Source organism: Microtus pennsylvanicus, chromosome 11 (assembly GCF_037038515.1).
Source record: "Microtus pennsylvanicus isolate mMicPen1 chromosome 11, mMicPen1.hap1, whole genome shotgun sequence".
NCBI classification, from domain to species: Eukaryota; Metazoa; Chordata; class Mammalia; order Rodentia; family Cricetidae; genus Microtus; species Microtus pennsylvanicus.
The window spans coordinates 47,589,485-47,661,573 of NC_134589.1; the positions used below are offsets into that span (position 1 = coordinate 47,589,485).

General features: G+C 37.6%; 5 protein-coding genes across 5 annotated transcripts; 4 read left to right on the forward strand and 1 right to left on the reverse strand.

The window, feature by feature from the left end:
• Window positions 1–7,575: 7,575 nt before the first annotated feature.
• Window positions 7,576–8,514, forward strand: LOC142831947 (olfactory receptor 1496-like). Its single transcript, XM_075942369.1, has one exon. It carries the CDS (start codon window positions 7,576–7,578, stop codon window positions 8,512–8,514), a length of 939 nt encoding a protein of 312 aa, XP_075798484.1.
• Window positions 8,515–17,853: 9,339 nt separating this feature from the next.
• Window positions 17,854–18,789, forward strand: LOC142831948 (olfactory receptor 1468-like). The gene has a single exon (XM_075942370.1). It carries the CDS (start codon window positions 17,854–17,856, stop codon window positions 18,787–18,789), a length of 936 nt encoding a protein of 311 aa, XP_075798485.1.
• Window positions 18,790–27,489: 8,700 nt separating this feature from the next.
• On the forward strand, window positions 27,490–28,437 carry LOC142831949 (olfactory receptor 1468-like). The gene has a single exon (XM_075942372.1). It carries the CDS (start codon window positions 27,490–27,492, stop codon window positions 28,435–28,437), a length of 948 nt encoding a protein of 315 aa, XP_075798487.1.
• A 10,400-nt stretch (window positions 28,438–38,837) lies between these two features.
• LOC142831950 (olfactory receptor 1468-like) lies at window positions 38,838–39,770 on the reverse strand. Its single transcript, XM_075942373.1, has one exon. The coding sequence runs from the start codon at window positions 39,768–39,770 to the stop codon at window positions 38,838–38,840; it is 933 nt and encodes a 310-aa protein (XP_075798488.1).
• Window positions 39,771–65,094: 25,324 nt separating this feature from the next.
• On the forward strand, window positions 65,095–66,033 carry LOC142831951 (olfactory receptor 1468-like). The gene has a single exon (XM_075942374.1). It carries the CDS (start codon window positions 65,095–65,097, stop codon window positions 66,031–66,033), a length of 939 nt encoding a protein of 312 aa, XP_075798489.1.
• Window positions 66,034–72,089: the final 6,056 nt, after the last annotated feature.

Below are 72,089 nucleotides of genomic sequence, written 5' to 3' on the forward strand. Positions count from 1 at the left end.
CTTTCACTTTTGAAGTGTAAAGCGACTAGAATGTAGAGGTGGAGGCTGAAAGCCTGTACCAGCTCGACCTCTGTATGTTCAATGCAATTCACAGATGTTATCTCTGGCAATTGGCCCCCTCCATCATTTTTCAGAGAGCTAACCTTTCTCCTAGCATTAGTCTGGGTTGTCTAGGAATCTCTACAAGATATCCACAACCATCGGGTAAAACCAATGTAACCTGTTCCCACCACCAGGAGCCTTGCCTGCCTACAAGAGATGGCCAAGTCAGACTCTGTATCATCCATTACTAGAAGTTCTCACCAGCGCCATAGATTACAAATATTTTCCACTGCACTAGGTTTCTACAATGCCCTGAAAATGTCACACAATTCCAGATGTTTTACCCAGAACGACTTTCCTTCATCCCCTGCAGGTCTTCCTTCATATTCCCAACCCCAAAATCCACCTGAAGAATCTATTTTATTTCACCATATCAGGGAAATTCACGCTTCCTCACCATATCTCTCTTCTTAACATAACCTCTCTGTGTCTGTGAATTGTAGCTTATAGTTTACTTAAAAGCTAATATCCATTTAGAAATGAATACATACCATATTTTTCTTTCTCTGTCTGGAATACCTCACTCTGAATGACTTTTTCTTCTTAAAAAATTTTGCAAGCAAATTTTATGCCCTTTTTTAATTTATTAAAAATTTCCACCTCCTTCCCTCCTCCCATTTCCCTCCTACTCCCCCTCCCCCTCCAGAGCAATACTCCCTTTTGTGAATGTCCCTCATTTAATTTATCCATCCTTCAGTTGAGAGACATCTAGGTTGTTTCCAGTTACTGAGTATGATGAATAAAACTACATTAAACATAGTTAAGCAGCTGAGTGGTGGTGTTGTGTGCCTTTAAACTCAGCACTTTGGAGACAGAAGCAGATGAATCTCTGTGAGCCTGGTCTACAGAGCTAGTTCCAGGACAGCTAGGACTGTTACACAGAGAAACAATGTCTGAAAAAATGAAATAAACAAATAAACAAAACATGCAGAGAGGTTCAGTAAATCTCCAAATGAGGTTGACAGAGAAGGAAGTAAGGTGAATGACGCATTGTCTGCGTCTTTCACCTTACTTCCTGTTACAAAGGCATTGTAATAGTTCTCATGACCAAAAGTACAAAAAAGTATAATATGCAATACAGTGAAATGTTTTAAGAGAGAGAAATATGATCCTTCAAATGACTTTAATTATGGTCAATTATTATAATGAACTGCTGTTATTAATTACCATGAGTCTTTATTGTGCCTAATTTGTAAGAGAAACGTTACCTTATACAATCATTTGTGGAGGAAACCCCACAATGTGGAATTTCAACACTGCCATTCTTTTTGGGTATTGTCTGTGTCATTGGAACCTAAGTCTCCCATGTGAGGGAAAACAATATATTTTGACAAGTTAATAATGAACTGTTTACTGACTGGGCAATATTTTAATATGGACTTTTAAGTATATATCCAGTTGTGGTTAGTAATTCTAGAACCTTTTTTCAGATTGTCTAGAATTCTTCATGAACTATTAAGCTGCCTGTGAATAGCTTAATCACACATTCCTGAAACACAATTTATTTCTTTTTTCTTGTTCTTCTTTGCTACACCATGATAAAAGAGTTAGTTTTCAGAGACTAAAATATACTTTGAACTTGATACAAGAAAAGACAAATACTGAAATTTGGGGGGAAACAAAAAACTTAAAAATTAGAGAGAAATTTATGCCACAGAATAAAACATTGGAAAGGAAAAAAGTTGTAAGCTTAATAGTATTAGCTAGGAAAAGAAGACTGACCTAAACTCAAAAGAAGCATAGAAAAAGAAATCACATGCACACAAAAATACACAGATTAGGAATTAGTTGAAATTTAAAACAAAAAAAACAGAATAAGTCAATGAAGCCAAAAGTTGGTCCTTTAAATACAATAATAAAAAATCCAATACCCAAGCTAAAAAGTGAAGTAGAGGGTAGAAGTCACAAGGTTGAGAAATGAAAGAGAAGGCATGCTATCCATAAGAAGATAATTTAGAGAGTAGCAAAAGAATGTTGTGAACAACTGCATTGAAACAAATTGATAATATAGATCAAAAATCCAGTTTCTTTAAACACACAGCATTTATAAATTATTCAGTGGTTTACAAATAGCCCACTCTTAGTCTACTCAAAAATCAAAGCCAGATTAGATATAAATCCTGACCATTCCATAAACAGGCAAAAATGTAAGCATTCATCTATATGATTTTTTTCTTCACTTCCACCTTCCCCTAAGAATATTCAGCCCACACCTCAGGATACTGACAGTAATATTCTCTCTCTCTCTCTCTCTCTCTCTATATATATATATATATATATATATATATATATATATATGGATATATATATATATATGGATATATATACATACATGGATATATATATACATACATGGATATATATATATATATATATATATATATATATATATATATATATATATATATACACACACACATGGATATATATATAGTCCCGAATAATTGCACAGAATCTGGACACCTCTGGGATACAAAGACCCTTTGTCCAGAGATGGCTAGAAGGGGACATGTAAGGAGGAGTTGATTACAGAGTCTGCTCTTTCCTGGCCTTTTAATGAGTAAAGGTAACCAGAGTCTGAAGCATAGACTTTAATACACATCTAGTAATTCTAGAAAAAATAGCAGGAGGTACCTTATTCTTCCAACCTATGATCTTGCATTTTTAGCTTTATGATAGTATAGCTGGCAGTTTTCAGGTATGCTAACATTCTTTGCTATTTCCATTTGCTATTTGCAACACTTTACCATAGAGTAGAAATCACTTGTCCCACAGCTTCACTGATGATCATTTTGGTAATGACAGGGTTGATCACAATTAATTACCGTTTTCCATTTCAACCTAATAACCACTCTTTAAGTTAGGGAAAATGTGGGAGTTCTTAAGCCTTCTTTTAGTAAGGTCTTTAGTTTTGTAAAATTAGTAAACTTTTAACAGATCTCCAATCAAAAGAACATGCTCCTTACTTCAACCCATTGACCAGAGTATTAACATCACCTGAGTGTTCATTTATAAAGTTGAATATTAGTTTCAAAAGCAGAACTGTGTTTCTAGAAAATCTCAGATGAGTTGCATGTATATTAACTGCACAATTTTGTCTTTATTGTTCTTTCCTTCGTAAACAAACATGACATCAAAGTGTTAAATTGTTAGTGCAGCTGCACTAATGACCACCACCAGAAGGTTTTCCCACATTTCTGTGTGTCATTCATTTTCTTCTATTTTTTTTTTTCAGTTGGAGGTGAAACTCGGGGATATGAGGATCCTAGAAAACTATGGTATCTCTGAGCTAAATGTGCAAGTCCTTCCCCACATGACTTTGTGCATCTGCTTGACTTCTCTGCCAGCTTTGATATAGACTGGGGTTTGTTAGACGGAGATATCTAGAAGAAAACTAAACAGGACAAGGAATTGTTTTGAAGATACAGTGCACACAATTGGAAATTGGATAAGTCATATATATATAGATCACTGTCCCTGGGAACAGTGGAGATACAGTCCCAAATTCAAAACAGTGTGGATACAGTTTCTAAGGAGACTAGTTTTTCTTTTTCTTCTACCAATTTCTCATATGAAGTTACTCAAATTATAAAGGTATTTCTTTTCCTATATCACTATCATTGGAATATTAAGGATGTTTAATCTTAACTGGAGTTACACATAAATCTTGTCCATTCCATAAACAGGCAAAAGCCGGGCGTTGGTGGCGCACGCCTTTAATCCCAGCACTCGGGAGGCAGAGGCAGGCGGATCTCTGTGAGTTTGAGGCCAGCCTGGTCTACAAGAGCTAGTTCCAGGACAGGAACCAAAAAGCTACGGAGAAACCCTGTCTCGAAAAACCAAAAAAATAAAAATAAAAATAAATAAACAGGCAAATAGTAGGTATAAATTGATGTTATTGTCTTTTCCAAATTCCCCAGAGTCTATTCAGGATCCATCAGTGGCTATTATCAACTGAGAAAATTGGTCCTAGATAGATCCTGAACTATTAATGTTATCTCTAATGAGTAATGCAGGAGCTGAACTCCTTTGGGATACAGAGTCCCTGGGTCCAGAGATGGCTAGAAGGGGACATATAAGAAGGTATTATTTACAGAGGCTGTTCTTTCCTGTGCTTATAATAAATAAAGGGGACCAAGGGCTTCCCATACTGTCCTCCAACCTATGGATCTTACATTTCTAGTTTATCAAAGTATGACTAGCAATTTTCAGGTATGTTAAAATTCTTTGCATTTCCATATTGTGCAATACTTCGTCGTTCTGTAGAAAAACTTTGTTGTTCAGTTACAATGATAATAATTTTGTTGATGTTCAGATTTAAATTACTCATAGGGCATTTTTTCCATTTTAACTTAATAACTGGGTAGGGGTAATACTGGAGTTGTTAATTATTCTTTTAAAACATCTTTAACTGTGTAACATTAGCAAATATGGAACAGATCTATCAAAAAGAGCTCAGAAATCTATAACTTCAAGTAATGCATGTACTTGCTCCTTATCACAACCCATCAACCAGAGTATTGACATCACCTGAGTATCCATTTATAAAGTTGAATATCAGCTTCAAAACAAGTGTCATTGTTTTCAGAGAATCCCATGTGAGTTGCATGTATACTAACTGCTAGAATCATGTCCATGGGAGATTCTCATTCACTAAAGAATTGTGAGTTTAAAAACTGAAGAAGTAAAGTCCATTAGGTCAGCAGCAGCAAGCTTCACAGGTGACCTCTGCTTTGCAATCTCTTCATGTAAGTCTCCATAAGACATGGTCCCCACTCATTCACTGAATACAAATAATTCTTTGAAAATGTTGCATAATTTCTCCTGTATTTCTCTTTCCTTTGTTACTAAACATAACCTCAGAATTTTAAACTTTAGTGCAGCTCCCCTGGTAACCATTAACAGGATGGAGATACGAGCATCTGGACTCAGTCAGATAGTGTCAGGGAAGCATTTCACACCTTCTGTCATTCATTTTCTTCTGTTATTTTCAGTTAGAGGTGGAATTCAGGGACTTGGGCATACTAGAGAGCTACAGGACCACTGAGCCAAATGCCCAGACCCTGTCCCCACATAACTTTGTGCTTCTCCTTTACTATTTTGATAGCTTTGATATAGACTAGGGTTCATTAGACAGAGCTAACTAGAAGAAAACATAACAAGACATGGAACTGTTTTAAAGATACAGCCCACACAATTAAGAATTTCTAAGTCCAAAAGGTGCAGAATGGGCTCCCTGGAAAGAGTGGAGTTACAGTCTCAAATTCAAGGCAGTGTGTCTACAGTTTCTAAGAAGACCAGTTTTTCTTTTTCTTCTTCCAGTTGCTCATATGAATTTAGTCACATTATAAAGGATTAGAGTTGCTTTATTTGATTTAACGCTAATAACTGATCTAAATGTTAATAACAATGTAACCTTTTATAGAAATTTCCAGTATTATAATTTGACCATAATTTCTATCAGGACCTTAACAGTTACTATAATAATTAACTATAAGGTTAGGTATGAATATCTGGAGATGAAATCAAGTGGAGGATAAAAATGCCGACTACTGTATAAAATGTTCATGGTATTTCTTTTTCTGCATCACCATCAGTGGAATCATATGAATTGAAGCATAAAGATTTTGAGTCATTAGAATTATTGAAAAGAAAACTGCATTTTAACCCCTAGTACTTTCCATAAATACACCATTGCATATATAAAACTAATCACAAAGTATCAAGTTCTCATTCTAAATTATCAAATTTAATGAGTTTAACATTCTGGGGAAACTGAGAAAGAGAAATTATTTGAGTTCAATATGCATTTCTGCCTTAAATTTGAAAGAGGGCTTTTCTTAGGCTACAGCACAGTCAGGAAATCTTCATGGACATTGGGTCATATCTAGGCATAGCTGGCCTTGCTGCAGGATGAGGGCAAGCACAGCCTTTCCTGCATGAAGCGTAGACTATGTCAACAATAGCTGTGAGCCAGTGATCAGAGTGATTAGTAGTTTGAGATGAGTACAAGATGCTGATGGAACATGATAGGAGGTTTTATTGTGTGTACGGACATAAGAAAAAATTTAATTTAGCACATGGAATTTCATATTTTGGAAATATAAGTAGAACAGACCATGCTGTTGAGGAGATCATGTAACAAGAATATTAATTATATTCTTAAAAGAATATTAAATCAGAAATGATGGAGGCACAAACTTCACTCTGAGTACAGTATTGCTGAAGGAAAGAATGCAGGCACACTTTGAGACCATACTGTAAACATTCGTACAAGTCAGATAGATAAACATCATTTGCGCATGTGATAGGAATTTTGTCCTTAAGAACAAGATGGTCATCTGAAGAATGAATCAGGAAAACAAGGAATGTAATATCACAACAGAATGGCAGTGTTTGTTAAACATATTCAAGAAAATAGTATTGAGACATGTGACTTGGGTTGGAATTGAATTCTGACCTCAGTATTTCAGGAAAAAAAATGATAGTATCCTTTTCTAATACCATTATTGGATGGTTTTAGATGCCTGAATAAGAACAGGATTGAGGATTAAGATGAGAAACTATATGTCATCCTAGATGAGAGGTCAAGGTAAGGAAAAGGAAAAAATGCAATAAAACTAATATTCTGGGTCTTGAATTCCTTTTATTATGAGAAACAAGAGATGTGAAAAACAGGAGATATTGGGAAAGAAAGGAATACATTTTTCTTAGGATGCATTGAGCCTTTGATGGCAGTGATTAAAAAATCATAGATAATGACTAGTCAGCAATGAGTCAGAGACTTCTGTAGGTTAGAGGGGCAGCTGCATCTGACTTTTAATTGGTTTTCTAACACATTAAAATATATTTTTTTAGAGCTCATACAGAATTGTGAGGATTGGGTGTACAAAAAAAAATCCTTCAAGAAAAGTCACAGAAAAGGAAACTAAAGAATGGAGTGAACTACAGTTGTTTAGAATAATCAGACAGGCAGAAAAGAGATATACCAATAAATTTTGCATATTAGAAGTAATTAGGACTGATTAGGCAAAGCTAGGATAGTACAACATGCTAAAGTAACATTTAAAAAAGTCATTCATGGATAAAATGACTAAACATATTTGGATGTAGAGATTTTATTTATTTTGAATAGGGTAAGATTCATTACTGTAGAGTATGGCATATACTATGTGTGTCACAGAAACGTGTCTTTTTGCACTAGGATACAGAAATGTGTTGGGGAGTGTCTGCAGAGTAAAAAGAACAGGGTTAGAATGTCATCATCTATCAAGGACAACTAAACAAGTTAAGGGATTAAGGAAGTTCCATGCCATAGTGAAACAAAGAATAAAAAATTAAAGAATATAAAGGATAAAGAAAAAGTCTTTCTAAATGAGATGAAACAATGGAATTGATTTATGATCTTATACAGGCTCAACTACTAGCAGTTTAAGAAACTGGTAATTTTCTTGAAGTCATTGGAAGTAGATCATGACTGAAAACAACCACACTGGCATATCCCATTTCCTCCTGCTGGGCCTGCCCATCCCCCCAGAACACCAGCACCTGTTCTTTGTCCTGTTCCTGGCCATGTACCTCACTACTGTCATGGGGAACTTCATCATCATCATCCTCATTCTACTGGATTCCCATCTGCACACACCCATGTACTTGTTTCTCAGCAACTTGTCCTTCTCTGACCTCTGCTTCTCTTCTGTCACAATGCCCAAATTGCTGCAGAACATGCTGACCCAGGACCCATCCATCCCCTATGCAGATTGTCTGACACAAATGTACTTTTTAATAGTTTTTGGAGACATGGAGAGCTTCCTTCTTGTGGTCATGGCCTATGACCGCTATGTGGCCATCTGCTTCCCTCTTCATTACACCAGCATCATGAGCCCCAAATTCTGTGCTTGTCTATTGCTGCCACTGTGGACGCTGACAATATTCTTAGCCATGATTCACACCCTGCTTGTGGCTAGATTGTCTTTTTGTGAAAACAGTGTGATTCTCCAGTTTTTCTGTGACCTTTCTGCTTTCCTAAAGCTGGCCTGCTCAAATATTTATGAAAATGAATTGATGATATTTATCAGTAGTGGACTCACTGTTATTATACCATTCTTACTCATTGTGATGTCCTATGCAAGAATTGTATCCTCCATTTTTAAGATGTCTTCTACCCAGGGCATCCACAAGGTCTTCTCCACCTGTGGCTCCCACCTGTCTGTGGTGTCACTATTCTATGGGACAATTATTGGTCTCTACTTATGTCCATCAGCTAATAATTCTACTGTGAAGGAAACTCTCATGGCCATGATGTACACAGTGGTGACTCCCATGCTAAACCCCTTCATCTACAGCCTGAAGAACAGAGACATAAAGGGGGCCCTAAGAAGAGTTATCTCTAGAAAGAAAATCTCTCTATAATGACAGCATTTGGCATTTCTACTTAATTTTATAAAATAAATGTAATGATGTTAATATTTTATGTCAGATCTCATCTTTCATCATGGGAACTACATGAAAGTGCATGCTACGTAACTGTTTAATACGCAAAAGAGAGCCATGTGGTGGTGGCACATGCCTTTAATCCCAACACATGGTAGGCAGAGGCAGGTATATCTCTGTGAGTTCTAGGCCAGCCTGGTCTACAAGTGCTAGTTTCAGGACAGGCTCCAAAGCTACAGAGAAACACTGTCTCAAAAAAAAATACACAAAAGAGAGGTATTTTACTTGAGTAGTTAAAATAGGATTGTCTTTTATATCTGTCTATATCTTCCTTCTTACCTTCCATAAATAAACCCAGAAATAGGTTTGGAAGAAGTATTATCTAATATGACCTTTATTCTTTACATTCTTAAGTTGCTGCAACATTTCATCATTTTTCCCTGATCTCCATGTTCACTGATGTATCAGTAAAAGTAGTTTAAGTAATGAATTCATGGCACTCAATAATGGTGAATTCTCTCCACCATCCAGTTTCCTTTCCCTACAGGTTCTCCCACATTGATTTTAACATATTTTTTCATATATTGATTTTTCTTGGTTAGTCTTGTACCTAAACAAGTTTAGGGAAATTGCTTTGTATAATTGTCATTTGTATAATTTTATCTTAATTTGAAATTGACTAAAAACCAGGAACCGTTCAATTTACTTCTCTAAGATGAAGGAAAGAAGAAAGAAAAATAGAAGCATGTAAAACCTCATGTATATTTCCTAGTTTACTATAAACTTCTGTTAATTTTAGATGGTTTTGTATTAATCTCATGATGCTCTGAAGTAAAGAAAGAAGATTCTGCTCACAGACTGAATAATGTGAATTTCAATGACTTCCCATCTCACACGGAAGGACAATGGTTGTGAGTATATGAGATCATAGACAGATACTCTTTTCTCTGGCTCTATTCAAGAAAATGTTTCAATATTTAGCCCTGCGTGTCCTGGAACTCACTTTGTAAATCAGGTTGGCCTTTAATACACAGAGATCTGCCTGTCTCTGCCTCCTGAGTACTGGGGTTAAAAGGCGTGTGTCCCCACTGCCTGGCCAATTCCACTATTTCGTATCTTTCTTTAATTTAGAAGAATTTTACTTTATTTTTTGTATTATTTATTTTTCACATTCCTTGCCTCACTATGGCATGGAATAACCTTGGTCCATATGTACCCTCCATTGTACTTGGTAGGGGAAGACATACAAACCCACTCCTTTGTACTCTGCTGACTTCCTCTGACATCCATCCTGGAGAAACCTATCTTACCCTAGGGCTCCTCACAACCTGGTAAACATCTCCACTTGATCCTCTGAATAAAGTTCAACAAGAGCATGCACACTTTGAACTCTGTTGCCACAGAGTTTTTTCTTTGTCCTTTATCTTGTTTCTTGAATTATGATATCATCTTCCACCCAGTGAGATACACAACTTCTTGAATTATATCATCTCCCACCCAGTGAGATACACAACAACTTCTCTGTACATATATATTTACCAAAGTGCATGATACATCATAGAATTTTAAATTGTGCCAGTTTTAATGACTATTGTTTTAAGAAATTTTATTATTGGCATTCTCATCTAGTTAAAATAACAACAACTTTGTAATGGGTAAACTCTGGAAGCCTTTTGTCATGGTTTAACAAAATTATCAGAGAAAAGATAGACAATAGACAATATGAAAATTGATTCATTGTCCTCCACATGTGGAAAAAAAGTTTAAAAGAAATAGATGGACAGACATCCCCTGTATGGGTTCAGGACACACCAGTCAGAATAACAAGTAGGCTTCCCAGATGCCAGTAGAAGACTCCCACCACCTCAGCTGAACTCCCAAAGACCCTATCTGCTACCATCCCTTCTCTTTTTACTGTCTTCCCCCACTGTTATGTCCCCATCCTCAATAAAGGTGTACATCCCTTGCTCAGGTGCAGAACACACCAGTCAGAAGAACAAGTAAATTAACTCAGGCAGAGATTCACTGAAGATCAGAGACCAGACTGGCTACCAGAATTCCAATTAGGCTGCCCATCTACAGCTATTCCCCACTCTCTTAGTGTTTCCCCAACACTATCGCTGATCCTCTTTCCCCCTCCTTATCATGGTGAGCAAGACCCAAATCTGATGGAGACACCCTGCTCCATCAAAGACCACAATAGATATCAGAAGTCCAGGCCCGAACTTGCATGAAGACTTCTTGCAGACCCACAGACTACACCTGATGTCAAAACTCCAAGCTACACAGACCAGAAAACCAGAAAGTAAACAGAAATCAAGGAACAAAACACACATTCAACAAAGACAAATTCAGAAATTGGCACCTAGACCAATATTCACACCCAAAATACAAATACCTGGACGCAAGTGTAAGAATACCATCAACAACAACCAGGGTAATACGTCACCACTGGAGAAAAACTATCACACTACAGCAAGCCCTTAAAATTTCAACAGAGATGAAGCACAAGTAAAATACCTTAAATCAACTTTATGAAAATGATGGAGATTCTTAAAAAGAAATGAATAAATCCTTTAAATTGAGAAAAAGAAAAAAGTTAATCATCTCTAAGAGCCCAGTAAAGGTTAGACCAATAAGGATCAAGATATCCTGGAGCAGAAAAATTGTGTTTCATTATTATTATCAGAATTTTATCCAAACAATGATTATCAAGGTCAAGATTAACTGAATGAAGGAATTATAAATGCCATCTGTGGCTTGTGGTCAATGCTAAACTCATAGAACATGGCCTTAGGAAGTGATCTAACATACATGGAGAGGGGTTGAAGTAATGGTGGTAGTCATAGATACAATAAAGCCTTTCATAGAAAGGTAAGAAGATAAACTGGTGAGCAAGCATAGGAGCATGGGCTGCTTTGAAATTCGCTTAAAGAAACATCGAACATATCATATACATGCCATATTCCTGATTTCATATACTGGCACACATAGAGAGTTGACTGACAAAGCTTAAATTTTCCAGATTGCATATCTGCAGGAAGGTTTTTGGAGGTACTCAGTCATGTTGAACTAATATGCAGCCCTTGGAAGCCTTTGCAGCGTGTGTGATTTTCTACAGTCTTACTCTGTTTAAAAACTGTTGGATGAAAGCACCAAATCCTAGCCACGAGACAACTAGGAATCATTCCTACTCTCCCCTCCTCCCACTTTCCTCATCTTCCCCCTACCCCACTCCTTCAGCCACTGCTCAGAACGGGTAAGACTTCCTATGAGGAGTCAACAGAGTCTGACACTTAACTTCGAGGCATGACAAAGGCCCTACCCCTATATTTAGGATGAGCAAGGTATCCTTCCAAAAAGAATGTGCTCCTAGATGCCAATTCAAGTATTAGGGGTAAATCCTGGTCCCACAGCCAGTGGCCCCACAGACTGCCCAAGCCTCACAACTGACCCCCACATTCAGAGGGCCTAATTTGGTCCTGTTCAGGTTCTCCCACTATCAGTCCAGGATCAGTGAGCTCTCACTAGCTCAGATCATTTGTTTCTGTGGTAATCACCATCATGGTCTTGACCCCTTTGCTCTATTATTGCTCCTCCCTCTCTGGACTGGTCTCAGGTAGTTTGGCCCAGTGCTTTGCTGTAGATCTAGTTGCTGGTTGAAGGTTCTATGCTGAAAACTAAGGTAATCATCAATCTGGATTACAGGGAAAGGCCAGTTTAGGCATTGTATTAAAAAATTCTTAATATTTTTTTTATCATATTCACCTTTTGGGGTCTGGGATATGTCAGTCAAGATAGTGATTTCTAATTCCATCCATTTACATGGAAAATTCAAGATGTCATTGTCTTTTAGCACTGAATAGTATTCTAATGTATAAACATGCCACATTTTCTTTATTTATTCTTCAGCTGAGGGGCATCTAGGTTGTTTCCGGGTTCTGGCTATTACAAATAATGCTGCTATGAACGTAGATGAACAAATGCCTTTGTAGTATGATTGAGCATCTTTTGGGTATGCCCAAGAGTGGTATTGCTGGATCCTGAGGTAAGTTGATTCCCAATTTTCTGAGAAACCATTATACTGATTTCCAAAGTGGTTATATACGTTTGCATTCCCACATCCTTTCCAGCATAAGCCATGGTATGTATAATAAGTGGAAACTCGCTATACAGAGAACATTGAGCCTATAGTTCATAATCCTGGAGAAGCTAAGTAATAAGATGAACCCTAAGAAAAATATATATAGATCCCTTGGAAATTGGAGACAAGATCGCCTGACAAAAATTGGGAGCATGGGGGCTAAAGGGAGAAGGGAGGCTGGAAGGGGAAGAGGAGGAGAAGGGAATGGTTGAGGAGAACTTGAGAGAATGGGATAGTTGAGATGGAGGAAGGACAGAGATTAGAGCAAGGAAAGGCATATCTTGACTGAGGGAACCATTATAGGGTTAGCAGAAACCTGGCTCTCGAGAAATTCCCAGGAATCTGCAAGGCTGACTCCAGCTAAGACCCTAAGAAATAGAGAAGAGGGGGTCTGATCATGATTTTTCCTTGTAGTCAGACTGATGATTATCTGAAATATCACCATAAAACCTTCATCCAGCAACTGATGGAAACAGAGACAGAGACCTGCATTAAAGCACTGGACTGAGCTCCCAAAGACCAGCTGAAGAGTGGGAGGAATGAGAATATGAGCAAAGAGGTCAAGACCATGATGGGCTCATCCACTGAGACAGTCGACCTGAGCTAATGGGAGCTCAACAACTATAGCTGGATTGGGAAAGAACAAGCATAGGATGAAAGTTGTCCTTCTGTATGTGGTTGACAGTTGCATGGCTGAGGCAGACTGAGGGGCCACTGGCAGTGGCACCAGGATTTATCACTACTGCATGTACTGGCTTTTTGGGAACCTATTATCTTTGGATGTATACCTTGGACGAGCTAGATATAGTAGGGAGGGCCTTGGACCTTCCACAAAGCAATATGCCTCACCCTCTCTGAAGATTGGATGGGGGTATGGTGGATGGGTATGTGGAGGGAATGGGAGGAGGTGAGAGAGTGGGAACATATGAGCAAGGGAACATAAGACCATGAGGGGTTCACCCACTGAGACAGTTTGTCTGAGCAAATGGGACTTCACCAACTCCAACTAAACTGGAGTGAATGAGCATGGGATCAAACTAGTCCCTCCTAATGTGATTGAGAGTTGGGGCAGACTGAGGGGCCACTGACAGTGGCACTGGGATTTGTCTCTACTGCATGTACTGGCTTTTTGGGATCCTTTTATCTTTGGATGTATACCTTGCTCAGCCTAGATGTAGTAAGGAGGGTCTTGGACTTTCCACGGGGCAGGGTGCCTTGCCCTCTCTTAGGATTGGACAGGGAAGGGTGAGAGGGTGTGTGGAGGAAGTGGGAGGAAGGGAGAGAGTGGGAATTTGGATTGGTACTTTTTAAAGTAATAAAATAATAAAAAATATAATAAAAAGAAAATAGGGAAACAAAAAAGAAAAATTTTAAAAAAAACTGTTGAATGGGCTGAAAAGCCAGATCAGGTAATCAAGGCTATGTTCAAATACAAAAATATAGAAAGTTCTGATGGGTTTGTCTGTAAAGTTTTGCTGGGTTATGCACTTTAAATCATTCACAATCAGAATAAGGCCTGACAATTTTGGGTGGTTATTCAGTCACACTTCTTTACTTTTTCCCAAAGAAAGTAGGATCCAGTCAAGAAGAAACCCTGTTTATTATCTTAACAAGCAATAAATATGCATCTTTCCATGATTTTTATTTGTCTTTTTGGTTTCTGCTATTTGTTTATTGGATTTGTTTGTTGTTGTTGTTGTTGTTGTTGTTGTTTAAATTCTACCTTCCCTAAGTGTAGGAAAGAGTAATTGGTGATGATAATTTGTCTCCACTAGAGATATTGGATGCAAATTGGTCTTAGAAAGGTCCTGAATTATAAGTATGTTTTTAATGAGCTATCCAGGATCTGGACTCCTATGGGATGCATAGCCCCTATGGCCCAGAGATGGCAGCAGAGGGATGTGACTAGGAATGCTGTAGGTATTATGTGATGAGGACAGGGCTATTATTACCTGTGACTGCAAACAACATAAAGGTGAGCAGTGTGGTCAAACAGAAACTTTGACTCTGCCTCAGTAGAGTTGCATAACAACAGCAAAATAAGCTGTTGTCTTGCTATCAGTCCATATGAATTTCCAGTGTGGTGCAGGACAGTTTTTCAGGTATGATAACATTCTTCTTTCTCTGTCTCCCAAGACATCACCACACCGTACAAATATTTGTTTCATGGTCGACACATAACCACCCTTATACTGATGGGTTTATCACTACTCCTCAATATGTAATTTTCTCTCACAATCACACCACTTCAACACAGGCACAGCTCTGTGATATGGAGTTAACTGGTGTAATGCTGAAGGTTTGCTTACTATACTTTCCCTATCAGGTCTTAGAAAACTCTGAAGAATATCCTTCCCAAGATGATGATCAATTTTATCTGCACATGATCACAGATCTGTTTTAGTGGTAACATCTGAGATTGCTCCTAAGGTCAGTCCATCAAGGATTACTTTAATATTATCTGGGTGTTTATGTAAAATATATAATGAAAGCTATTCAACAAGAATATGTGCTGCTACAGAATCCTAAATGATATGCTGTGTTCCAAGTATTAGAAACATATCCCTTGGGATTTTTATGTGTTGCTTGATTGGAGAACTGTGGGTTTCATATCTAAAGAAGATATAAAGTCCATTGGCAATCAGTCATAATAGTTGATGGTGGTTTCTCTGTCTTCTGATTTTTGCACACATCCCCACCCAACACAAAGGCACTGTTCATTTACAGGAGGAGAAGCTGTGTATGGCGACACATGCCTATAATGCCATTTCTAGGAAACAAATTCAGAAATATTGCATGTTTGAGGCTAGTTTTAGTAGATATGGAGAACATCTTTTTAAATGATGCGTGGTATTTTTCCTACAAGGTTCCCTCTATGTAATGCTAATTTACAATGTCTAAGTGTTCAAACTCTGAATTCAACTGTATTGAAAACTGTCAGTCTGTGAAGATACAATCAGTTATTCTGTTTAAGTGAAAGTTGATTAGATCTCTTGACGCTTCAATTTTGTGAACTCTGAGACGTGATAGATCCTTAGCAAGGGTTGTCAAGTATCACACATTAACACTTGTGTGTGTGTGTGTTTGTTTGTTTGTTCATGCCTATCCATGTGATTTAGTACACAGGCTGTCTAGTGTTAGAGGCTTTTAAGGCCAAAATTTGAAGAACTGATTAGAACATTGGAGTCTCTGAGAATAGTGGAAGATACAGACTTGTATCCAGGCAGAATGTGAATTTTTTTCTACAATGAACTATCATTTTCTTATAATTCCTTCTGATTGCATGAAGGTCATCATCTTATGAGGTGTTAGTTACTTTACTCAAAATCTATAGATTAAATGACATTTATAGGGTGTCTTTATAGCAACTAATATTTTTCAAAGATTGACGTTGGGATTAACTTACTTGATACAGAAAATAACCATCAATTACAGTACAGGAATCTGAGGAAAAACTCAAATAAAGATTCCAAACTAATTTTGTACTTCTTTTATATAGTTCATAAAAATTTTAATATATCTTTCTGTTGTACCAATATCAATAACCTTTTGAAGACTAAAGCATTTGGATATGATTGGGAGTTATCAGTATTACTGAGTGATACAAATGACTAACCCTAATACTGTAGAAATACAACTTTAGATTTCTGACACTCATTGTAGAATTTAAAATTTAGAGATAACTGTCAAGTCTTTCAGTTTAAATGGGATTTCTCTACCTTTGAAGTTAAAGAAATTTGTATCAGTTTGAGCACCAGGTGACAAATGTTCACTGCCCAAATTCATGCATCAGGACAGGTACTTGTCATAGTTTGAGATTAGGAATGGTTGTAAACAACAGAATGAAATGAAATCATGAATATTTCCTACATATAGTTTACAATCGATGTGAACATAGATTAAAGTAGTCATCAAAATATTACATGCAGGGGTTATGTATAGCATGCTATGAAACTTGGGTCAAGGTCTTATTTAGTATGGGGAGAGAGGGAAGCTTTAGCTATATATATGGTAAGGAATATCTCTTACATATGAATGAGGATGAACCAGATGAAGAGGAAGGATAGGGAGAGGAAGTAATAGGCATGTAAAAGAGAAACTCTAAAATTGGGAAGTGAAGAGTTTTACCCACAGCATTGATAAAGAAAGAAATCAAGTGTAAATTTGAGACCATGTAGGGATATATCTTTGGTACACATGAGATAATGAAACAGGGTTAGTGTGCCTGACAGGAGATTTGTCCTTATCCTCACAGTCGTAGGGGTAATCTGAAGAATAAATCAGGTGAGAGACGTTGGAATGCCTCTGTTAGAACGACGCAGTGTAAATAAAGCAGGTGGAAGGAGAAGTGAAGCATAAAGAGACATGAAAACATAAATATGAACTGAGTCTGCTTCTGCATTCCGGTTAAGATGAAAGATGATCCTGATATATGGACATGATATCACATAAAAAGACAGATGAAATAGGATGAGGGAAGAAAATGTATAATGTATGACAGCAGTTTGAGGTAAGGAAAAATGGATAAAAATTTATAGATTTCTGACGAAACATGAATTTCTTTCACAGTGCTATAGGATATAAGAGAGGTAGGAATATGAGAAATTCTTTGTAGGACAACAAAATGAAAATGTAAATTTTACTTGTGGCTTTTGAGCTCCTGATGACTGTCATAAGCACAATGGGATGAAGATGATTAACTATCAGTGGAGCAGAAATCTGAATGCTACAGAGGAATGCATGCCTGAGTTTGAAATGGTAATTAAAAGCATTAGAGTATATAAGATTATCCTGGAATTTATGTAAAGTTATGATGATAAAGCTCACCCAAATTCTTCTAGAACATCAACATACAACATAACACAGAGAAAAGTCCAAAGAACCAAAGATACCCAGGATGTACAGACAGCAGAAGAGAGAAGCATTAGTTCATTTCATATTTCAATAGAAATTCATAGAAGTGTCTAGGAAAGGAAAGGAATAGAAACCTGTTAGAGAGAGGTTGATAAAAATTATTACTACTTGTAACAATTACAGACATTTGGAATTTTAGATTATAACTACTACTATAACAGATTCATTGTTAGATAATATGCACCCTACATATATGTTCAATTTTATTTTGAATTTTAAGGAACCCTGAAACATTCTCATTAAGATACTGGAATCGAAAAATGATGAGCAACCAATCTGTCATCTCACAGTTCTTCCTCCTGGGCCTGCCCATCCCCCCAGAGCACCAGCACCTGTTCTATGCCCTGTTCCTGGCCATGTACCTCACCACTGTCCTGGGGAACCTCCTCATCATCATCCTCATTCTACTGGACTCCCATCTCCACATACCTATGTACTTGTTTCTCAGCAACTTGTCCTTCTCTGACCTCTGTTTCTCCTCTGTCACAATGCCCAAATTGCTGCAGAACATGCAGAAGCAGGAACCATCCATCACCTATGTGGGTTGTCTGACACAAATGTACTTTTTCCTGGTTTTTGGAGACATGGAGAGTTTCCTTCTTGTGCTCATGGCCTATGACCGCTATGTGGCCATCTGCTTCCCTCTCCATTACACCAGCATCATGAGCCCCAAACTCTGTGTGTTTCTGATTGTGTTCTGCTGGATACTTACAATGATGTATTCCATGTTGCATACCCTACTGCTATCTAGATTGTCATTCTGCAAAAACAATGTGATCTCCCAATTTTTCTGTGACATAACTGCTCTGCTCAAGTTAGCCTGCTCTGATATTTATATTAACGAATTAATAATATTTGTCATTGGAGGGCTTTTTAGTGTCATTCCATTCTTGCTCATCATTGTGTCCTATGTACAAATTGTCTGCTCCATCCTGAGAGTTTCATCTACTCGAGTTATCCACAAGGTCTTCTCCACCTGTGGCTCCCACCTGTCTGTGGTTTCACTGTTTTATGGACCAGCTATTGGTGTCTACTTCTGTCCATCAGCTAATACCTCCACTATAAACGAGACAGCCATGGCCATGATGTACACAGTGGTGACTCCCATGCTGAATCCCTTCATCTACAGCCTGAGGAACAGAGACATGAAAGAGGCCCTGTTAAGAGTCCTTTGCAAGAAGAAAATCTCCTTGTAATGGTAACACTAAGAATTTTAATTAAATTTATCTAGCAAATATATTGATATTACTATTATAAAATATACCTCTGAAAGGAGACACACATTCACTAACATACTACATAGTATTTCAACTGTAAGTATGAGTTTTTCAAAGTAGTTCAGTTAGGGAATGGAGCTTTTGTGACTCAGTGATGACATCATCTGTCTTTCATGTATGATTCTAGAATCATTAGGTAAGAGCCACTGATTTATTTAATCTTCCCTTTCATACATTCTTGTTACCCCAATGTTTTCTGACTTTATAAAAATGTCTGTGTTGACTACAGTATACTTTTTAAATATGAAAAAATGATACATCATGAAACTATATTGATGCTCAGTAATCTTTTTTGTTTATTTTTTTTGTCTCTCATACAGTACATCCAAACCACAGCTCCCCCTCCCTGCACTCATCCAAGCCCCTTTCACACCCCTCCACTCTCAAATATCCACTTCTTTATTTCCTTTCAGAGAAGACCAGGCCTCCTGGGAACACAGCATAAAAAGATGCAATAAGATTAGGCACAAACCCTCATATCAAGGCTGAGACACAACTCATTAGGAGAAAGAAAGAGTCAGAAACGTACTACTACCACGGTTATGAATCCCATAAGACCCCTAAGCTAATCAACCACAGCATGTATGCAGAGTCCCTCAAGCAGACCCATGCCAACTCCATGATTGCTGGTTCAATCTCTGTGAACCCCTATAAGAGCTACTTAGTGGATTTGTCAGCCATATTTCTCTGATGTCTTCAATCCGCTCTCTCCTATATTCCTTTCTCCCCATCATTTGCAGGGTTCCCCAAGCTTCACCTAAAATTTGTGTGTGGCTTTCTGCATTGCTCCCATCAGCTGCCAGAGGAAGCTTCTCTGATGACAATTGAGATAGATACCAGTCTATTAGTATAGCAGACTACCATTCGGAATAATTTCACTGGGGGTTAGATCTTGCTTGGCTCTATCCTAGGTCTCTGAGCCATTTAACTTCCATTTCCTAGCCATCCAGGCAGATAATGGGCATAAACCTAAAGTTAGACCAGTCTTTGGTTGGTCAATCACATAAGCTCTAAACCACCATTGTCAGAACATAGCTTACAGTCATAAAGCTTGGGTCAAACGCTATGTGGATAGATTGGTGTCCCAATTCCTCCACTGGAAACGTGTTGTGGTTCAAGAAGGCAAGTGGCCAATTCAATACTTAAGGACACTCCATTATGTAAATATACCATATTTTTTACCCATCCTTCATTTTAGAGATATCTAGGTTGTTTCCAGTTTCTGGCTATTGTGAATAAAGCCACTATAGATATACTTGAGCAAGTATCCTTGTGATAGGATACAATGCCTTTTGAGTATATGCGTAAGAGAGGTATATCTGGGTCTAGAGGTAGATGAAGTCAAAATTTTATGAAGAACAGAAATATTGATGTTCAAAGTGGCTATATAAGTTTGTACACCCTTCATCAATAGATGAGTATTCCTCTTGCTCCAAATCCTAACCAATATAAACTGTTACTTGTGTTAATGATCTTAGCCATCCTGAGATGAATAATATGGGATCTCAAAGTAGTTTAGATTTGAATTTCCTTAGCTGATGAGTGATGAACAGACGCTTAAAAGAAATCCCACAATAGCCCAGAATTGAGAAATAGATACTTATTTAGGGGTAAACTCACAAATCAGAATTCTCTGCTTGAACAGTGGACAGAAATCAAATCCAGCAATCCAACAATCTAAACGAGCAGCTTGCAAAACGGAGGAAAGGGGCTAACGCAGGCTCTGCATGGGCAAATATGGTCTAAAGGCCAAGCCCCAGTAGGCGGGTAACCACTAGCTGTAAGACTTATTACAGCACTTCCCCTTTTGTTTAAATAAGAGAGTTCTAAGCCTAATAAAAATTATATACAATAAGAACAAATATATTGAATAATTATCCTATCCTAACTAATTTAATACTTGTAAGATAAATAACTTGGCCAAGTCATGAAAGAAAAGTAACTACAATTATCTAGTCTTCAACCCCATCAAAGATTGGAGAAGGGAAATAATATTACTTAACTAAGCAGGAAGTACAATCAAGCAACTTCCAAAACAAGCAACAAATGACAGAGACAACTGGCTCCCTGAGCAATCACCCAAAGTCTCATTTGCAACGTTGAATCAACCAACTTTGGCTAAGGCCTAGAATAACTGACAGACTATTTTCAAAGGCAAGCAATTTTTCAAAACTGTCTTACCCTGTCTTGGCAAGATTTGACAGTCTGGCTTATTCATTTCTGGATACTATGTATCTTGTCAGTGGTTGAGGCATGGGCATTTCTTTCCCCAAAGGCCAGTTTTTGCCAAGAAGAAAACAAGCTCCATGTGGAGTATCTTTGGTGCTCAACATTCTCTCTGGAAAAGATCAGTGCTGCCAGGAGCAATTGTGTCTCACTTCAACAGAAACCTAAGTTATTTAAATGTCATTTTCTACAGTACTTTGAAGTAGTTAAAGATTAACTATCTACACAGAATATAATCTCTATGTATCTTAAGAACCTGATTAGTCTAACTATATGTATGACAAACATAAATGAATATTGATCTATAATCCTTAATACCTATATAAATTAAAAACAAAGACTTCATATTAGAATATTATATAATAAACAATTGTGTAACAAATGAGGACAATGACTTCAAAATGTAAACAACGTTTAAGTATTTTATCAGAGGTAGAAATGTACAATGCAATATGGTAAATATATATCAATATACAAAAATGTTTTAGGCAGAGGTAGAAGCATGCATGCATATAATATTCAATATAATTTAACTTTGTATCAATATACAAGAATCTATACCAATGCAATTGCCTATAATTAATAACTCATAGGTATTAACTCTATTACTCACTATTATTAGTATGAGTAAGCTCATACTAATCTATTATCCCATCCAATTTCACCCACATTTTTTTCAAAGATATCCCTAAGCCTATAAAATTTCCCCCAACCCCCAACCCTATATCAGTTAATTATAATTGACCCCTAAATGATATCCCTAACCCTGAGGGCAAACTTTGTTTGGAGAGGGGATATCATCTTCTAGAATTACTTCCAGAATAGGGGCGACGTTTTTTTCTATGGGATGAATCAAAGACCTCAACAAAGCCATCCACGCTGAACCTTATAGAAGAGAAAGTGGGAAGTACACGTGAACATATTGTCACAGCAGACCACTTCCTAAATATAACTTTAGTAGCACAGACACTGAGAGAAACAATTAATAAATGGGACCTCCTGAAACTGAAAAGCTTCTGTAAAGCAAAGGACATGCTCAACAAGACAAAATGAGAGCCTACAGAATTGGAAAAGATCTTCACTAACCCCACATGAGACAGAGGTTTGATCTCCAAAATATACCAAGAACTCAAAAAATTGGTCATCAAAAGAACAAATAATCCAATTTTTAAAAAGGGAGTACAAACCTAAACAGAGAACTCTTAACAGAGGAATCTAAAATGGCCGAAAGACACTTAAGGAAATGTTCAACATCCTTAGTCATCAGAGAAATGCAAATCAAAACAACTCTGAGATTCCATCTTACACCTGTAAGAATGGCCAAGATCAAAAATACTGATAACAACTTATGCTGGAGAGGTTGTGGGAAAAAGGGAACACTTCTGCATTGCTGTTTGGAATGCAAGCTTGTACAGCCCCTTTGGATATCAGTGTGGCGATTTCTCAGAAAACTAGGAAACAACCTTCCTCAGGACCCAGTAGTACCACTTCTGGGTATATATCCAAAGGATGCTCAATCCATGCCACAAGGACATGTGCTCAACTATGTTCATAGCAGCATTGTTTGTCAACAACCTAAATGCCCTCAGTCAAAGAATGGATAAGGAAAATGTGGTACATTTACACAATGAGTACTACACAGCAGAAAAAAATAAAGACATCTTAAATTTTGCAGGAAAATTGATGGAACTAGAAAACATCATTTTCAGTGAGGTAACCCAGACACAGAAAGAAAATTATTACATGTACTTACTCATAAGTGGTTTTTAAGCATAAAGCAAAGAAAACCAGCCTACAAATCACAATCCCAGAGAACTTAGACAACAATGAGGATACTAAGAGAGACATACATAGATCTAATCTACATGGGAAATAGAAAAAGACAAGATCTCCTGAGTAAATTGGAAGCATGGGGATCTTGAAGAAGGCTTGAAGGGGAAGGGAGAGGCAGGGAGGGAAACAGAGAAAAATGTAGAGCTCAATAAAAATCAATAAAGAAAGACATGATGGTCTAAAAAAGAATTTCACAGCCAATAGTTAGTCAGAAGAAAGAATACGTGGGGCTGGCAGGTAGAGAGAATAAATAGAAGGAGAAATATGGGAGGAGCAGGAAGCTAGACCTAGGAAAGTGGGAGGAAGAAGAGGGCTTTTGGGTCCAGTCACCCAGCTACACAGCCAGACACAAAGTAAGAAGGAAAGAAAATGTGTACAGGAATAGAAAAGGAAAAAGCCCTGAAGCAAAAGGTAGATATAATAATTTAGGTTAAGATAAGATGACATAAACAAGGCAAGCTAAGCCTGAGCATTCATAATTAAGAATAAGCCTCCATGTGTGATTTATTTGGGAGCTGAGTGACTGGACTCAAAAAGAGTAAAGAAAGAAAAAAAAAACAACACCATATTCCTGCCCTTTTCCTTGGCACACTGGAATGCTGGCTGATGAATTCCCAGAATATTGTGCATATTTATTCAAATCCTTTTGCTTTTAGTCATTCATGTTGAGTTGGAATGCTGTATTTGGAAGCTATCATAGTGTGTGTGATTTTCTACAGTTTCATCCCTCTGAAAACTGCTGTAGGATGAGCTGGGAAGATGGCACTGCCATTAAAGGTGAGGATAACAGCCAAAACTTTCAAAATTATCCATGGCATCTTGCATAAATTTGTTTTGTGAAAGACTAAGTCATTAGCAATGCAAATAATGTCTGATAACTTAGGGGGGTCTTCTAGTCAACTACTTCACTTCTCCACTTAATAATATAGACTCCAGTCAAGCAGAAGCCTGCTCATTACTTGAACAGGCAATGAGTATGTATCTTTCCTCTTTTTTAGTTTTCTTGGGACTGAATATGTAAATGGCTTCCCATCACATTGAAACTATATTAATTACAACAGTGTCTCACCAATAGTTCGGGCATATTTCTAGCTAGCTCTAACATCTTAAATTAAAACATTGATATTAATCTGTGCATCGCCATGAGGCTGTGGCTTGCCAGTAATTTCCTGGTATCTTTCTCCTTCAGTAGTTATATGTCATCTGCCTGACTCTGCCTGCATTCAGTTTAGTTTTCCTGCCAACTTATATTGTGTCCTGTCATAGGCCAAAATAGTTTCTTTATTAAACAATTATAATAAGACATATTCATAATACAGAGGGGGAAACCCGCATCACACATATGTTTATTTATTTTGTTTGTTGTTGTTCTTTAAATTCTGCCTTCCCCTTAGTGTAGGAAGGAGTGATCAATGACTATAATTGGTCACCACTAGAGATCTCTGAGGTAAATTTGTCCTAGAGAGGAAGTGGATAATTACTGTCTTTAATGAGTTATACAGTATCTGGTCTCCTAAGGGGTGCAGGGTCCTTAAGGCCCAGGGATGGTCACAGAGGGATGTGAGGAGGGATGAACAGATAGGTTATGAGTAGAGCAGCCTCTAGTTCCTGTGTTTGCAAATAAAATAGAGGTGAGCAGGATCCTAATCCTGAAACTATCACTCAGCCTCAGCAGAGCTGAGTACATTCAGAAAGATAAACTGTTGTCTTGTTGCCAATCCACATGAATTTTGAGTGCCATGCAGGACAGTTTTCAAGGTATAGTAGCATTCTTTTTTCCACTGTCTTCCAAGAATTTATTACACTGTGAATGTTTCATGATCATAACAGCTTTTGTATTGATGGCTTCATTACAATTACTCATTATGTAATGTTCTCTCAATACCATAACATTTCAGTCCAAGAATAGCACTGTGAGATGGAGTTCACTGTTCTAGTGCTGAATGCTTTACTATAGTTTCCACTGTAGGGTCTTAGCAAACTCTAAACAGTGTCATACCCAAGATGATGATCCATTTTATCTGTAAAAGTTCACAAATCTCTGCTTTAATGGTTACATCTGTGTTTGTTCCTAAGTGCAGTCCATCAAGGAAGATATAATATATAGAGGTGCTCACATAAAAGGATATCTCTATAACGAAAACCAGTTCTTCTACATAGTTCTAAATAATATTCAGGTGAACCAACTATTAGAAATATATCCTTTGTTATTTCTAGGTGCTGTTTAATTTGAGAATGGTTGGATTAGCATCTAAATAATATATGTACTCCCTTAGCCCATCATTGGTAACAGCTGATGATGATTTCTCTGGATTGTGATCTGTGTACACATGCCTCCACAACACAAAGGTACTATCCACTTCTAGGTAAAGCAGGAATGGGTTGGTGGTACATACCTGTAATCCTAGTGTTTAAGAAAAATCAGGGGTACTGCATGTTTGAGACAAGTCGTGTGTGTGTGTGTGTGTGTGTGTGTGTGTGTGTGTGTGTGTGTGAGCGCGCGCGCATGCATGAGATTTAGAATACTGACTGAATAGATTAACGACTGAGAAGGTGGACATTTGAAAACTGTCTAGAATATTGGGGACTCTGAGAAGAGTAGAGGTTATAGACTTCTATCTAAGGTAAAAATGAAAAAAAATTTTCTGTAGTGTATTTTTCTCTTGCCCTAATAATTTCATCTGACTAAATGAAGCTCATGTTATGAAGTGTTAGTTTTTTACACAAAATCTGCAAATTTTAATGACATTCATAGAATATATTATTACCATCTATAATATTTCCAAAATTGGTATTGGGCTCAACACACTTGATTTGTAAAACAACCATCGCAAAGAGGATATTCAGTTGAGGAATAACTTAGGTGAAGTTTTCAAAGTAATTTTATTCCTTCTTTTTTATAATTTATAAATTTTATTCATCTTCTTTGTTTTCTGTACCAAAATTAATGGCATTTTGTGAATTAGAGGATACATATATGACTTGGAGTTATCAGTATTATGGAAGCATAGTACAAACAATTAGTCCTAACACTGCACATATACTACATTAAATCTCTGATGCTCATTATAGCATGTAAAATTTAATGCTAATTAGTCAATTTTTCCATTGAAATGGGGAATTTTCTACCATATAGGTTGACGAAATATATATATATCAGTTTTTAGCACCAGGCAAAAATTTTCACTAGAAAAGTCATACATCATGACAGGTACTGACCCTAGTTAGAGATTGTGAAAGATTTTAAATGACCAAACAGAATGAAGCCACATAAGACCTCTAGTGCATGTAGATTACAATTGATGTGAAGGTAGCTTAAAGCAGAAATTAAGACAATAAGAGCATTGAATACATATAGAATGCTGTGGTACATAGATGAGTGTCCTACTTAGTATGTGGAGATGGTAAATTTAGCTGTGTATGTGATAACTAATACTCTTTACATATGAATGTGGATGAACAAAATGAAAAGGGAGAAAATGGAAGGAAGTGATAATATACTAGATGAGCAACTCTAAAAAGAGGAAGGGAAAAAATTTAACCCCAGCATCGATGAAAAGAGGAATTCAAGTGTCACTGTGAGGCCCTAGGGGGATATACAACTGGCATATGTGAGACAATTAAACAATGTTTCTGTCCCTGATAGGAACTTTTTATTCTTCCTTAGAGCAACAGTGGTAATGAGAAGAATAAATCAGACAAGAGTTGATGGAACTCCAATATTAAATGTGTAAATGAAGCATGTTGAAGGAGAACAGAAAGGTCAAGAGACATAAGAATATTGACATGATTTGAAATTACTTCTGTGTTCCAGTAAAGACAAGATGTGACTCTAATATATGAATATAATCTCAGAGAAAGGAATGGATAAAATAGCAGGAGAATGAAGGGGAGACTCTGTATAATGTGTGACAGTCATTCAAGGTAAGAAAAAAAATAAATGGATCAAATTTAGAAATTTCTGATGCAAACTGGAATTTCTTTTACAATCCAATGAGAGACTGGAGAGGGAGGAGAATGGGAAATGTTTTGGAAGACAAGAGAGCAAAACCATGAATTTTTCTTGTAGCTTTTGCTCTCCTGATGCCTGTCACACATGGAGTGGAAAGATTGTTAGTAAATAGTGAAGCAGACATCTGTACATTACAGAGACGTACACATCTGAGTTTGAAATGATAATCTAAGGCACTGGAGTATAAATGTTTTACTTGAAACTTATATAAAATTATAACAAAGTTTATCAGATTTTTCAATAACATCAATATACAAAACAGCATATAGTAAATTACAAATAAACAACTGTTGAACAGGTAGCAGGAGAGAGTAACATTAGTACATCTGACTCTCAATACAAAATGCATAAATTTCTATTGGAAAAGATGAGGAATGGAAAGGTTGAGAAAAATTCCTTGATGTTTATCATGATTACAGACATTTGGAGTTTGAGGATAAGTCACTATAATCATTGTCATATCTGTTTTTGTAGAAATATATCCATAATATGTGTTCACTGTTTTTTAAATTTAAAAGTGTCCTAATATTTTATCCTTAGGATAGTGGATGATAAGAATGATAATGAAAAACCAAACTGTCATCTCTTCTTTCATCCTCCGGGGCCTGCCCGTACCCCCAGAATATCAGCATCTGTTCTATGTCCTGTTCCTGGCCATGTACCTCACCACCGTCCTGGGGAACCTCATCATCATCATCCTCATTCTATTGGACTCACATCTCCACACACCCATGTACTTCTTTCTCAGTAATTTGTCCTTCTCTGACCTCTGCTTTTCCTCTGTCACAATGCCAAAGTTGCTGCAGAACATGCAGAGCCAGGACCCATCCATCTCCTATGTCGGTTGTCTGACACAAACATATTTTTTCATGTTTTTTGCAAACATGGAAAACTTTCTCCTTGTCATCATGGCCTATGACCGCTATGTGGCCATCTGCTTCCCCCTTCATTACACCAGCATCATGAGCCCCAAGCTCTGTGTGAGTCTGGTGGTGCTGTCCTGGGTGATCACCATGCTGCATTCCATGTTGCACACATTACTCCTGGCTAGAGTGTCATTCTGTGAGGACAATGAGATCCCCCACTTTTTCTGTGACATATCTGCTCTGCTCAATTTGGCCTGCTCTGATATTTTTATTAATGAACTAATGATATTTATTTTGGCAGGGCATGTTATTGTCATCCCATTCTTACTGATAATTGTGTCCTATATACAAATTGTCTGTTCTATCCTAAGAATTTCATCTACTCATGTAATCTACAAGGTCTTCTCCACCTGTGGCTCCCACCTGTCTGTGGTCTCACTGTTCTATGGGACAGTCATTGGTGTCTACTTATGTCCATCAACTAATAATTCTACTGTGAAAGAGACTGTGATAGCCTTGATGTACACAGCGGTGACTCCCATGCTGAACCCCTTCATCTACAGCCTGAGGAACAGAGATATGAAAAAGGCCCTGATAAGTGTTCTTTGCAAGAAGAAAATCTCTTCATAATGGCAATACTGGGACTTTTACTTAATTTCATCTAGAAAATATATTATATTGATACTAATATTACAAAATGTATCCCTACAACTGAACCCACATCGTAGACCATACTCCATAATAATTTTATTTGCAAAAGGGAGTTTTGCAAAGTAGTTCAGTTAGGAAAGTGGATCTTTGTTACTCACTGATATTATCCACTGTCTTCCGAGTGTGATTCTAGAAAGCATTAGATAAGAGTCACTGTTATATCAATATTTCATCCCTTAGATTCCTTTTTTAATTGAAAACAGATTTTTCTCTGCACTCTCCCTAATGTTTAGCTGTGGGTCTCTGCATCTATTTTTATCAGTTGTTTGATGGAGTCTAACCGACACCTTAGGCATCATTTTATTTATATTTTTCTGACCTGCGTGGTTCTCTGATAGGTCTTCAGGCCATTTGGCTTCTGGTGTTCCTTCCTCCTGAATGTCAAAGGTATGTTTCCTCTCATAACATGGGTCTTAAACTGGACCACTTACTGGTTAGTCACTCCCATTTATTCTGTGTCAATTTACCATGGCACATCTTGTTGGCAGGAAAAATTATAGGTGAAAATTTTTGCAGCTAGGTTAGTGTCTGAATCCTGCTACTATAAGTCTTAGGAGAAGGCTGGTTCAGACTCCATATTCATATCCTCTATTATTAGGAATCTTAGCTAGCATCACCCTAATTGATGATTGAGGAGTTCCCATTGCACTGTGTTTCTACCATGCCACTGAAGTGTCCCTAGTCCAATTGTTGCTCCCAGTACTCTCTCCCTCCATAGTCCTCCCACCTTTTGCCATCCCTACCTGTACTCAATTCATCCTCAATATCTATTATATTTCCCTTTTCAAGGGATATTCATGAATTTGCTTTTGAAACATCACTGTCACTTGGCTTCCCTGAATCTGTGGATTTTACCATAAGATCAGAGTATAGGCTAAACTACTAGCTAGCCTTAGAAGCCAGGCAGTGATGGCATGCACCTTTAATCCCAGAACTCTGGAGGTAGAGGCAGATGGATCTTTGTGAGTTAAAGGCTACCCTGAGCTTCACTTGACTGATCCAGTCTCAAAAAGAAACAGTGCCAGGTGACTCACACCTTTGATCCCAATACTTAGGAGTCACATGCTTTTAATCCCAGCACTAAGGAGGTGGAGACAGGAAGGGATATGGCTAGGCAGAGTGTTGGAGAAAGAGGGCCGCTTGTTTGTCCCAGCAGCCCAAAACCAAAATAATCACACAAAAGACAAATTAATTAAATCATGGATTGGCCCATTAGCTCTAGATTCTTATTGTCTAACTCTTACATATTAATTTAAGCCATTTCTATTAATCTGTATATCGCCATGTGTCTGACTCTGGTGGCTCCATGGCTTTTCTCTGACTCTGCCTCCTTTCTCCTAGCATTCTGTTTTGTTTTCCCTGCCTAACTCTGCTTCCCTAGTGTTCTGCTATAGGCCCAAATCAGTTTCTTTATTAACCAATGATATTCACAGCACACATCCCACATCACCTCCCCTTCTCTGTTTAAAAAAAAAGGAAGGTTTGAACTCTAAACCCTGCCTGGCCCATTTCTATTAATGTATGTAGCAAAGAGGTGCGCTTACCGGGAAGATTCTAGCCTACGTCCATCCTGGGTCAGAGCTTCATAATGTTTGCTCCAGAGAGGAGAGTTATTGAGTCTGAGCTCACTTCCTCTTCCTCCCAGCATTTTGTTCAGTTTACTCCACCCACCTATGTTCTAACCTATCAGGGCAAGGCAGTTTCCTTATTTAACCAATGACCTTCCTCCATCAATGACTAACAGGTCTATTTAGATTGTTCACCTGGTCCTGGTTTAACTTTGGTTTATGGTACTTATCTAAAAAAAGTGTCCATTTCTTTTACATTTTCCAATTTTGTGGCTACAGGCTTTTGTAGTAAGATCTAATGATTCTCTAAATTTCCTCTGTGTCTGTGGTTATATCCCCCTTTTCATTTCTGATCTTATTAATTTGCATATTCTCTCTCGGCCGTTTGATTGGTTTGGATAGGGGTTTATCAATCTTCTTGATTTTCTCCAAGAACCAGCTTTCTGTTTCATTGATTCTTTGGATTGTTTTCTGTGTTTCCATTTTGTTGATTTCAGCCCTCCGTTTGATTATTTCCAGTCTTCTACTCCTCCTAGGTGAGTCTGCTTCTTCTTTTTCTAGAGCTTTCAGTTGGGCTGTTAAGTCTCCAATGTGTGCTTTCTCTGTTTTCTTTAAGTGGGCACTTAGTGCTATGAACTTTCCTCTTAGCACTGCTTTCATAGTGTCCCATAGGTTTGAGTATATTGTGTCTTTATTTTCATTGAATTCAAGGAAGACTTTATTTTCTTTCTTTATTTCTTCCTTGATCCAGGTATGGTCCAGTAGTTGACTGTTCAGTTTTCATGAGTGGCTAAAATCAAAAACACCAATGATAGCCTTTGTTGGAGAGGTTGTGGAGTAAGGGGTACACTCATCCATTGCTGGTGGGAATGCAAACGTGTGCAACCACTTGGAAATTAGTGTGGTGGTTTCTCAGGAAATGCGGGATCAACCTACCCCAGGACCCAGCAATACCACTCTTGGGAACATACCCAAGAGATGCCCTATCATATTACAAAAGCATTTGTTCAACTATGTTCATAGCAGCATTATTTGTAATAGCCAGAACCTGGAAACAACCTAGATGCCCTTCAATGGAAGAATGGATGAAGAAAGTGTGGAATATATATATATATATATATTAGAGTACTACTCAGCAGTAAAAAACAATGACATCTTGACTTTTGCATGCAAATGGATGGAAATAGAAAACACTATCCTGAGTGAGGTAACCCAGACCCAAAAATATGAACTGAGATGTACTCACTCATAATTGGTTTCTAGCCATAAATAAATGACATTGAGCCTATACTTTGTGAGCCTAGAGAAGCTAAATAAGAAGGTGAACCCAAAGAAAAACATGTGGTTATCCTCCTGGATATTGGAAGTAGACAAGATTGCCTGGCTTCTGTATGTCATCATTATTATTATCATGTATGCCCTGGCAATGCTTAAGGATGCATAGGCAGCCCATTTATGGTGGTTCTCCAGTTTTTCCTATCCTGGGTAGCCCTCGATGTTTGTTATTGTTATACCCAAAGTTCCATAGTCTTCTTTTGTGCTGTCTATCCAGCATTTTGGACCTTCCTTTCTGCCTATCCTATGCATTCTGCCAAGCAGTGCTATCTTTGTGTATCTGATATCATTCATTCCCATAACATGACTAAAGTATCTCAGGCACCATTGCCATATCCTGTAATTTACTTCCTTCTGTAGATGGTGATATTCCTTAATATCATTATTGCACAGTTTATATCTTTGTGTGATGTCTAGAATCCTCCTGATACATGCCATATTAAACACATTCACCTACTATTCTGAGGAGCTTTTTATTGTCCAGGTTTTGGAATTGTAAATAAGGAAGCAGTGATTAACTCTGTTCTTTTGTGTCTAGGATTCCTTTCTGTGTTTTTCAGGTCCTACATGGGTGTAGTCAGCCCCACATTGGTACATTAATGTTTAGGCAGAGGCTGCTTGTTCAATTCCTGGCCATCCAGACTTAAAATAACAACACAGAAAATATATTAATTAAAACACTGCTTGGCCTATTATCTCATGATTTGGTGACATAAGTCACAAAACAATCCCATACCAGTTCAGAATTATTGATTATAAAATGGTCATTTATTTAAGGGGAAAACTTACAGATTACTCTCCAAGACAACAGTCCTCTGTGTGAACAGGAATGGAGTCTAACAGCCAAAAGTGGGAGCTGGAAACAAGAGAGAGGGCACCCATTTACCACTGCTTTTACATTATAAGAGACCTTCCTTTTTGCCTTATCCTATGCATAAGTGGGCTGGTATCTTAATGGCTATTAATGAAATATGAAAATATATCCCAAAAAGTTGTATCAATATACAAAATGTCCTAAACAGAGGTAAAAACATGCATATATACAATCTGATAGAATAACTTTGCATAGGTGTACAAATAATGTAAACAAAAATAACAACTATAATTTGAAATTGTACAAATATACAAAACTATACCAATGTAAATTATCCGTAAATAATAGCTCACAAGTATTCATTCTATTACCAAATATTACTATTCCCACCGTTTATTTGAACAAACATAGTTTTCACCCAAACCCTCTATCTAGTACAAGATAATAATCAACAACCTCTAGACAGTGTTCCCAACTATGGACAACTTTTTTGGCATAGGGGTGTCATCTTCTAGAATTGCTTCACGCTGTCATGGGGGCAATGTTCTCTTAATGGGATCCTGCAAGAGTAAAATAATGGTTAAGTTTCAAAATTGCTGTCTAGTATAGTTGTAAATAATTTCCGAGCAGTCAATAGGGTTTTTTTGCTTTTTGGTTTTGTTGTTTGTGTAATTTTGTTTTTTATTTTTTTATTTTTATTTTTTTAATTTATTTATTTAACATTTCCACCTCCTCCCATTCTCCCTTTTCCCTCCCACTCCTCTCACTCTCCCTCCCGCTCACTCTCCATTCCTAAGAGAAGTCAGGGTGCCCTGCCTTGTGGGAAGTCCAAAGCCCCTCCTCCATCCAGGTCTATAAAGGTGTGCATCCAAACAGACTAGGCTCCCAAAAAGCCAGTACATGCAGTAGAATCAAAATCCAGTGTCATTATCATTGGCTTCTCAGTCCACCCACATTCAGAGAGTCCCGTTTGATCACGTGCTCATTCACACCCAGCTGGCCTTGATGAGCTTCCATTAGATCAGTCCCACCGTCTCCGTGGGTGGAGGCACCCCTTGCGGTCCTGAATTCCTTGCTCATGTTCTCCCTCCTTCTGCTCTTCATCTGGGCTTTGGGAGCTCAGTCCAGTGCTCCAATGTGGGTTTCTGTCTCTATCTCCATCCCTCGCCAGATGAAGGATCTATGGTGATATGCAAGATATTCATCAGTGTGTCTATGGGAGAAGGCCAGTTTCAGGACCCTCTCCTCTGCTGCCCACGGACCTAGTTGGGCAAATCCCCCTGGACACCTGGGAACCCCTCTAGAGCCAAGACTTCAGCCAACCCAAAAACAGCTCCCTTGGTTAGGATAACTTCTTCCCTGCTCCCATAATTAGACCTTCTGGCCAGAATGTCATGAGAAGGTGCACAATTTCAGCAGCTAGTACCCAAAAAAGTGATCTTATAGCAGTGCAGTTTATATCATGATGTCATCTCAACTAGGTGGAGTTGTTGCTCTGGGGCCACATCTTCTTCCTGGAAACTTCAAAGATTACTGCAGTAAAAGTATCTGAAGGAAAACATATTGCTCATCGTGGAAAACTTAAACATCATCCATATAACATACATTCAATGAAGAATACAATATAAACAAAATAGATAGGGAGAAAGTAAAATTTTTCCTAAAGTCTCCCTTCTGTCCCATACCAGAAGGCTCCCAATATGAGAAGAAACTCTGAATGTTCCTTTTAATAACAAGCTTGGATTTGGAGAAGTACAGAGCCATTGTCCAACTCCAAAACCAGCTGAATACATTACCGCATACATATGTATATGTATGTGTGTACGTGTGTGTGTGTATAAATATAAATGTAACCAGTATCTGGATTCATAAACCATATTCACTTTTCTAGATGCTCCTGAGTGGATAGTTATTTTTCCTTCTGTCAGCATTCAAACATCCAGTGTCTATTGAATTTTTGATGTGTATTTTCCTGCAAAGATAAGAGAAGAACCATGCCCAAAATCTTATGCACTTTTCTTACCACCTTTATTATTGTCACCATTGTGGATAAGCTGTCATTTCTCTTTTCAAGAGGTTTCTCCTTTTCAAGCAAATCTTTATTAATTTTTAATTTTAATAATTTTTTTCTCCTGAGGAAACAAGAGCAAAACCCTTTCCCCAACATAGTACATCTCCTGGTTTCCATTGTGAGGTCAACACATCCTTTAAACATGCTGGTTGTTCCAATTCAGAATTTTTTTCCATTATCCAATGTCTCTCTGCTGCTGTTGTTCCTTTCTCATTACCATTAAGAAACTTCATGGTTAATAAAGATTTATGCAATTGATTTCTAGGGATATTTTCCATCCATTTCTGTTTGTGCAGCATATCCTTTATAGTATGATTTGAGCTTTAAGAACTATTCAACATCCTTAGAAATCAGAGAAATGAAAATCAAAATGTCTTTGATATTTCATATTACCCCAGGCAAAATTGCTAAGATTTAGAAAGTGAATGAAACAAATCCTGGTGAAATGTAAGAAAAGGAGAACCCTTATATGATGTTGGTGGGAATGAAAACTGATGTAACCACTATAGATATTAGTAGAAAACCTATCTAATATCTAAACCATATACCCAAAGAATTCTACGTCTTACTAGACTGGTATGTGGCTATCCATGTTTATTGATGTTCTATTCACAATAGCTGGGAAATGGAACAGTCAAGATCTCTATCAAATGATGAATGGACAACATAAAAGTGGTACATATGAAAGAGGTTCGGACCCCATGTGTGCTGCCATACTGTGGGTTCATCCATGCATCAGAGCTATTTTGTCTGAAGAACACTGTTTCCTTGGAGTCATTCCTCTACTGGGATTTCATAATCTTTTCACCCCTTTTTCAAATGATGCCTGAGTCTTGAGAATTGTTGAAAATTTTATCTTTCCTCCAGTGTGTATTTTAGGTTCCTGGTAAGAAATAGGTGTCCATGAGTAAAGACTTGAATGTAGTTCTTCAATTTGATTTTATTGATCAATAGATTTTTATGAAGTATATTGACTTCGTGCATGATGAGAAAGAATGTTCTAGTCCTCTCTCTTCTACTGGGATTATCCGATGTTCTTGCACCATTTGTTGAAGAGATTATCTTTTTCTCTAATGTGAATAGAATATTCAGTGGAAAGGGCTATAATATAAATGTTTTTGGATCATTATCTACTTTTATGGATAGTTATATACATTTTGGGAAGTAGATTCTTAGGTAATTTGGTATGAGGTAACATCATAAAGCATTTAAAGACAAAGATGAGATGTGATGGAACTTAGCATTCAAAGTTGTGTGTGTTTACTCTGAATGGCTCACAGAGCCTTACATGAAGATATGTACTGGACAGACATGTAGAATATCAGCAAGCTATGCAGGAGCTGATCTTGAAGATGAAAAAGTCAATGGATGCTAAAATACAGGAAGAGATTTTTATACCATAACTTACAGGGGAATAAGGAATGAATTGAAGAAGACAAGAGAACTAATTCTTGGTACACTAGAGAATATTACAATTCATGTGATAAGAGAGAAACTATATAGCATATTTTTCAAGTACTATAAAATGACTGCATAAGGAATTTTGCAAGGCAAATGAAAGACATTCTTAAAGACTTGCATGTTCTCCTTCTAGCTTCTTTCTGTGTGTGTGGTGGAAATAAGATTAAGGGCTGCTGGCTGATAATTTCAGGAACAAACATTACAAATACCATTGTTATGTAAGAGGACCAGAAAAATTAGTTCAGGATCACACCAAACCAGAAAAGACAACAAAGAAATGAAAAACGAAGAAAATATTGAACGATGAAATGATTCGAAAATCAATGTAGGAAGAACAGGAGGAAACATTAGAAGGTTATTGACTGGAATAGAAAAGAAAGTCCCTTCAATACATAATAAGGAAAACACTAAAATTACATTACAAAGAAAGAATTATAAATGCTTTCATGGGAAAAGGCTAAGTAATATATAAAGGCAGTCCTATTACAACCGAACACAGATTCTCCATGAAAACTCTGTAAGTCAGAAGGACATGACTGGATGTATTCCAGACTCTGAGAGACCATGGATAACAGCCTAGACTACTACACCTAGGCAAATTTTCAATCAATATTTATCTACAAATTCAGTCCTTCAGAAGATACTAGAAAGAAAATTCCAACCCAAGAAGGTTAACTGCAACCATGAAAACACAGGAAATAAATAATCTCACACCATGAAAACCAAAAAAGGGATACACACACACACACACACACACACACACAGTCACACACATAAACACTACCACTTCCACCACCAACAAGAAAGTAATGAAATTAAAATTATTTGTCATTGATAACTCTTATGTTTTTTCTTTCTTATGAATGCCTAGCCTTAGCCTGGCTTATTTCTAGCCAGCTATTTATTTATTTATTTATTAAAGATTTCTGCCTCCTCCCTACCACTGCCTCCCATTTCCCTTCCCCTCCCCCAGTCAAGTCCCCCTCTCTCGTCAGCCCGAAGAGCAATCAGGGTTACCTGCCCTGTGGGAAGTCCAAGGACCACCCACCTCCATCCAGGTCTAGTAAGGTGAGCATCCAAACTGCGTGGGTTCCCACAAAGCCAGTATGTGCAGTAGGATCAAAAACCCATTGCCATTGTTCTTGAGTTCTCATTATCAATGGATTCAATTGTCTGATAAAATAAACAGTCTAACAGAATGAATGTAAAAAAAAGGATCTATTCTATTCTGCATACAAGAAAGACAGATCAGCATCAAATATAGATAGACAATATATCACAATAAAGGGTTGGAGATAGTTTTTCCATGCAAATGGACCTAAGAAACAAGCTAATATCAGCAGTCTAATATCTAACAAAATAGATTAAACCAAAATCAATGAAAAGAGATAGGGAAGGATACTTCATATTCATCAGAGTATGAATCAAATGAGATGACATTTCAATTCTTAGCATCTATGCCCTAAATGCAAGGGCATCCATGTTTGTAAAGGAAACATTACTAGACCTTGAACCATAGATTGGCCCTCACACATTGATAGTGGGAAACTTCAATACCCTCCTTTAGTACCAATATAGAGGTCATCTAGACAAAAACTAAACAGAGAAATACTGGAGCTCACAGGCATTAAAACCAAACACACCTATTATATACCTACAGAACATTTCACCCAAACACAAAAGAATATACCTTCTTCTCAGCCCCTCACAGAACTTTCCCCTAAATTGACAACATAATCAGTGACAACGTAAGTGTCAAAAAATACAAAATTGAAATAACATCAGAATCCAGTCAGACCACCACTAATTAAAGCAACACCCTTCACAATAACCACAAACAATATAAAAAAATCATGGTCTAGCCCTAACCAAGCAAGCTCAAGAATTGTATGACAAAATCTTCAAATCTTCAAAGAATGAAATTGAAGAAGATATTTTAAAAAATTGAAAGCTCTACCATGCTCATTGATTGGTAGAATTATTGTAGTAGAAATGTCATCCTACCAAAAGAGATCAAAATTCTACTACAATTATTTACAGAAATTGAAAAGACAATTTCAGTTTCATTTGAAAAAAGCAAAAGCAAAAAAAAAAAAACAGGATAGCTAGAACAGTTCTTAATAATAAAAGAAGTTCTGTAGGCATATTCATCACTAATTTTAACCATTAGTGCAGAGCTAGAGTACCAGAAATAAATGATATCAACATTAAAAGAGACATGTTGATCAATTTAATAGAACCAAAGACCCAGACATAAATCCCACACTTGTGGACACCTGAGTTATGATACAAACACCTGAAATATACCAAAAAAAGTAAAGACCATCTTCAACAAATGGTGCTGATCTAACTGGATGTCAGTATGTAGAAGAACACAAATAAATCCATATTTGTCACCCAGAATAAAATTCAAACCAAGTGGATCAAAGATCTCAACATTAAACTATACACTGCATCTAATAGAAGGCAAAATAGGGAATAGCCTTGAATGCATTGGCATGAGAGAATACATAAGTAGAACTAGATTACTGACCATCAATATAAGATTATTATATATAATTTGTTAATATTTAAAAAGTATACTGCAACCAACATAGAAATTTGCATAAAATCACAAAACCAGCCTAGCCTGTTTGGATGCTCACCTTCCTAGACTTGGATGGAGGGAGGAGGACCTTGGACTGCCCACAGGGCAGGGAACCCTGACTACTCTTTGGACTGGAGAGGGAGGGGGAGGGGAGTGGGGAGTGGGAAGTGGTGGGGGAAGGGAGGTGGGGAGGAGGCAGAAATTTTAATTAAAAAAATTTTAAAAAAAGAAGAAAAAAATCACAAAACCTTGGAATAACAGTAATATAAAGTATGGAGATCTTATCTAATGATTTTCAAGAATCCACATTAAAGACAGAAGATAGCATCACTGAGTCACTAAAGCCCCATTTCTTAACTGAACTAATTTGAAAAATTTGTTTCTAGTATGCTACTAAATGTTTGTCTCATTTAAGACATACATTTTGTAATATAAATATTAATATATTTACTAGACATATTTAAGTAAATATCAGTGTTGCCACTATAAAGAGATTTTCTTCTTGCAAAGGACACTTATCAGGGCCTCTTTCATGTCTCTGTTCCTCAGGCTGTAGATGAAGGGGTTCAGCATGGGGGTCACCACTGTGTACATCATGGCCATGGCTGTCTCCTTCACAGTGGAGTTATTAGCTGATGGAAATATGTAGAGACCAATAAGTGTCCCATAGAACAGTGAGACCACAGACAGGTGGGAGCCACAGGTGGAGAAGACCTTGTGGATAACCCGAGCAGATGAAACCTTTAGGATGGAGCAGACAATTTTTACATAGGACACAACGATGAGTAAAAATGGGATGACACTGAAAAGCCCTCCCAAGATAAATATCATTAATTCATTAATATAAATGTCAGAGCAGGCCAACTTGAGCAGGGCAGATAAGTCACAGAAAAATTGGGGGATCACGTTGTCCTCACAGAATGACAGTCTAGCCAGGAGTAGGGTGTGCAGCATGGCATACAGCATGGTAAGGACCCAACACAACACTACCAGACACACACAGAGCGTGGGGCTCATGATGCTGGTGTAATGAAGAGGGAAACAGATGGCCACATAGCGGTCATAGGCCATAACCACAAGAAGGAAAGTCTCCATGCCTCCAAAAACTATTAAGAAGTACATTTGTGTCAGACAACCTGCATAGGGGATGGATAGGTCATTGTTCTGCATGTTCTGCAGCAATTTGGGCATTGTGACAGAGGACAAACAGAGGTCAGAGAAGGACAAGTTGCTGAGAAACAAGTACATTGGTGTGTGGAGATGGGAGTCCAGTAGAATGAGGATGATGATGAGGAGGTTCCCCAGGACAGTGGTGAGGTACATGGCCAGGAGCAGGGCATAGAACAGGTGCTTGTGCTCTGGGGGGATGTCCAGGCCCAAGAGCAGGAACTGGGAGGTAAAAGTTTTATTGCTCATTGTAATTTTTCCTCTCCAGTCCTAATGAGAAAACATCAGTGTCCCTAAAAATTCAAAATATAAACGAATGTAGATTAATGATATATATTCTACAAAAATAGATTTGACAGTTATTGTAATAATTATCTCTAATTCTAAATACCTGTAATCATTGCCATCACAAATAATTTTCTCAACCTTTTATTAAGAGATTTCTATTTTTCAGTCTTTCTAAAACAGTTCTATGCATATCTACAGAGATACAAAATGAGCTAATGCTTCTCTCTCCTACTGTCTGCACATCATGGGTAACTGTAGTTTGTTTATTTGTACTTTGTTCTAGGTTATATTGTATATTGGAGTTCCTGAAGAGTTTGGATGAGCTTTAACATCCTAATGTTACATAAATTTCAAAAGAAGCTCACATACTCTAATGCTTTACATTACTATTTCAAACTCAGACACCCATGTCTCTGTAACATACAGATTTCTGCTTCACTTTCACTCATCCTCTTCCCTCCATTGCACTGTGACGGCATCAGAAGCTCAAGAGCCCCATGTGAAAGTTATCTTTGCAATTTTTTTCTTCCAAAGCATTCCTCATTCTCTTCTCCAGTGTCCCACAGTACAGTGAAAGAAATTCAGTTTGAGTCAGAAGTCTGTGACTTTTAATCCACTTATTTTTCCTTACCTTGAACTGCTTTCATAAATAATACAGAATCCATCTTCATTCACCTCCTATTTCATCCATCCCTTTCTGTGAGAATATATTCATATATGAGGATCCCACCTTGTCTTTACTGGAATACAGAAGCAGACTCAGTTTATCTCCATGTTCCCATGTCTCGTGACCATTCTCTTCTCCTTTACACTGTGGCATTCTAACACCAGAGTACCACTATCTCTTTTCTGATTTATTCTTCAGATTACCACTGTTGTTCTGAGGATAAGGACAAAGCTCCTGTCAGGGACACAAACCTCATTCCATTATCTGTACACGAATGCTGTTTCATTATCTCATGTGCACCAAAGGTATACCCTTCCTTATATGTTCTTACATTGACACTTGGACTTCTCTCCTCATCAATGCTGCAGTAAAACTCTTTACCTTCCAATTTATGAGTTTCTTCTCCACTTGAATATTATTTCCTCTCTTTCTTTCCCTTTCATCTCGCTCATCCTCATTCATATGTAAGGCATATTATGCAACACGTAAACAATTAAATATATTCTATCTCCCCATATCAATAAGGCCTTCACCCATGTCCCATTACATCCTATATGTATTCCATGCTCTTAATACTTTGATAACTGTTTTAAGCTATCTTCACATCAATGGTAAACTATATGCAAGAAATGTCACACATGAGTTTATTTCATTTGACCATTTGCATTCATTCCTAATCTCCAACTGGGGTCAGTACCTGACCCATTGCATGAATTTGGGCAGTGATCATTTGTTACATCGTTCTCAAACTATTACACAGTTTTTTAATTCAAAGGTAAAAAAATCCCAATAATAATTGAAAGATTTGATCAGTTATCCTAAAATTTTACACTCTACAATGAATATCATAGATCTAATGTTACATTTCTACAACGTTAGTCATTTTATCACACCTCAGTAATACTGATAACTCCCAAAAATATCCATTATGATTTAATCCAAAAAATGTCATTGATATGATAAAATTCTATGAACTATAGAAAAAGAAGCAGAAAAATTAGTTTGGAAACTTGACTTGAGTTATTCCTCTGATGTCTATATTGTATGTGATGATTAATTTATGCATCATGTCAGTTAAGCATGATGTTTATTTTTGAAAAATACTAGTTGCTATGAGGGCAAACAAAAGTGACATTTAATCTGCAGACTTTGAGTAATGTAACTAACGCTTCATAAGGTGATTTTCTTCATGCAATCAGATGAAAGAATCAGAAGAAAAAGACAGTATTTTTAGAAGGGTTTTCATATTTTACCTTAGATACAAGTCTGGATCCTCCACTCTCCTCAGAGACTCAAAAATTATAGACAGTTCTTCAAACGTTGGCCTTATCAGTCTCTAACACTGGGCAGTTTGGGTTGTAACTCACATGCAAGAGATCACATAAACACACACACAGACACACACCACTCATGCACACACATTATCCTGTGATTTCACATAACACTGACTGAACCTTTGATGTCTCAAAGCTGACAAAAGAGAAGCATCAAGTTTCTCTAACACTATACCAAAATCTGAATGCTTGTAACTTCACAGACTGGCAGTGTTCAACACAGATGAATTTAGAGTTTACATGCTTAGACATTTCTACTAGCACTTCAGAGGAGGAAAACATGCAGGAAAATATCATGGACCATATATAAAGATGCTCTCCTTATGTGTGACCTCAAACATTAGCACTCCTGCCTCTGCGTCTCAAGCACTGGCATTATTGGCCTGTGCCACCATGGACAGTTTCTCCTTCTGTAAATTAACAGTACCTTTGTCTTAGGTAAGCATGTGTGCAAAGATCAGACTGATCTTATCACTGATGTGCCAATGAATTTACATACTGTCGTTGGCTATTCAGTCAACCGTTCTCAAATTAAACAGCAAATAAAAATCCAAAGTAATATGTTTCTAACATTTGGTACTACTACATATTTTCTTAGACTCTATAGAAGCATTGAGTTTGAATGTATAGCTCTTCTTCTACTTTTACATGAACGTCTTCATGACATTAATGTGTTCCTTGATGGATTGCACTTAGGATCAGTCATAGATGTTACCACTAAAACATAGACTTGTGAACTTGTGCAACAAAAATGATCATAACCTTGGGTAGGACACTGTTCAGAGTTTGCTAATACCCCACAAATCAATATACCATAAACAACCATTCAACATTACAGCAGTAAACTCCATCTAGCAGCACTGCACTTGTGTTGAAGAGCTGTAAAATTGAGAGAAAATTATAGAATGAGTAATTATAACAAATCCATCAATATAAAAGCAGTTATATGATGTCCATGAAACAAATACTTCCCCAATGTGGGGATGTCTTGGGAGACAGAAAGAAAGGATGTTATCATACCTCTAAAATTGCCCTGTACCACACTGGAAATTCATTTTGATTCAGAGCAATATACCAACTTATTTTCCTGAATTTAACTAGATATTCTGAGGGTAGTCAAAGTTTCTAGTTCAATATCCTTACCTTTATTTTACTCACAGGCACAGGGTCTATTCACCTCTTTATCCATTGCCTATATGTTCCATCCTTACTCAAACCACTCTGTGGGCATTTCTAGGCCTTAGGGGCCATATATCTCTTAGGAATCCAGATTTACTATCACTCATTAAAGACATTGTAATTATCCAGGACCTTTCTAGGATGAATTTAATTCTGGAATCTCTAGTTGAGAATATTTATAGTCACTTATCACTCCTTCCTCTACTTAAAGAAATATAAAATTTAAATAGCAACAGTAAACAAGATGAATAAACTTATTTCAGTCACAGAAAATCAAAAAGAGTGGAAAGATGCATATCCACTCAGGTAATGAGTAGACTTCTGCTTGACTGGAGCCCATTTTGCCAGAGGGGGAAATGAAAAATCTGACTAGAAAACCACCCCAGGTTATAAGAAATTATTTTCATTTCTAATGATTTAAAGTACAAGAAAATTTTTCACAAGAAACCATGGATAGTTTTGTAAGTTTTGGCTATGATCCTAATCTTTAATGACTAAGTCAACTCTGTATCCAACAGTTGTTTTAAGTAGAACAAGACTATACAAAACCACACACACTGGGATGGCTTCCAAATACAGCATCTCAATTCAAAATAACTGAGTACCTGCAAAATTATTTAGGACATATACACAACATTATGGAAAATTTTGAAGTTCATCAATAATATTTCTATGTGTGCCAATGAAAAGGATGGGAATTTAATGAGAGATGGCATGTTTAATGCTTCCTCAAGCAAATAGAAACAGTTTGTATTCCTCTGCCTATTTATGCATTTTGCCTTCTAAGCCTCTATGAAAACTATAATTGTACCTACTACCAACCTTACCCCAACCTGTCTCATTTTATGTGAGGTCATTTCCTAATGCCCTATTCTATGAGTTCAGCATGAATCATGAGGCCATTGATGGCATTTATAATTCCTTCCTTCCTTGTAGTACTGAACTTGGCAGTCATCTCTTTGATGAAGTTCTATAATAATAATAAAACACAAACCTTCTACTCCTGGAAATCTTGATTTTTATTGGTCTAATCTTATTGGGCTCATAGATATGATTAACTTATGTTTTTGAATGTGAAAATAGTAAGTGGGATAAGGATGTATCCAGTATTTTAGACAAAATGCTGCCTGCTCTGGCTGAGTAAAACAACCACATTTACTTGCTAATATATTGGTTTCAGTTACTCCAAGAAGAATAATGTGTCTACTTTCTGTGTTTTGGTTGACATAACAAGCAGAAATGGTTGTAAGGAAGGCTCAAGTTCTAATTTAAACATCAACTGATGAATAGTGAAAATATGGTACATATACGCTATGGAATATTATTCAGTTGTACAGTGCTCATTTTAAAAATTAGGTTATTTTTTCAATGAAAAGAGAAATAAGAGAACTAACAGATGTTATGACTCAAATGGACTTAATAGACAGCTATAGAATATTCCATCAAAACAAAAAAGAATATACCTTCTGCTCAGCACCTCATGGAACCTTCTCAAAAATTGGCCACATGCTCAGTAACAAAACAAACCTCAGCAAATAAAAAACTTGGAATAACCTGATGTATCTTATCAGATCTCCATGGCTTAAAACTAGAAGTCAACAGCAATACTAATTCCAAAAAGCCCACGAACACATGGAAATTAAAAAATGGCCACATGAATTATCAGTGGGTCAAGGAAAAAAATAAAGAAATTAAAGACTTCCTAAAATTCAATGAAAATGACCACACAACATACCCAAATTCATAGGACACAATGAAAGTAATGTTAATAAGAAAGTTCATAGCACTAAATGCCTACAAAGAGAAGCTGAAAAAATCCCACACTAGTGAATTAACAGAACATTTGAAAACTATAGGACAAAAAGAAGCAAACTCACACAAAAGAAATGGATGGCAGGAAATAATTAATTGAGAACTGAAATCAACGAAATAGAAACAAAGAAAACAATACAAAGAATCAATGTGACAAAGAGTTGGTTTTTTAAGAAAATCAACAAAATAGACAAACCTTTATCCAAACTAACCAAAAGGCAGAGAGAGAATATCCAAATTAACAAAATCAGAAATAAAAGGGGGATGTGACAGCAGACACAGAAGAAATAGAGAGAATCAGCAGGTTATATTTTAAAAAACCTATACTCCACAAAATTGGAAAACTTAAAGGAAATGGACAACTTTCTAGATAAATATAATTTACCAAAATTAAATCAAGACAAATTCAACAGACCTATAACAGCTGAAGAAATAGAAATAGTCATCAAAAATCTCCCAACCAAAAAAAATGCGCAGGACCAGATGGTTTCAGCTCAGAATTCTATAAGATTTTCTTAGAAGAACTAATAGCAATACTACTCATATTATTCCACACAATAGAAATAGAAGGAACATTGCCAATTTTTATGAGGCTACAATTACGCTGACACCCAAACCACAGAAATACATTTCTAAGAAAGAGAACTACAAACCAATATTACTCATGAACATTGATGCAAAAATACTAAATAAAATACTGGCAAATCAAATCCAAGAACACATCAGAACCATAACCCACCATGATCAAGTCAGCTTCATCCTAGAGATTCAGAAATGGTTCAAGATATGAAAATCTGTCAATGTAACCCACCATATAAACAAACTGAATAATAAAAGCCACATGATCATCTCATTAGATACCGAAAAAGCTTTCAACAAAATAGAACATCCCTTCAAAATAAAGGTGTTAGAGAGATCAGGGCTATAAGGAACATACCTAAACATAATAAAGGCAATATACAGCAAGCCAACAGCCAACGTCAAACTAAATGGAGAGAAACTCCAAGCAATCCCATAGAAATCAGAAATAAGACAAAGTCTTCCACTCTCTCCATATCTATTTAATATAATTCTTGAGGTCTTAGCTAGAGCAATAATGTACCAAAAGGAGATCAAGGGAATACAAATTGGAAAAGAAGTCAATCGTTCACTGTTTGCTGATGATATGATAGCTTACATAAGCAATCCCAAAAATTCTACCAAGGAACTTCTACAACTCATATACACTTTCAGTAATGGAGCAGGATACAAGATTAACTCAAAAAAATCAGTAGTCCTCCTGTACTCAGATGTTAAAAAGGATTGAGAAAGAAATCAGAGAAACATCTCCTTTCACAATATCCACAAATAACATGAAATATCTTGGAGTAGCAAGACAAGAACTTTAAATCTTTGAAAAAAGAAATTGAAGAAGACACCGGAAAGGGGAAATATCTTCCATGCTCTTGCATAGGCAGAATTAACGTAGTAAAATGACAATCTTACTAAAAGCAATCTACAGATTCCATGCAATGCCTATCACAATCCCAGCAAAATTCTTCACAGACCTTGAAAGAACAGTACTCAACTTCATACGGAAAAGCAAAATACCCAGGATAGCCAAAATAATCCTGTACAATAAAAGAACTTCCGGGGGGCATATAAGGGTGCAGTTGTATTTGGGGCATAGATGTTCAGTATTGATATTTTCTCTTGATGGATTTTTCCTGTGACTAATATGAAATTACCTTCTTTGTCTCTTGTGACTGATTTTAGCTTGAAGTCTATTTTGTTAGATATTAGGGTAGCTACACCTGCTTGTTTCTTAAGTCCATTTGATTGGTATATTTTTTCCCAACCCTTTACTCTGAGATGATGTCTGTCTTTAAGGTTGAGATGTGTTTCTTTTATGCAGAAGAAGGATGGATTCTGTTTTCATATACAGTCTGTTATCCTGTGCCTTTTTATAAGTGAGTTGAGTCCATTTACATTAAGGATATTAATGACCAGTGATTGTTATCTCCTGTTAATTTAGTTTTCATTGTTGGTGAAGTTAATTTGTGCATTTTCCCCTTTTTTGGGAGTTGCTGCTATGAGACCATCAATTATCTGTGTTTTTGTTAGTGTAGTCAACTTTCTTGGGTTTGAGTTTTCCTTCTAGTATTTTGTGTAGGGCTGGGTTTGTGGCTAGGTATTGGTGAAATCTAGTTTTGTCATAGAATATCTTGTTTTGTCCTTTTATGGTGATTAAAGGTTTTGCTGGGTATAGTAGTCTGGGCTGACATCCATGGTCTCTTATGTCTGCATTATGCTTGACCATGACCCTCTGGCTTTCATTGTCTCCAATGAAAAGTCAGGTATAATTCTGATATGTCTACCTTTATATGTTAGTTGGCCTTTTTTTCTTTGCAGCTCTTAATATTTTTTCTTTAATCTGTATGTCTAATGTTTTGATTATTATGTAGCAAGGGGACTTTTTTTGCATCCAGTCTATTTGATGTTCTGTAAGCTTCTTGTATCTTCATAGGCATATCTTTCTTTAGGTTGGGAAAGTTTTCTTATGTGATTTTCTTAAGTATATTTTCTGTGCTTTTGACTTGAACTTCTTCTATACCCATTATTTTTAGGTTTGACCATTTCATGTCCGATATTTCCTGGATATTTTGTGTTAAGCTTTTGTTAGATTTAATGTTTTTTCTGACTACTGATTCTCTCTCTCTCCTACTGTATCTTCAGTGCTTGAGATTCTCTCTTCCATCTCTTGTATTCTGTTGTTCATGTTTACGTTTGTGGTTCCTGATCATTTTCTCATGATTTCTGCATCTATAATTCCCTCAGCTTGTGTTTTATTTATTGTCTCTAGTTCAGTTTTCCAGTCTTGAATAGTTTCTTTCATATGTTTGATTTCTTTTTCTTTGTTTTCTTTTTTGTTTGTTCGTTTGTTGTTTTGTTTTTAATGGATGGTGGTTTAAAATTTTACTAGAAGAAATGAAAATTTAATCAAATGTTCTTTCTTTCTTTCTTTTTCTATTTTCTTATTGAAAAAAAATTTCCACCTCCTCCCAGCCTCCCATTTCCCTCCCCCTCCTCCTACCCCTCTCTCCCTCCCCCCCCACTCCTCTCGCCCTCCCTCTCCAGTCCAAAGAGCAGTCAGGGTTCCCTGCCCTGTGGAAAGTCCAAGGACCTCCCCCCTTCATCGTGGTCTAGGAAGGTGAACATCCAAACTGGCTAGGCTCCCACAAAGCCAGAACATGAAGTAGGATCAAAACCCCGTGCCATTGTCCTTGGCTTCTCATCAGCCCTCATTGTTCGCCATGTTCAGAGATTCCGGTTTTATCCCATGCTTTTTCAGTCCCAGTCCAGCTGGCTTTGGTGAGCTCCCAATAAATCAGCCCACTGTCTCGGTGGGTGGGTGCACCCCTCGTGGTCCTGACTTCCTTGCTCATGTTCTCCCTCCTTCTGCTCCTCACTGGGACCTTGGGAGCTCAGTCTGGTACTCCAGTGTGGGTCTCTGTCTCTATCTCCATCCATCGCCAGATGACGGTTCTATGGTGATATGCAAGATATTCATCAGTATGGCTATAAGATAGGGTCATTTCAGGTTCCCTATCCTCAGCTGCCCAAGGGATTTGCTGATGTCTTCCAATTTTTGTTTGTCTTTTCCTCCATTTCTTTGAGGGAATTTCTCATCTCCTCTTTAAGAGTTTCAAACATTCTCCTGACGTTATTTTTTAGGTCATTTTCTTCTGCTTCATCTATATTTGGTTGTTCAAGTCTTGCTGTTTTAGGGTCTTTAGGTCTTACTGGTGTTATGTTGCTCTTTGTGGTGTTGCTTGTGTTCTTGCCTTTTCTACTCATCTTTTCCTCTAATAGGTGTGGTTGGGGCTGTCTGATATTTTATTAATTAATCTTCTAGGTGCCAGTGAATTCAAGGCTCAGATGGTTGTTCCTCATGGTACAGTTAGTGCCATGGTTCTAGTTACCCCTTTGGTCACTACATGTTCCTGGGGATCGCTCCCTTGTAGCTTTTCTCTGCTCCCTTGGAGTCTGCTGTCTCAAGTCTACTTTGGCCTAGGTTACTGGCTTTGACCTGTTTTGTAAATCCTGGTCTGGATCCCCTCCTGCAGAGGTTCCTGGCTTGGAGCTGGTTTACAAATGTCTCTGACTCAGGTCTACTCCCTTGGAGTTCCCCCAGGCTTGGGTACACCCAGAACCAGAGAGTACCTGACTCAGTCTTACTCCCTCAGAGGTCCCAGATTCATGCTATGATCCACAGAGGTTTTTGATTCCTGCCTATTCCCTTTGATGTCCCAGACCAATTTGCACACCCACAGAGGTCCTGGCTCAGGCCTACTTCCTCTGAGACTCACACCTGGAATCACAGAGATCTCTGGTTCCTGCCTACTCCCTCTGAGGTTCAAGATTCATGCCCAGACTGGCAGAGGTCCTGGCTCAGGCCTAGTTTCTAGGAGGTCCTAGACTCATGCCCAGACCCACAGGGGTCCTGGCTTAGGTCTACTCCCTTGGTGGTCCTAGATTCATGTCTCGACCCTCAGCAGACTCTCACTCTGGCTTACTGGCTCAGCAGTTGCTCCCCCATACCTGTTCTGGTGGAGTCGCTGTCTCAGGTCTGCTCTGGACCAGGTAGCTGGCTCAATCCTGGTCCACCAGTGTCTCAGGACTCCATCATGACTTTTAAACAAGCACAGTAACACAAACAAATGCAACAAAAAAGTAACATACCTTAAAATAGTATTCTACAGGAATATGAACATGGAAAGTGGGTGGCATGCTTAATGCTTTCTCAAGCCAATAGAAATGCAGTCCATGTTCCTATGCCTTTTTACTTATTTGGTCTGGTTACCTATGAAAACCATAATAGTTGAGTTACCACCATTAACTCAACCCCTCTCTGTATATGTGAGATCTCTTCTTAATAACCTCTTCTATTTGATCATCATTGATCATGAAGCCGTTGGTGGCATTTCTAGTTCCTTCATTCATTGTAGTCCTGAACTTGGCAGCCATTTGTTTGATGATCTTCTGTACATGATTTTGAAACACAAATTCTCAACTCCAGGGAATCTTGATTGTTATTGGTCTAATATTATTGGGCAACTAGAGATGAGTAATTTTTGTTTTTGAACGTGAAAATAGTCAGATCTAATAATGTATGTATTTTAGACAGAGAGTTTCCTGCTCTGGTTGTATAAAACATCCCTGTTTTGCTTGCAAATCTATTGGTTTCAGTTACTCCCAGAGGAATGGTGTATTTTGGTTAATATGACAAGTAAAGGTGGTATTATGGTAGGGTCAAGTCTATTTAATAATCCCTAGGGAATGTAATATTTACTTATATATGGATAATTACAAAAGTTTAGTATTTTCAGTGTCTTTAACTGACTGGAGAGATTCCCATTTATCTTTCTTTATTAATGTTCTATTCACAATAGCTAGAAACAGAAACAGTGCAGAGATCTTCAACTGATGGATAACAAAAATATGATACATGTGTGCTATGTAATTTTATTCAGCCCTACAATGTAAATTTTTTAAATTAGGTTGTTTACTTGATTTTTTTGTTTTTGTATATTTTAAATTTTAATAACTTGTCACATGTATAGTTGGCAATTCTTTTCTCCCAATCAATATACTACTTCCAGTTGATTTTAAGTTTCTTTTATTACATAGAAACACATTAACTTCATTTATTATGACTCTTTAATTTAATGAGCCTCCAACACTACCTTTATAATGTCCTTAACTCTTCCTACATCTTACATTTTATTCCCTATATTTATTCCAAAGAAATTTAAGAGTTCCATGATGAAGTCCTTGATCTAATAGTCATTGATTTTTATTCTCTTCTATCTTTTTATCATTTTCTGCTTTTCTTTAATTGAAAATCTCCATACAATTTATTTGATCATTCTTACTCCTCTTCCAACTCCCCCAACTCCTCCCAGATCCTCCATAACTCTACATCAACCCCATTTTATGCTTTTTCATTAGTGGATACTGACTATAAACAAAGGATATTGAGCATATAGTTCATAATTCTAGAGAATCTACGTAATAAGATACACCCTAATAAAATATATATATATATATATAGATGCACTTACTTGGAAAGTTGAAATAGACAAGATTGCCTGACAAATTGGAACATGAGGGTAGAGGGAGAAGGGAGGGTGGAAAGGGAAGAAGAGTGGAGAAGAAGAGGGGTAAGGAGAACTTGAAGGAATGGGATAGTCAAGATGGAAGAAGAATAGAGATGAGATCAAGGAAAGAGATATCTTGATTGAGGGAGTCATTATAGAGTTAGTAAGAAACCTGGCACTAGAGAAATTCCCAGGAATCTACAAAGGATTACCCCAGATTAAACCATAAGCAATAGAGGAGAGGGGGCCAGATCTTGACATTCCATGTAGTCATATTGATGAATATCTTAAATATCACCATAAAACTTTCATCCAGAAACTGATGGAAACAGAGCATTGGACTAAGTTCTTAAAGTCCATTTGAAGAGTGGGAGGAGCAAGAATATGAACAAGAAATCAATACCATGATGGATTCATCCACTGAAACAATTTACCTGAGCTAATGGGAGCTCACCAACTTCAGCTGGACTGGGAAGGAACAAACATAGGACCAAACTAGTCCCTCTGAATGTGGGTGACAGTTGCATGGCTGGGTCAAACTGAGGGGTCACCAGCAGTGGCACCAGGATTTATTCCTACTGCATGTACTGGCTTTTGGGGAAACTATTCTCTTTGTTTAGATACCTTGCTCAGTCTAGATAAAGTAGGGAAGGCCTTGGACCTTCCCCAAAGCAATGTGTCTTACCCTCTCTGAGAACTGGATTGGGGGTGGGTTGAGAGAGTATGTGGAGGGAATGGGAGGAGGGGAGGGAGTGGAAACTTGGATTGGTATGTACAATAAAACAGTGGCTTGTTTTCCTTTTAAAAATAAATAAAAAGGGCAGAAAAACAAATCAAACAAAACATAAGAAACACACACACACACAAACAGGAACTCCTAAAAGCCACAAAATAGACACAAAAACATAAAAGCAAAAAAGCAAAAGGACAATAAAATGAACCTCAAAAGCCTACTGAGGCCAAAACACTACAAAAATATTGAATTTATTTAGTGTTGTCCAACAACTTATGAGGATAAGTCCTATACTGAAATATGGTTCATATACCTGTGAGATTTCACTATAGAAAGGTGTTTTTTATTTTTCAGAATGTATTAATTTGATATGTCTTCCTTCTCTCTTTCACTCTGTGTATGTTTGATAATTTCTTTTTTTTAAAAAAATTCCCATTTTTTTACTTATTCTTCTCTCATGTATTGTGCTGTGACCACATGTTTACTCCTCTCCTCTCCTCCCAGTCCCTCCTGCCTTTACTATGTCCAAGATCAACTCCTTCTCCATTTCTCTTCAGAAAGATCAGGCCTCACAAGGATATCAACCAAACATGAGATTACAAGCTACAATAAGACAAGTCACAAACCCTCATATCAAGACTGGATGAGGCAGCCCAGTAGGAGGATAAGGGTCTCAAAAGGCAGTAAAAGATGCAAAGACAGCTGCCACTCCCTCTGTTAGGGGTCCTACAAGAACACCAAGCTGCCATCTGTAACTTTTATGCAAAGAACCTAGATCAGACCCTTACCATCTGCCTGGTTATTGTTTCAGTTTTTGTGGCCAGTAGGAGCCCTGGTAAGTTAATTCTGAGGGCCATGCTTTTGGGGTGTCCTTGATCCCTCTGGCTTTCACCTACTGTTTGTGTGTCTCTGGATCTTCTCCTATCAGTTGCTGGATAAAACCTCTCTGGTGACCATTATGCTAGGCTCTGGTCTACAATTATAGCAGAGTACCATTATAAATCATTTCATTGAATTTTTGGCATTCATGTTTGGTTATATTCTGGCTGTCCTGCCTCTGGTTTCTGGCCTCCAGGCAATGTCAGGCTTGGGCTCCCTCTTACATCATGGGTCTCAAGTTAGACCAGCCATTGGTTGGCTAATCCCACAAGTCTTGTGCCACTATAACCACAACACATCTTGCAGGCAGGACACATTGTAGGTCAAAGTTTTTGTACTGTGCTGGTCTGATGTAATTTCTTCCACTGGAAGTTTGCCTGGTTACAGAAGATGGGTGATTTAGACTCGGTATGCCCCATTACTAGGAGATTTTGCTAGTCACCCTGGTAGATTTCAGGGAAATTCCATTGCAAAACCAAAATTCCCTCCTCAAATTCCATTTGTCTCTCCTCTCAACTTGATCCCTTCTGTTCCAAGCTCTACTCACTTCTAGTCCAGCCATATATCTCACTTCCAGTCCTCCATACATTTTCATGATTAGGGGTGGGAACTTGCTTCTTCTCTCAATGTTGACACACTGTCTGGTTGGGTTAGTTCGTATGTGAAGCAGAACTGTAATTTCTGGAAGATTCTGTTTCCTTGAAGTCACCCACCACCTGTGGCTCTTACAATTTTTCAATCTCTTCTTCTAAGAAGATTCTTCTGGTTTGAAGGGAATGTTAAGTTATTGTCTTTTCATCAGTGTGTATTTTCATTTCCTAGTAAGAAATTGGACATCTTATGTCTGGGACTGCAGTTTCATCCTATGGATCAATATTCCTATTTTTATGCAATACATGGATTTCATGAACAGTCAGAAATGATGATATAGACTCACCATTCCATACTTTGACATTCAATGTTTCCAGAACTAAGTGTTGAAGAGATTGGTTTTTTTTCTCTAGGGCAAATTTTAGGTCTTGCTTAATTTTAAATATTATTGATTAGATGAATGATTGCATAAGACTTACATAAGACCTAACTGGGATCTCTGGATGTGGGTGACTGTTATGTGACTTGGGCATTTTGTGGGGTCACTGGCAGTGGAACGAGGATTTATCCCTACTGTATGAACTAGACTTTTGGATCCCATTCCTTATGGATGGATACCTTGCTCAGCATGTGTACAGTGGGGAGGGCCTTGGTCCTGCCTGCCACTTTGTTGACTCCCCATGGGAGGCCTTACCCTCTCTGAAGAGTGCATGGGGACAAGATGGAGGAAATATGGAGGAGCAGGAAGAAAGGAGGGAGAGCAAAGTGGGACTGGTATCTAAAATAAAAATGAAAATATAAGTAATGGAAATCTGATAAAAATTGCTCTTATATAATGAATTTCTAGGATCACACATGAATGACAACAAATGTTATCACTGAGTCACTAAGATCCCCCTACTTAACTGTACAACTTTGCAAAATTCCTATTAGGAAATGAAAATAATGTATAATTTGTTCTTGTATATGGGTCTGATGGTACAGAAATATATTGTGATGTTATTATCAATATATTTATAATATAAATTTAAGTAAAATTTCTAGCAATGCTAAAATAAGGAGATTTTCTTCGAACAAAGGACATTTATCAGGGCCTCTTTAATGTGTCTGTTCTCCAGGCTGTAGATAAAGAGATTCAGCATGGGGGTCACCACTGTGTACATCATGGCCATGGCTGTCTCCTCATAACTCATGGAGTAGAGTTATTAGTTGATGGACATAGGTAGAGCCCAATAACTGTCCAAAAGAACAGTGATACTACAGACAGATGGGAGCCACAGATGGTGAAAACCTTTTTGACAACCTGAGCAAAAGAAACCCTTAGGATGAATGAGATAATTTGTACATAGGACACAATTATCTGTAAGAATGGGGTGACAATAATGAGCCCTAGCAAGATAAATATCATTAGTTAGTTAATATAAATGTCAGAGTAGGCAAACTTGATTAGGGCATATATGTTGCAAAAACAACGGGGGATCATATTTCCCTCACAGATTGAGAATCTATCTAGGAGTAGGGTGTGCAACGTGGAATACAGCATATAATTACCCAGAACAGTGCCACCAGACATAAACAGAGCTTGGGGTTTAATATAGTGATTTAACATAGCAGGTAACAGCCGTCATAGGCTATGACCACTAGAAGTAAGCTCTCCATGTCTTAAAAAACCCTTAAAAATTACATTTGTGTCAGATAATCTGCAAAGGAGATGGCGGGTCATGACTCTGAATGGTTTGTAGCAATTTCATTGTGACAAATAAAAAGCAGAGGTAAGAGAAGGGAAAGTTGCTTAGAAAGAAGTACATTGATGTGTGGAGACAGGAGTCTAGCAGTATGAGGAGGATGATAAGGTTTGCCAGGATGGTCATGAGGTACATGGCCAGGAAGAGGACATAGAACAGGTACTGGTGCATCTGGTAGGATGGGCAGGTCCAGGAGGAGGAATTGGGGGATGCCAGTTTGGTTGTTCATCTTCATTCTTCATCTCTGGTATATTAATTAGAAAATATCAGGACTATATAAAATTCAAAGTACAAATTACTGTGGGAGCACATTCTGCTCCTTCAGCCAATAGCCTTCAAGATACCAGCCCACTTGGGCATGGTGTCTTATAGTTTAAAAAGCAGTGGGAACTGTGTGCCCACTCTCTTGCTTCAGCTACCATTCTGGCTGCTATAATCTGTTTCCTGTTTGTGCTCAGAGGACTGTTGTTTAAGACGGTGATCTGTAAGTTTTTCCCTTTAAATAAATAACCTTTTTATAATCAATAATTCTGAACTGGTGTGGGATTGTTTTACGGCATCATATGGTGCCCAACATTTGGTTCCCAGCTCTATGCCCACTGCCAGCTCAAAATGCACACGGCTTGGCACTAGCCCTCGATCAGCTGGGCATATTCTGTGCGTGGAACCAGCAGTTCATAAATAATCTCATGCAGCAGCTTTTCTACATATCAGCCGCAGTTCTCTTCTCTTTAAATACCTCAGATTAGCTTCAAGTACCCATGTACCCTACCATTTGCCTCCCACCAGGGCACACTGCAGACATTTGGGTGAGATGTGGACTTCCCCCATCTGAGCCAGTTATTCTATGACATTCTAATGATTTGCTTGCATTTGCCTATTCCATTGCTCTAAAGACATCCACAGAGCACACAGTCTGTGATTTATCTTTCAGTGTTTCACTCTAAACTCAGATTTCAGACAGGCTATGTGAATTCATGTGCACCTCTATGCCCTGCTGGATTAGTTTTGTAGGTGGTCCGTGATGCCTACTGGCAGGTTACGATTATTTCACCTAATCTAGCTAATTGAACCACAGGTAAGATTTAATATTCTAAATATAGAGCATAAGTTGCTAATTTAAGGGGGCAATATGTCAGACAATTTAATCATCCAAGGTTTCAATAGCCTCTTTACTTACACCATGTTGTGAGTTTTTACAAGACTTATATGATGTCCCTTCTACATCACTATTTTTGTTTCTGGGGATTAGTCTTGTATTCAATATTTTTTCATAAAAATATGGTCTGACAATAGGGCTAGGAATGAGGCATTTGTAGAAATGAAAGTTTTCAGACTGAAACCACACTTCTCAGGAAAGAGGTTGAAAATTGAAGAAGGATATGACCAGTTTAACTAACAAAACTCAGTCAAATGAGATACTTTTAAAAGGGTACAGACTGATAGTAATTTTTTTTTTTTTTTTGGTTTTTTGAGACAGGGTTTCTCTGTGGCTTTGGAGCCTGTCCTGGAACTAGCTCTTGTAGACCAGGCTGGTCTCAAACTCACAGAGATCCACCTGCCTCTGCCTCCCGAGTGCTGGGATTAAAGGCGTGCGCCACCACCGCCCGGCTAGTAATTTATTTAAAAGAAGATTCAGTACTAGAGAAAGAAACAGCCAATTTGGCACATAAAACCCAATCAATGACAGTGAGTGCTGAAACATTATTTGGGAGAATTTGCACTTTGGGATATCTTAATTGGACTCTATCAAAGGGGTATGACCGATTGATTGATACTTTCAGGAAGGTAAGAGGTCTTTGATCCATTTGGTCTTCAGTTTAGCTCATGGTGATAGATATGGATCGATTTTCATTCTTCTACATGTTGATATCCAGTTATGGCAGCACCATTTGTTAAATATGCTTTCTTTTTTCCATTTGATATTTTTTGCTTCTTTGTCAAAAATCAGGTGTTCAAAGGTGTGTGGACAAATATCCAGGTCTTCAATTTGGGTCCAATGATCCTTCTTTCTGTTTTTATGCCAATATCAGGCTATTCTCAGTACTGTAGCTCTGCAGTAGAGTTTGAAGTCAGCTATTGTGATGCCTCCAGAAGTTCTTTTATTGTACAATATTGTTTTGGCTATCCTGGATATTTTGTTTTTCCATATGAAGTTGAGCACCATTCTTTCAAGGTCTGCAAAGACTTTTGCTTGGATTTTGATGGGCATTTCATTGAATCTGTAGATTGCTTTTGGTAAGATTGCCATTACTACTATGTTAATTCTACCTACCCAATAGCATGGGAGATCTTTTCACTTTCTGGTATCTTCTTCAAATTAACTTTTCATAGATTTAAAGTTCTTGTCATACAAGTCTTCCACTTGTTTGGTTAGATTTACTCCAAGTTATTTTATGTTATTTGTGGCTATTGTGAAGAGTGATGTTTCTTTAATTTCTTTCTCAGCCCTTTTATCATCTGTATACAGGAGAGCTACTGATTTGTTTGAGTTAATCTTGTATCCTGATACATTACTGAAAGTGTTTATGAGTTGTAAAGTTCCTTGGTAGAATTTTTGGGGTCACTTATGTAAACTATCATATCATCAACAAATAGTATGAGTTTTACTTCTTCCCAATTTGTATCCCACTGATCTCCCTTTGTTGTCTTATTGCTCTACCTAGGACCTCTAGAACTATATTGAATAGATAGGGAGAGAGTGAACAACCTTAACTAGTTCCTTATTTCACTGATATTACTGTGACTTTTTCTCCATTTAGTTTGATGTTCATTGCTGGCTTGCCATGTATTGCCTTTATTATGTTTAGGTACGTCCCTCTATCTCTGTTCTCTCCATGTTCTATTTTGTTGAAAGCTTTTTTGGCATCTAATGAGATGCTCATGTGGTTTTTATTTTTCAGTTTGTTTATATGGAGGAATACGCTGACAAATTTTTGTATGTTGAACCATCTCTGGAATGAAACTGACTTGAGATGATGGTACTGTGTTCTTGGATTTGATTTGTCAGTATTTTATTCAGTATTTTTGCATCAATGTTCATTAGTGAAATTGGTCTGTAGTTTTATTTCTTAATAATGTCTTTCTGTGGTTTGGGTATCAGGGTAATTATAGCCTCATAAAAAAGTTTGGCAATGCTCCTTCTGCTTCTATTGTGTAGAATAATTTGAGAAGTATTGGTATTAGTTCTTCTTTGAAAATCTTGTAGAATTCTGAGCTGAAATCATCTAGTCCTGAGCCTTTTTTGATTGGGATACTTTTGATGACCATTTCTATTTCTTCAGCAGTTATAGGTATGTTTGATTTGCTTATCTGGACTTGATTTAATTTTGGTAAGTGATATTTTTTTCAGAAAATTTTCCATTTCAAGTTTTCCCATTTTGTAGAGAACAGATTTTTAAAATATGACCTGATGATTCTCTGTATTTTCTCTGTATCTGTTGTTATCACTCCATTTCATTTCTGATTTTGTTTATTTGGATATTCTATTTCTGCCTTTTGGTTAGTTTAGATAAAGGTTTGTCTATATTGTTGATTTTCTTAAAGAACAGACTCTTTGCCTTATTGATCCTTTGTATTGTTTCCTTTGTTTCTATTTTGTTAATTTCAGCTCTTAATTTGACTATTTCCTGCTGTCTAGGTCTCTTAGGTGAGTTTGCTTTTTTTGTTCTAAATTTTCCAAATGTTCTATTAATTCACTAGTGTGGGATTTTTCTAGCTTATTTATGTAGGCATTTAATGCTATGAACTTTCCTCTTAACACTGCTTTTATTGTGTCCCATAAATTTGGGAATGTTGTATGGTCATTTCCATTGAATTTTAGGAAGTCTTATTTCTCTCTTTATTTCTTCCTTGGCACATTGATGATTCAGTGATGGGGAAGAGTCTTCTGTTTTGTGTTAATTTCATTGGTTAAATAAAGAGACTGCCTTAGCCCTTTAATAGGACAGAAAATTAGGTAGGCGGAGTAGACTGAACAGAATGCTGGGAGAAAGAAGCTGAATCAGTGAGTCGCCATGATTCTCCCACCCAACACAGATGCAGGTTAAGATCTTCCCTGGTAAGCCACCTCTTGGGCTACACAGATTATTAGAAATGGGTTAGATCAATATGTAAGAGCTAGCCAATAAGAGGCTGGAACTGATGGGCCAAGCAGTGTTTAAAAGAATACAGTTTCCGTGTAATTATTTAGGGTATAAAGCTAGCCGGGTGGCAGGACGCAGCCCCGCCGCTCTTATTTCAAAAATTCAGGGGAGCATTGTTTAATTTACATGTGTTTGTGGGCTTTCTGTAATTAGTATTTCTGTTGACTTCTAGTTTTAAACCATGGTGATCTTATAAGATAAATGGGGTTATTCCATTTTTTTCTATTTATTGAAGTTTGTTTTGTTCTTGAGTATGTGGTCAATTTTTGAGAAGGTTCCATGAGGTGCTGAGAAGACAGTATATTCTTTTATGTTTGGATGGACTGTTCTATAGATTTCTGTTAAGTCCATTTGTGTCATAACATCTGTTACTTCCCTTATTTCTCTGTTCATTTTTTTGTCTGATCGACCTGTCCAGTGATGAGAGTGGAATGTTGAAGTCTCCCACTTTTAGTGTGTTGGGCTTAATGTATGATTTAAGCTTTAGAAGTGTTTCTTTTACATATGAGAGTGCCCTTTTATTTGGGGCATAGATGTTCAGTATTGAGATTTTCTCTTTTTTTATTAGCCCAGAGCTTTATTTTAATGATGTACTATGTCTTAAGTATAATTCTGATACTTCATGGAAAGGTACCAGGTGCTCAGAACGAGTGAACAAAAGGGAAGCAGAGCCATTTGTAATGAGTATAGGTCTTTTCATAATATGTCCTTCTGGTAACCTGATGCCCTGGTGCCCTAAGGGCTGACAGAATGTGGTGGCATATGCTATGAGCCATTTGCCAACAATCTCCTTGGCTTATAGTGTCCCTACTTTGTTCTACCACCCAGATATTAGACTCAGTATGTATTTGCAGTGGCATGGCTGGGAGAAATGCTGGCAGCTGGTCTTGGGAGCGGTCAATAAGATATTTTTTGACATCTGGAAATCTAGATTCAAATTCTTATTCAGCTTGGCAAATTGGCCCTTTTGACTCCTCTTAGTTTCTCACAAGCAAAATAGGGTTGAGTCTAAATACTTAAAGGATTATGGTGAGGATTAAGTAGGATTCTTTTTGTGAAAATGCCTGGGAAATTTGCTGAAACTCTTGAAGCAAAGAAGATTGCCCTTGTACCTCCTAGAGAGGATGGAGTAATACAGCACCAATTGATGCCAACCTGAAAAACCTTTAGAGTCTTTACCTCTTTCTCTGTATAAAAAAGATATCCTCCAACCTAAACTCCTTGAGACAATTCACCTTTGTGGGCTGGATAAGTAGACAGATAATTTCATTTATTGAAAGGGATAACAGTGATCTGACACATCTTGCTTAAAATTGACTAGAAATTGTCAGTCTTCCAAAAAAGAAAAAGGTAAGAAATACGCTCTAAGTAAGGCATTTAAGTATTCGGTCAGCATTGATTCTTCCAGGAGGCTCTTCACAAAGATCTGGTTGAACTTCAAGAATCCATTTTTTGAATTCTTAGAGAATGTTTGCTCATACTTCTGTCTTCCAAAATGCATAAATATAGCTCCATCCTTGTTCTTACATAGCGCATCATAGCATACCATACAAACATAACAGTAACACAAGATAACAAGCTTTTTATAGGTTTTCCCTACATCCCTATATTAATATCTATGTTTGAAACCAGAATTATTGATGGTTTAGAAAGTTCTATTGTAATTATTATCTTTTTGGAGCCTCAAAAGAACATCTTAAGGGTGGATATTATGATGATAGGTACAATTAATGGTTTCATATAGCGGTAAGAAGACAAAATGAGAAAATATGCATAGGAAGATGAATTCTTTTTCTTTAGATTAAGGATGCATTAAACATGCCGTCTGTTTGCCATATTCCTGACTTTTCACATATTGGTATACATAGAAAGTTGGCTGATGAAGTTTAAAATTTCACAGAAGGTTGTATTTCTGTTAAGATGTTGTCCTAGAGAGCCTTCCCAATGTGTGTGGTTTTCTACTGTCTCACTCTGCTTAAAAACTATTGTGGATGTGCTGGAGATTAAAGGCTAGGATTAAAACCCCCACCAACAAATGAAAAACTGCAGATAGCTTCTTGTGTAAAATTTTGTTATGTAAGACATTTTAAATCATGAATGAATACTGCCTGATGAGTTGCCGTGGTTTTCCAATCACACTTCTTCACTTTTCCCCCTAGGAAAGTCTGCTCCAGTGAAGCAAAACCCTAGTACATTGCCTGAACAGGTAAGAAGTTTGCATATTTCCAATCTTTTGAGGCTTCCTGTTGCTGCTACTTGTTTAGATGTTTTTAAATTGTAAGTTTTTAAATTTTACCTTCCCCTAAGTATAGAAAGGAGAAATAGGTGATAATAATTGATCTGCACTAGAGAGCCATGGGGTAAATTGGCCCTAGAAAGGTACTGGGTAATTGCTACGTCTTTAATGAGTTATACAGGATCTGGGCTCCTATGGGATATAGGCCCCCAAGGCCCTATGATGGCCACAGGGGCATGTGAGTAGGGATGTGGCAAAGGGATGAGTATAAACACCATTAGTTCTTTGCATGCAAATAAAATAAAGGTGAGCAGGATCTTGAATCAGAAACTTTGGCTCAGCCTCAGCAGACATAGGTCCATTCAGGAAAATAAGCCGGTGTCTTGCTCTCATTCCACATGAATTTCCAGTGAGATGCTAGACAGTTTTCCAGGTATGATAACATTCTTCCTTCTCTGTCTCCTAGGACTTCACCACACTGTACATGTATTTGTTTCTTGATAATCATATAACCAAGTTCATATGGATGGGCTCATTACAATTACACACTATGTAATTTTCTCTTGGTATCACACCACTTCCACATGAGAACAGCACTGTGAGATGGAGTTCACTGCTGTAATGTTGAGAGGTTGTTTACTATAGCTTAGCCTGAGGGGTCTTAAAAAAACTCTGAAAAATGTCCCACCTAAGAGGACGATTAGTTTTATCTGTACAGTTTCCCAAATCGGTGTCTTAGTTTTAATATCTGTGATTGCTCCTAAGCATAGTCCAATAAGAAAGGTATCGTATAGGTACTCATCTAAAAGTGCAAGAAGAGCTACTTTTAACTCAGTGCTTCTGCAAAATACAGGATGATATGCAACTGTAACAAATGTTAGAGTGATATAACCTGGGATTTTTTATTTGCTCTTCCATTTCACTGCAGTGTGCTGAATATCGAAAGATGGTATGAAGTCCATTGGCCCATGAGTGATAATTGTTGATGGTGAGTTCTCAGACTTCTCATCCTTGCACACATGCCATCTTACACAAAAGTACTGTTTATTTAGAGGAGGAGGAGAAACTGCACATGGTAGCAAATGCCTATAATGCCTGTGCTTGGGAAGCAGAGGCAAGAGTGCCGTATGTTAGAAGCCAGGATTGGATACATGAGGAAAGCATATTTTGAAATGGTGCATGATTTCTTTTTCCTACATGCTTTCCCCTCTGTAATGCTAATTCTCAATGTCTACATGTGAAACTCTTAAATCAGCTGCAGTGAACATTGTAAGTCTGAGAAGATACAAGCAGTCAAACACAGGTGTACATATCAGAGAAAGTTCTGTAGATCTCTTGATGTATTTACTCTGTTGTCAGTTTTTATACACTTGATAGGTTCATTCACCAGTGTTGCACAGAAACAAAACTGACACATGAGGTCGGGGGGCACTCATGCATGTGCCTTAGGATACAGACTGTACAATGGGAATATGATTAGAAAAACATTTGAACAAGTTCCTAGATTACTGGCATCCAGGAAAAGAGTGTAGGCTACAGAGCTGTATTTTCAGCCAAAAAAGCAAAATTTTTCTTTTGTGAAGTGTCCTTTTCCTTTAGTTCCTTCTTAAGATTGCATGAAGTTCATCATGTTATGAAGTGTTAGTTACTTTATTCAATCCCCACATATTAAATGATATTTACACAATACATGCATAGTTACACTGAGAAACTCTGTCTTAAAAAAAGAGAATACCTGCACAGCAAGTAGCTTTTGTCCAAAATTGGTATCAGGCTTCAACCACCTGATACATAAATTAGCCATCACAAACAATATAGATGTCTGAGAAAAAACTTAAGTAAAAATTCCAATCAAACTTGCTATTTCTTTTTTATATTGTTCATAAAACTTCCCATCCTGTCTTCTTTTTTTTTTTAATTTATTTATTTATTAAGGATTTCTGCCTCCTCCCCGCAACCGCCTCCCATTTCCCTCCCCCTCCCCCAATCAAGTCACCCTCCCTCATCTGCTCTAAGAGCAATAAGGGTTCCCTGACCTGTGGGAAGCCCAAGGACCGCCCACCTCTATCCAGGTCTCCTAAGGTGAGCATCCAAACTGCCTAGGCTCCCCCAAAGACAGTACGTGCAGTAGGATCAAAAACCCACTGCGATTGTTCTTGAGTTCTCAGTATTCCTCATTGTCCTCTATGTCTTCTTCATCAATATCAATGACATTTTGTGAATTAAAGCATGTGGATATGATTTGGCGTCATCATTATTACTTCAGAAATTGACTAAACTTAACACTGCAGAAATGCAGCGTTAGATCTTTGACACTCATTATGAAGTGTACAGTTTAGGGCTAAGTGGTTCAGTCTTTCTGTGTAAATGGGGATTTTTCTACTGTTGAAGTTGAAGAAATCAGTATTAACTTGAGCAGCAGGTACCTAATCTTCACTGGTGAAATTCAAACATCATGACATGTACTAGCCCTAGTTGGAGATTAAGAATTATTATAAATAATCAAACAGAAAGAAGCATATGAGACCTTTCATCCACATAGTTTACAAGTGATGGTGAGCTATCTTAAAGCAGTGATCAAAGTATTGGTGTGCAGGATACATATAGTATACTATGGAATATGAATGTAGGTCTCACTTATGGAAGGATAGAGTAAATTTAGCTGTGTATGTGCCAAGTAATATCCATTATGTATGAGTGAGGATGGAGCAGATGAAAGAGAAACAGAGGGGAGGAAGTGATAGGAAAGTAGAGGAGAAACTCTGAAATGTGGAAGGTGGAGAGTTCCAACCCTAACACTGATGAAGAGAGAAAAGCAAGTGTCACTGTGAGAACATATGGAGATATACCATTGGCCACTGTAAGATAATGAAACAATGTTTGTGTCTCTGATAGGAGCTTTTGTCTTGTCCTAAGAAAAACAGTGGTAATAGGAAGAATAAATCAAACAAGAGATGATGGAAGTACTTTGTTAGGATGAGCAGTGTAAATGCAGCAGTTTTAAAGGAGACACGAGAATGTAGACATGGACAGAGTCTGCTTTTGTATTCCAGCAAAAAGAAGATGTGACCCTCATATATAGATAAAATCTCACAGAAAAAAATGATGAAATAGGAGGAAAATAAAGGGGAGACTATATAATGCATGACAGCAGTTTAAAATAAGAAAAAAATTAATGGATAGAAATTTAAAGATTTGTGACTCAAACATGAATTTCTTTTACTACATGGGAGACGTAGGAAAATGAGGAACACTTTGGGAGACAACAGCATGAAGACATGAAACTCACTTGGGGCTTTTGAGCTTCCTATGCCTTTTATATGTGCAATGGAGGAAAAATGATTAGTGAACAGAGGTGCAGAAATAAGTATATTACAGAGATATGGATGTATGAGTTTGTAATGGTAATCTAAGGCATAGGAGTACGTGCAATATTCTTGATATTTATATGATATTATGGTAATAAAATTTATCCAAATTCTTCAAAAATATTAATTCTTAAAATAACATAAAGCAAAATTACAAATGAACAAATTACAAATTACAGTTAAGCAGAGAGCAGGAGAGAGAAGCTTTAGTCTATTTTGTATCTCCCTAGAAATGTCAAAAAACTGTCTAGGAAAGAATGGGAATAGAAACCTATTTAGATAAGATGAGAAAATTCATTGATGGTTATGATTATGGACATTTGGAGTTTGAGATTATAATTACTATGTTATTATCAGATCCATTGTGGAAAAACAAATATCCTAACTATATGTTCACTTATACTTCAAATTTTAAGGGATACCAATATTTTCTCATTAGGATTCTGCAGACCGAGAATGATAACGGACAACCAAACTGTCATCTCCCACTTCCTCCTCCTGGGCCTGCCCATCCCCCAAGAGCACCAGTACCTGTTCTATGCCCTGTTCCTGGCTATGTACCTCACTACCATCCTGGGGAACCTCATCATCATCATCCTCATTCTACTGGACTCCAATCTCCACACACCCATGTACTTCTTTCTCAGCAACTTGTCCTTCTCTGACCTCTGCTTCTCCTCTGTCACAATGCCCAAATTGCTACAAAACATGCAAAGCCAGGACCCATCCATCGCCTATGCAGGTTGTCTGACACAAATGTACTTTTTATTGGTTTTTGGAAACATGGAGAGCTTCCTTCTTGTGGTCATGGCCTATGACCGATATGTGGCCATCTGTTTCCCCCTTCATTATACCAGCAAAATAAGCCCCAAACTCTGTGTGAGCCTGGTGGTGCTGTGCTGGATGCTGGCCACATTCCATGCCCTTCTGCACACCCTGCTCATGGCCAGATTGTCATTCTGTGAGGACAACGTGATCCCCCACTTTTTCTGTGACATATCTGCCCTGCTCAAGTTGGCCTGCTCTGACACTCATATTAATGAACTAATGACATTTATCATGGGAGGGCTTGTTATTGTCACTCCATTCTTACTGATCATTGTGTCCTACGTACAGATTGTCTGTTCAATTCTGAAGGTTTCATCTACTCGGGTTATCCACAAGGTTTTTTCCACCTGTGGCTCCCACCTGTCTGTGGTCTCACTGTTTTATGGGACAATTATTGGTCTCTACCTATGTTCATCAGCCAACAACTCCACTGCAAAGGAGACAGCCATGGCCATGATGTACACAGTGGTGACTCCCATGCTGAATCCCTTCATTTACAGCCTGAGGAATGGAGATATGAAAGAGGCCTTGATAAGAGTCATTTACAAGAAGAAAATCTCCTTATAGTGGCAATATAAAGATTTTTACTTAAACTTATCTTGCACAAATATATTGGAATGAAAATTAAAAAATATATCCATATGTGCAGACATATATACAATAACAAACTACATAATATTTTCATTTGCTAACAAGAATTTTGCAAAGTAGTTCAGTTAAGAAAGGGGACCTAAGTAACTCAGTGATATCATTCTCTGTTTTTCATGCATGATCCTAGAAAACCATAAGGTAAGCACCATTGTTTCATCTGATTTCTTTTTCTTCAATCATTTTTTATGGAAAATAGATTCTTTTCTCATACAATACATTCCAACAACAGTTTCCCATCATTCCACTTCTCTTAGATCCTCACATCTCCCTATTCTCTCCGATCCAATACCCCTCAGTTTTCTCTTTAGAAAAGAACAGGCCTCCAAAAGATGATAACCAACCATTACCAAAAACAAAGTATACAATAATACAAGATGATAGTTATCATATGGAGGCTGGAGAAGACAACCCAGTAGGAATAAAGCAGTCTCAAAAACAGACAAAAAGAGCCATAAACACACACACACAGAGTCAGAAATCCTACAACATCACCCAGCTAACTGTCTTCACATATAGGCACAGGACATGGTACACACTCATACATCCTCCATGCTTGCAATTCCCATCTGCTGCTGGAGAAACTCTCTATGATGGCAACTGGACAAGGTATGGATCTATGAAAACAGTAAATTATCATTAGGCATCATTTCATTGATTTCTTTTTGCCAGATTGGTTCTACCTAGGTCTGTGAACAATACATTCCCAGATCCCTGGCCATTCAGGCCATGGGTTCCCTCTCGTGGGATGAGCCTGACATTAAACCAAAAATGGGCTGGCTAGTCTGGCAAGTTCTGCAAGACCATTGCCCCAGAACATCAAAGCTGATTTTTCTTAACTCAGAATGAATCCACAGCTTTTCATTTCCTGTGGAAACAAAAGAAAAAGCTCTTCTCCAAAGTAGAATACCTTTAGACTTCAATTTTGAAGTCAAGGTATTTTCAAAATACCTATCTTGGATTAATTCATCAGCATTTATAAGCAAATATCTTTTAGCAGATGTTGCTCCTTCCTCCGCATTCAAACAATTCAAAGAGAGCATAATAACCTACAGTATCATGATTCTCGGTGTATTTTTCATCTTTATGTGGCTTTACTTTAACCTCTACTTCTTTTATTTTTTTACTTTTTGGCTTTTTGAGACAGGGTTTCTATGTATCTTTCTCCTTGAACTCACAGAGATCCACCAATCTCTGCCTCCCAAGTGCTGGGATTAAAAACATGAGCCACCACATCTTTAATTCACAGAGGTCTGTCTGTCTCTGCCTCCCAAGCTTTAGGATTAAAGGTGGGAGCCACCACACCTTGAACTTGCAGAGGTTTCTCTACCTCTGCTTCCCAAACATTGGGATTAAAGGTTTGTACCACCACACCCAACTACTCTTTCTTTTCTATTTTAAGGACTTTAATCTTTAGCCTGCATATATTTTTAACATACTGTAAAACATTTAGAGGTTTTCTTCATCTTCAATCTCTCTTTACTGTATATCTCTCCTTGTATATCTCTCCATTTCTAACCACATGAGTCTTTAATTTACCAAGTGCTATGGCTAGGATTAAAGCCGTGGCCTTGGTGACTGGATCCAGCCCATTCCTTAGCTTTATGAAATTCCAGGCTCATGGTGGAGGTACCAGACAGAGCCATGTTTATTGCCACAAATCTATAGCATTTCAAGGTCCCTGCCACCAAACAAGCTTCAGCAGTATGCTCACAAACCACACTTAAATGCTCCTTAGTTGGACTGCCTGCCTGAAAGAGTCAGAGTTTGTCCTGGCAGGACGGCCCAGAAAACTGGCATTTTAACATAGCACAGCTTTTTTCCTGCTACAGCTGAAAACCAAAAGGCATGAGGTCAGCTTTTCATCAACACTGTTTCATGGTAGGACCTCTTAAAAGTGCTGCAAGGTTTTGCAGTTAAAGCATGGTCAGGAAGCCTCTTTTAAATGAGAGTGCTTGCCTCTAGCAAGCAGAGCAGACCCAAGAAATTGCTGCTACCAAAAGCCATGCTTTACTCTATTCTTTTCTGTCTAGAATTACTTTCCAAGCTCTCTGAGGTTTTATGTGGATGCAGTTGTCCAGTTGGGCTCCATTCTGTATTTGAGTCTAAGGATATGTTGCTTTGGAAAAGAGGTTCTTCTTTTGTTTTCATAGAAGATGAGAACCTGTGGGTTGCTTCTAGACCAATATGGTTTGATGGAACAAGAGATCCTGAAAGGTTGCCGGGAACACCCCCACAATGAAAATACTTTGCTCAATAAACAGCAGAAAGTAAATTGGACAGAAATGCACCCATGTTCCCAAATATTGTTTGTAAGTGTTTCTTTACATTTAAAGTAGGATATGCTATAGAGAAGGATACTTTTCATTGGTATGGATCCTGCTTTATTAATACAGATTTAAGATCAATTTTGTTATATTGTGTATATATATTTCTGATTTTGATTAAGGTACTATGGTTGTCCAGCTCATTTAAAAATGTAATGTATAATTAAGAAATATAAGTTAACAGATACTCATCTATAATAGTCAAGCTTAGTGTCATGTTAGTTAGATTTTTTTCTAGATATATAGAGATATATTTCAGTTAAATAGGTATTCTTCAAATCTTCCAGAGACCTTCAGAATATAGCATTTAAAATGTTTTAATAACTTAGGACTTTTCATGACAATGACACACATCTGCTCCTGGAAGCACCAATTACTTCAAGATGAAGATGGGTATTAAAGAGGCTCCTTATGGAGTTGGTTAGCCATTTGGGCAAGAAACTGCTCTTGCCTGGACTGCTTGTTAAACTGGACATTTAGGACCTGCAGAGAAATGACTGCTGAACTTGCCTAAAGGTGAGACAATTCTTCAGGGTTCCTACTTCGTGAAAGAGTCTGCCAGACATTTTGCAGGACGCAGAAGAAAATGATTGACAAACTACCAATATACGTGGAACTATTTTTAAATTTTTCTGCTTCGTGGAAAAGTCTACTGGATACTATGGGCCAGTAGGCTGAAGATGGATAACCCAACAGTACAGAAAAACTTTGGGTGACTGTCCAGGCAGCAAGATGTCTCTGTCAATTCCAGAACTTTGGAAGTTTCTTGGAATGCACTTCCTGTTTACATAAGTAATATTATATCCTTCTGGAGTCTTTGATGGAGTTAAAAAGTAGATATAATTTTCCTTAGTTAGGATAAACAATAAAGTAGATATAAATATTATAATTGTAATTCTTGCTTGATAACTGTTTTGTTATATGTAATTTTAATATGTAAAGTTAAAGCTTTCCTTTTTATTTAAACAGAAGAGAAAAAATGGTGTTGGAGGTCCTTTTATATATGTTGCTTTTATTGGTTAATGAATAAAAACACTGCCTTGGCCTTTTGATAGGGCAGAACTTAGGTAGCTGGGGAAAACTGAACTGAATGCTGGGAGAAGGAAGGCAGAGAGAGAGACACCATGCAACAGCTGTTGGAGATAGACATGCTGAAACTTTGATGGTAGGACATGACCTTGTGGTAATGCACAGATTAATGGAGATGGGTTAAATTAATGTGTTAAGAGTTAGCCAATAAAAAGCTAGAGCTAATGAGTCAAGCAGTGATTTAATTAAGACAGTTTTGTGTGATCATTTCGGGACAAAGCTAACCAGGCATCTGGGATGAACAAGCAGCCCCTCCTGCAACAGTGTATGAAGCCCATGTATTACATAAGATAGGCATATTGGTTAATGGGATCAAACTGAAGACCCAGAAATAAATTCATACCCTTATGGACTCCCACCCAATTACTTACTGGGAAACCAAAATTACAAACTGGTTGAAAAAATAAGCAACTTCAACAATTCTGTCAAGGCTGAAGGAAGAGGTTAGAAGATTATAAGAGACATAGGTGGTGGGTGACTTCAATGAAACAGTCTCTTCCAGACATAACAGTACTGATTGACATATGATCTCACTAGACTGTAACAGCATACTCAGGTTCCAGATAGATGGGGTATCAGAACTGATAGAATAAGAAGGTTCCCACTGTTAACCAAGAAGATATATAGAGGAGGTACTTGGAAGGACTGCAGGTGACTGGGGTCATGAACAAGAGGGATCAAGTTGAAGGGGTTAAAAAAGTAAGGGTAGAGACAACTGTAATTGGAGTGAGGGCAGTAGGGCTTTAGATGGAAACCTTCTGCAATGTGAATTCCCTGAAATCTACCAGGGTGACTCTAGCAAAGACTCCTAGTAATGGGGGACACAGAGTCTGAACCAGCCATTTCTGTAACCACACAATACCTCACAGAGACTGAACCAATAATAAGGGAGTCAGTATGGTTCCAACCGAGGTCCTCTGCATTTAAATCATGGCTGTATAGTTTGGTGTTCTTGTGGGACTCCTAACAGAGGGAGCTGTCAATTGCCTCGGCGGGCTACTTAGTCTAGGGGTTGTAACCCACCCTGCAATCAGTTATTCCAGGGTCCCGGAGAGGCACTACCTGTAAGATATGGGCTAGGAGACAGGAAGAAGGCCATGCTAAGTTTGTCAGAGCCTCCTTTTATTAGGGATGGGTTACAGCTTTTATAGGGTAAAGAGTTGGGGAATGGGCACAGGGGCCTGGGCTCTTGCCGCGTGGTTCACATTGGTCACATGGTCCGAGTTGGTCGCATAGGCAGGAGGTTATCTTCGGTCAGGTCACTGTAGGCCAAGAAGTCATGAGTCGACACACCTAGATCTTTAGATAGTTTGGAATGTGGGGTGGGTTCCGCTAACAGATAGCTCTCCATAAACAGCCAATTTGGGTGTGGGGTAGGCTCTGTCAATAGAACGATTCCTAACACAATTAGGGGTGTGGGGTTCTCTGCAGACTCCCCAGGGTGATGGTTCCTGCAATGATTTTAGGAGGAAATTGGCTCCTGACAGGGAGCTGGATATGACTCTGACTCTTTTACCTGTTTTTGGGAACCTTTTCCTCCTACTGGGCTACCTCATACACCCTTGATATGAGGGATTGTGTTAGTCCTAATGTAATTTGTTATCCATGTTTGGTTGATATCCTTGGGAAGTCTGCTCCAAAGAAGAGAAACAAAGGAAGAATAGATGTGGAGGATGGGGAAGGTGGGACAGGCTGAAATAAGAATAGGGAGGGGGAAATGTGGTCTTGATGTAATATATAAAAAAAGAATAAGTAAATAGTTTTTAAAAATTATTCAACAAACACACACAAGGAGAGACACAGAAAGAGACAGAGAGAAGATACATGGAACTGATATCTAATGGCAAAGAAAAAAACATTTTCTCCAGTGAAGTCTCACAGGGAACATCAAAATACTTCAATGTAGTCCCTAATTGCATGAGTAGTTGACCAACATTAAATGACCTCAGAATTTTTTTAGATGAGCTGGGCAGTGGTGGCACACGCCTTTAATCCCAGCACTCGGGAGGCAGAGGCAGGAGGATCTCTGGGAGTTAGAGGCCAGCCTGGTCTACAAGAGCTAGTTCTGGGACAGGCACCAAAGCTACAGAGAAACCCTGTCTCAAAAAAAAAAAAAAGAATTTTTGTAGATGTTTGGCCTGTGTTTGCTTTGGGGGGGGGGCTTTTTTTGTTTTATTGGTTTTTTTTGCTTTTATGTTTTGGTGTCCATTTTGTGTTCTTGAGGGATTTGAGAGTGTAGGTGTGTGTGTGTGTGTGTGTGTGTGTGTGTGTTTCTTCTGTTTTGTTCATTTTAGAAAGGAAGGAAGGAAAGGAAGGAAGGAAGGAAGGAAGGAAGGAAGGAAGGAAGGAAGGAAGGAAGGAATAGAGTTGGGTTGGTAGAGAAGTAGGGAGTATCTAGGAGGAGTTGGAGGAAGAACAAAAATGATCAAAATAAATTTCATAAAGTTTTCAATTAAGGAAAAGCAGAAAAAGAATAAAAGAATGAAAGAAAATTAAAATCAGTAAATATTGGGGTCAAGGACTTCATCATGATACTCTTAATCTTCTCTGAGAAAAATA

Bases quoted from the DNA above. Each gene is read 5' to 3' on its own strand.
- LOC142831947 (XM_075942369.1), top strand. From the start codon at position 7,576: ATGACTGAAAACAACCACACTGGCATATCCCATTTCCTCCTGCTGGGC.
- LOC142831948 (XM_075942370.1), top strand. From the start codon at position 17,854: ATGATGAGCAACCAATCTGTCATCTCACAGTTCTTCCTCCTGGGCCTG.
- LOC142831951 (XM_075942374.1), top strand. From the start codon at position 65,095: ATGATAACGGACAACCAAACTGTCATCTCCCACTTCCTCCTCCTGGGC.
- LOC142831949 (XM_075942372.1), top strand. From the start codon at position 27,490: ATGATAAGAATGATAATGAAAAACCAAACTGTCATCTCTTCTTTCATC.
- LOC142831950 (XM_075942373.1), bottom strand. From the start codon at position 39,770: ATGAGCAATAAAACTTTTACCTCCCAGTTCCTGCTCTTGGGCCTGGAC.